General features: G+C 37.2%; 5 protein-coding genes, 1 non-coding gene and 2 pseudogenes across 13 annotated transcripts; 3 read left to right on the plus strand and 5 right to left on the minus strand.

The window, feature by feature from the left end:
• Window positions 1-13,220: 13,220 nt before the first annotated feature.
• Window positions 13,221-13,381, minus strand: LOC148579196 (U1 spliceosomal RNA). The gene has a single exon (XR_015893789.1). It is a non-coding gene; the product is annotated as a U1 spliceosomal RNA (small nuclear RNA).
• Window positions 13,382-14,523: 1,142 nt separating this feature from the next.
• LOC107623305 (non-specific lipid transfer protein GPI-anchored 16) lies at window positions 14,524-16,273 on the plus strand. Its single transcript, XM_016325518.3, has 4 exons — window positions 14,524-14,941; window positions 15,636-15,662; window positions 15,822-15,890; window positions 16,044-16,273. Exons 1-4 carry the CDS (start codon window positions 14,524-14,526, stop codon window positions 16,160-16,162), a joined length of 633 nt encoding a protein of 210 aa, XP_016181004.2. The 3' UTR covers window positions 16,163-16,273.
• On the minus strand, window positions 16,240-19,669 carry LOC107623304 (octanoyltransferase LIP2p, chloroplastic). Of its 8 annotated transcripts, none has more exons than XM_088506215.1 (7): window positions 19,386-19,642; window positions 19,289-19,342; window positions 18,494-18,615; window positions 17,924-18,016; window positions 17,670-17,822; window positions 17,176-17,591; window positions 16,240-16,670 (listed from the first exon to the last, which is right to left on the minus strand). In XM_088506215.1, exons 5-7 carry the CDS (start codon window positions 17,804-17,806, stop codon window positions 16,297-16,299), a joined length of 927 nt encoding a protein of 308 aa, XP_088362341.1. In that variant the 5' UTR covers window positions 17,807-17,822; window positions 17,924-18,016; window positions 18,494-18,615; window positions 19,289-19,342; window positions 19,386-19,642; the 3' UTR covers window positions 16,240-16,296. The 8 variants fall into 8 exon arrangements, with proteins under 8 accessions (XP_088362341.1, XP_088362343.1, XP_088362333.1 ...); XM_088506217.1 differs by having other exon boundaries at window positions 18,399-18,615; XM_088506207.1 differs by having other exon boundaries at window positions 17,670-18,016; window positions 19,386-19,669.
• Window positions 19,670-21,774: 2,105 nt separating this feature from the next.
• On the plus strand, window positions 21,775-22,710 carry LOC107620153 (uncharacterized). Its single transcript, XM_016322363.1, has one exon. The coding sequence runs from the start codon at window positions 21,775-21,777 to the stop codon at window positions 22,708-22,710; it is 936 nt and encodes a 311-aa protein (XP_016177849.1).
• Window positions 22,711-36,937: 14,227 nt separating this feature from the next.
• On the minus strand, window positions 36,938-37,623 carry LOC148579197 (putative ribosome biogenesis protein RLP24 pseudogene; annotated as a pseudogene).
• A 244-nt stretch (window positions 37,624-37,867) lies between these two features.
• LOC107620154 (uncharacterized) lies at window positions 37,868-40,585 on the minus strand. The gene is made up of 6 exons (XM_021113584.2): window positions 40,489-40,585; window positions 40,166-40,284; window positions 39,586-39,637; window positions 39,411-39,460; window positions 38,277-38,459; window positions 37,868-38,098 (listed from the first exon to the last, which is right to left on the minus strand). Exons 1-6 carry the CDS (start codon window positions 40,583-40,585, stop codon window positions 37,868-37,870), a joined length of 732 nt encoding a protein of 243 aa, XP_020969243.2.
• Window positions 40,586-52,163: 11,578 nt separating this feature from the next.
• Window positions 52,164-52,908, plus strand: LOC148579198 (uncharacterized). Its single transcript, XM_088506254.1, has one exon. The coding sequence runs from the start codon at window positions 52,312-52,314 to the stop codon at window positions 52,615-52,617; it is 306 nt and encodes a 101-aa protein (XP_088362380.1). The 5' UTR covers window positions 52,164-52,311; the 3' UTR covers window positions 52,618-52,908.
• A 4,005-nt stretch (window positions 52,909-56,913) lies between these two features.
• LOC148579199 (uncharacterized) lies at window positions 56,914-57,658 on the minus strand (annotated as a pseudogene).
• Between the last annotated feature and the right edge of the window lie 14,431 nt (window positions 57,659-72,089).

Raw genomic sequence — 72,089 nt, forward strand, 5'->3', positions numbered from 1 at the left:
CCATGGAGATCGGTATCGACCTCCCCACACTTAAAGGTTGCACCGTCCTCGGTGCATGCTGAGATGTGCAGGTGGACGGGTTGTTCCAACTGATGCTTTTCTTCAAGGATTGTGTAGATGGACTTGTTTGTCTCCCCTTTTAGAAGTTTCTCCCTTTTTCCGTCTTCGGTGGCCAACCTGAAAGAAGAGAAAAAAGAGGAATAGTAACCCAGAAATAAAGATAAAATAAAATATGGTTGGGTTAATGCTAAATAATGAGGCTCTCAATTACATGGTAGCTACAACATGCAAGTGAGAAAACAGTAGAAGTACATAGCAAATCAGGAGTGCAAAAATTTGCAACAATGAGGGAGAGAGTGGGTAAGAAAAGACAATATAAATTCATGTCAATGCAAAAGGAATACCAGTATTATAAAAATTAGCATTGACATATAATTGAAAATACCTAATCAGAATAAAACAAGTCATGAAGCATCAGAATAATTCAAGAAAAGATGTAACAGTTGAATAAGAAAATTTAACACCAAAGAAAAAATAATGAATTTAGAAAAGAAAATAAAAATATGCACAAAATTAAGATGCAATGAATGAAATATGCAAATAAATTAAGTAAAATAAAATGAAAGATAAGAGGGATAAGAAGTTAAAAAGATGAAGAAGAAGAAAGTAAGAAAGGAGAAGAAAAATTAGGATTGGGGAAGAAAAGTAAGATATTTGGCTGATCTGGATAAGTTGTGCGCCGCTTTTGACACGGACGCGTGGGTCACGCATTCGCGCGGATAGTGCTTCTATGAAATGAAGCGGACGCGTCATCCATGCGGTCGTGTGGATCGATCTGTGCCATTAGCGCGAGGGCAGCCTCGCGGTCGCGCAACTCTCTGTTTGAAGCTCATATTGCCAAATATCTGGGGTGACGCGATCGCGTGAATAGCCTTTCTTTTAAAAATGACGCGAACGCGTGGGGCACGCATTCGCGTGGTAGGGCTTGTGCTTCTAGCATGGTTCCAGCCCCACTCCATCACAACTCTCTGCCATACACCCGTTTACGTCGATTTCACAGGGCCACGCGTTCGCATGGGTGACGCGGACGCGTGGGAGGCATTTTTCCCACATGACGCAGACGCGTCAGCGACGCGGTCGCGTGGATCAATTTGTGCCAAAGGCACGCCTCCAACCACGCTCTCGCGTGACTCTCTGTTCAATTCTCTTTTCTTCAAAACGCACTGGTGACGCGGATGCATCGGCGACGCTGTCGCGTCACGTGCCATTTTTTTTATTGCAGAATGCAATGCTTAATATGAATGCTATGCATGATTCCAGGTTCAATACAATAAAATAAAATAAAACTCAAAAACAAATAAAACTAAATAAAAAATGAAAAAGGAACGATCATACCATGGTGGGTTGTCTCCCACCTAGCACTTTTAGTTAAAGTCCTTAAGTTGGACATTTGGTGAGCTCCCTGTTATGGTGGCTTGTTCTTGAATTCATCCAGGAATCTCCACCAACGTTTGTGATTCGAATGGCCTCCGGGATCCCAAACTAGGCACAGAGAGCCTTCAAGCAGGTTAAAGCAAGTGACAAGGCCCCAAGAGTGTTGATTGTTGGAATGAATTCCGGGGTCCCAAACCTTGCTTTTGCACCCGTCTTCTTGTTGATCATCGTGATTCCATCCGGATAGCAAGCAATTTGAATTCTCACTAAAGCGGCCAAACAACTTCCTAGACCCATTCAGTTGAGCTTTACACCAACATTTGCGTTTAAACTTAAAGCTTCCAACCATAATGAACCTTGCAGGACAATTCTTACCATTAACCATCTTTCTCTTACTCTTTATGCCACAAAGAGCTCTAAGTTGACCATCCGTCTCCAGTAGCCCATATTCAAGTGGAATTAGAAAGCTAAGGGATATGAATTTTACCCACTTGAATGTTGTGAAGGATGATGGCAACTTAGGGGGAGGTATTTTTAACAAAATTGCAAGCTCCACTCCCTTGTGCTCTTCTCTGACAACTTCCACCTCTTTGCAAACTTCTTTAATTTCAACCTCTTCATCTTGGTAGATTTCTTCCAATTCAGTCTCTTCTGCACTACTTACCAAAGGCATAGGAGGTTGTGCTTCTCCTTCTTGAATCTCCATCTCTTGATTAACCTCCTCAAAGTCTTTAGCCATGATATGCCTTGGAGGTTGTACACCCTCCTCAACATCAATTTCAAACGTCTTTGAAGGAGGCTCTATAACTTGACTTTTCCATGGAGGTTTTGCATCTCCTAAGTCTGCAACCAATTCTTCTTCTTTGATAATTTTGGCTTTCTCTACTTATTCCAGTACAAAGTCATGCTCCTTACTATCCACTGGAGTTTCTAGTATCTCCTTCATGCTACGTTCTTCACTAGATTGCCCACATGAAGCCATGGGGGTTCCCTGAATGTCCGAAAGTTTGGAAGGTAACTGATTTATTGCTTGGTCCAATTGGCGAAGGGTTGCATTAAGTCTTTCCATTGCTTCCATGAAATGCTCTGTTGAGTCTTGAGGTGATGGATATGGACATGGTACATAGGGAAGTGGTGGTTCTTGATATAGTTCATATGGCTCATAAGGTGGTTGGTATAGTGGATAAGGGTTAGGATCATATGAGGGTGTCTGGTGGTAAGGGACTTGTGAGTATGGTGGTCCAAAGCTATTTTGAGGAGGTGGTTCATTGGCATATGATGGAGCTTGCTGGTAACTATAAGGGGGTCCACCATATCTATTTTCTTGGCATGCATTGTAGGATGGTCTTTGTCCATGGTATCCTGGAAGGTGTTGTTGCCTAAAGGGTTGATCAGATCCTCTTGGCTCCTTCCATCTCTGATTGTTTTGACTTTGATGCATGTTCCTGTTATAATTTCCATTCCTTGCAACAGCATTGGAACCAAACTCAAAGCGATGGGGGTGAGAATTCATAATAGCAAATAAAAATTAAAAACCAAAATAAAAACAAATTTTAAATTAAAAGGTTATTTAAATTTTGAATTTGAAAACTAAATTTTTGAAATTTGAAATTTGAAGTTTTGAAATTTGAATTTTAAATTTTTTAAATTTGAATTTTGAAATTTGATTTTTGAAATAAGATAAGATAACTAATTTTTTGAAAAATTTTTGAAAAAAAAATTTTTTTTAATAACTAAATAAAAACCAATAACCTCTTAATTTATGAACAAGTAAAAGAAAAATATTTACAATAACCAATAATAAGGCACAGGTTTGCAATTCCCCAGCAACGGCGCCATTTTGAAAGAACTGAAGATTGATGGTTTAGAAGTTATAATAAATACTCATTGTAAGCATAGTTATTAAACCAAGCAATCAACCTTTCTTACAAATGTTTTGGTTGTCACAAGTAACAAACCCCTTTTTAAAATTGATAACCGAGTATTTAAACCTCGGGTCATCTTCTCAAGGAATTGCAGGGAGGTGTTCTTATTATTGGTTATGAGTCTTGTAAATTGGGGGTTTTGAAAGTAAGGAAGAAGTATGTTAAATGATAAGAAAAATAAAATAGTAATAATAAAATAAACTCTTGGCAAGGTATTAGAATTGGAAGTCCTATCCTTATCAATTGTGATGAGAATTGGATTTTAATCCCACTTTGTTAACCTCTAACTATGAAGGTAAATCAAGTGGATTAATTAGCTTAATCCTCAGGTCCTAGTCAATTCCTATGGAAAGACTAGAGTTATTGGAGCAACTCCCAATTTCAACCACTGCTTTATTTGACAGCTCAAGCGTTACCAATTACTTAACCCAAGCCAAAAGGAAGAAAATATCTAAATTAAATTAAAAGCATCAATATAAATAAAGCAAAGCAATCTTAAATCTGAAATACCTCAAATAATATTAATTAAGAAAATCATAACATGAATGTAGCATAAGCCAAATTGAAAAGATAAATAATAATTAAAAGTATATAATAAAAGTAGAAAATAAATAAGAGGAACATTGAACCTGAGATGAAGAAATAATCCTAAATCCTAAAACTAAATCCTAAGAGAGAGGAGAGAACCTCTCTCTCTAAAAACTACATCTAAAACTAAAAGTTATGAATTATGAGTTGATGATGATGAATGGATGCATTCTCCCACTTTATAGCCTCTAATATGTGTTTTTCGGGCCGAAAACTGGGTCAAAAACAGCCCAGAAATCGCCCCCAATGTATTCCGGTACGTACAGGTCGCGGGAAAGTGACGCGGAAGCGTCGTCCATGCGTTAGCGTGGATTGGGGTTTTGCCAGGTCACGCGTCCGCGTGATCCACGTGTTTGCGTCGTCTGGCTTCGGAGAAGCTATGGCAAATTATATATCGTTGTGAAGCCCCGGACGTTAGCTTTCCAACGCAACTAGAACCACGTCATTTTTACCTCTGTAGCTTAAGTTATGGTCATTTGAGTGCCAGGAGGTCAGGCTGAACAGCTTTAGCAGTTCCTCCAACTTCTTGTATTCCTTCCACTTTTGCATGCTTCCTTTCTATCCTCTGAGTCATTCCTGCCCTGTAATCTCTGAAATCACTTAACACACATATCAAGGCATCTAATGGTAATAAGAGAGGATTAAACATAGGGAACTTAAGGCCAAAGAAGCATGTTTTCAATCATAGCACAAAATCAGGAAGGAGAATGTAAACTCATGCAAATAGTATGAATAAGTGGGTAAAGAGTTGATAAAAACCACTCAATTGAGCACAAGATAAACCATGAAATTGTGGTTTATCAAGCCCGCGACTACTTTTGACGGGAGTAGAAGAAGCGGTGGAGAAAGACCTGGTGGACGAGGTCAGAGAGATGGCCCACTAGTCGGAGGTAGCACTGAAACAAAGGATAGCCCTACGTTACAATACCAAGGTCCTCAGAAGGGAGTTTGAGGAAAGAGACCTCGTCCTGCGACGAAATAACGTCGGGCTACCAACCCCAGGAGAAGGAAAGCTGGCGGAAAACTGGGAAGGTCCCTACAGAATCAGAGAAGTGCTTGGCAAAGGCGCCTACAAATTGGAGAGACTCGACGGCAAAGAAATCCCAAGAACATGGAATGCAGGTAACCTGAGGAGATTCTATTCGTAGCTTGGGTACACCGGTTAAACGGCCTGACGAGCCAGATAACCTTTTAATCTCCAGTGATTTACTTTTATTAAGCGCCTACTATGTTCATAAACTTGTTTAGCTGACGATTAATGTTTACTTGTCTGAATTCTCCCATCTACTATTCCTCAATATGTATCCATCGCGTTCTTCAATGGCAACCCGGGACTGATCACCCCGGGAGCCAATCGAATCATAGCCATAACAAATGGCCGCGATAATAAGACCAAAACGGTTTTAACCAAGTTACCAACACAAACGGCAAAACGGACACAAGCAATAAGTCCACACTGAAAAAACGGTAACAAAACAAAAAGCACTACTAAACAGCAAGATAAAGGCGATAATTATAAGCCGACCAGGCGACCACTTAAATATAACGAAAGTAAACGGTCTCAACAAGTGTTCTACAAATCCACACAAAAAGCGCAAGTTACAAGAGTTCACTTTCGGGGCATGTCAACAATCTTGCCGTCCTGAATTGTTTTGAAGACACCAATAGCCGACGTTTCGAAGTCTGAGACCACGATCTTCACCTGGGCCTTGAGAGCCTCTTCAGTCATAAAGATCGCATCCTTCCCCTGCTCCCTGACCGCCCTATGTTTCCTTTTCAGCTCTTCGACCTTAGCTCGCGCAGCCTCAGCCGACGAGACGGCCGCGTCACGCTCCTTCTCCATAGCGACCACCCAACCTTGTGCGGCGTTAAGCTGGCTCTCTAGAGTCATCTCCCGCTCGGTTAAACGGGAAACGGTGGCATCGGAGACCTTCATTTTTTCCTCAAAGGACGCAGCCTTCTCCTCGGCATCCTTGCGCCCCTTCTCCGCGGCAGACAGTTGTTCCTGGAGCTTTTCGACCTGGACCTTGAATTCGTTGTTGGCCTGGGCAGCAGTATCGAGCTTCCTTTGCAACGCCTGCATGCCCGACAACTCAAACTCGGCCTTCCGAGATATCACCGCTCCGCGGAGAAGGGTGAGGTACATCCACCTCGCCTGCCTCGCGAGTTCAGTACTGAGAAAGTGATCCTCCGTACCGGGAATCAGCTGATTGTCAATAAAGGCCCCAGCATCGAAATTCCTCTCCATCACAGTGAGAGTTCCTTCCGGGCTGGGGGATGCCCTTTGCCTCTTGGGGGTAGGGACAAGCTTCAGATCATCATACTCCCGATGGGTAGAGCACGACTGCCCAATACCGGCCGTCTCCTCGTGAATAGGAGAAGACTGCATCCTGGCAGAATTCTTGTCGGACATCTCGGTGTCCCGAGGTGAAGGTACGGCTTGATCCTTCTTCCCCTCGGTAGGGTCTTCCGGCTTCCCGGCAACTTTCTCGTTAGCCTTCTCCTCGTCGCTATCCTCCAAGAAGGTCTTAACTAGACCTTCAAGCCCAGTTACCGAAGCAGACATCTCCACTACAACAGACAAACAAGTACGTCAGTCGTGAAGTCAGCGATGACAAATAAAATGATAAACAATGCCAAAGTATAGACAAAACAGCTCACAAATATAACTCCTGGCGACCTCTCGTTCACCCATAAGGAGGTGGGGGTTCACGTGGTTCTTTCCAAAGACCGCCCACAACACATCGGCAATTCTCTTATTTACGACAGACGTCCCCTTATAGGTCACCTTAATGAAGGTGTTGGACCCTGCCCCGAAGCTCCAATACGTCGGGATGAGGCGTTCCCCCTCCAACGACAACCAAAAGGGATGGCGACCTTTGACGGGACAGACCTTGAAATACTTATCCTTGAACCCATGATAAGAGTCCTCGAACAAGCCAAATATCCTCCGACCCTGGGCAGATCGGAAAGACAAGAACCATTTCCTCGCTTTCCCCTCCTTGGAAGGGTTAGTAAGGTTGAAGAAAAAGAGAAAGACATCCACAGACACCGGCAGCTCGAGATATTCACACACCATCTCGAAACAGCGGATAGCAGCCCAACTGTTCGGATGGAGCTGCGACGGCGACACGGATATCCGACTAAGAAGCGCCATCTGGTAGTCGGAAAATGGTATGCGAACGCCTACCTGGGTGAACATGGCTTTGTAAAACCAAATCCAGTCGGCAACCCAGGGGGAGTGAAAATTAATCTCATACAGTCGCTCGTGGGGGGCAGGAACGAAGACGTCATAATTGGCCTCCTCGTCTGTCCCCCCCCCCCACACAGATACTCGGCTTGCCGGAACTCCGTCAACTCCTCCTCGTCCATCTGATTTGGCGAGTCCTTCACATCCTTAGTCAACCAGGCGTAGGGGTCGTAATTCGCGGCGGAAGGAGAAGCCCGGGAAACGATGCGAGGCATACCTACAGTGGGGTACCACTCCGTTAGTCTATGAGGTCGGGAGTCCAGAAAAAGTCCAGAAACTATGTTCGTCCTATTCAACAGTTAAGACCAAGCATGGCTAAAAGTTATCTATCATGCAAGCTACCTAAAAGCCTACCCTGGAATGGTACCCCTCCCCTAACACATCTACAGCACCAAAAGGTCATCTACCAACAAAAATCAAACAAAACAGCAAGAACGCAGAACAAATACAAGCAACAAACATAAAGCAATGAAGCAAAAAAGAGAAAGGATCAAAGATTACCTGAATTGGTTGCGAAAACTGAGAGGGTAGAAGGAAAGAGGCACGAGGATGCTAGAACGAGGCTCTAAGATTTTTTGAGTGAATAAGAGGGAGATAGTAGGAGCAAGAGTGGGAAAGAAAAAAATCAAAGCAAAACTCTTTAAAACTGCAACCCAGGAAGCGCGAAAGACCTGGGGGCAAGATAGTCTTTGCATATAGGATTTTCCAGCCCATTATGAGCATTAAATACCCCGCGCGAAGAACGAGGCGACAAGCGGTCGTTCCAACAACGAACAGACGCGCGCGCAAGAGGCACGTCCCCTTCACAGATGACTGACCCAGCGACAACGCACGAAAGGAGAGATGACACGCCACCAACGATCCTCACGGTCATTGCCGGTGCGTCGGGGGCACTGTTATGGCCTGGCCCAAACTGAATGTGGGCCGGCCCGATTGCCAACCCGAACACGCGTCCCTGACAGCTTCGCTACAGCTGTGCAAGGGAGGTCTCGAAGAAGGTGGGCTTGCCTTTGCAGGGCCCACCTCTGACACGATATAAATAGGGAAGGACATGCCCTGCCCCCAAGGTACGTCACATACCACCCAACCTTTACTCGCCTGCACATTTCACTGACTTGAGCGTCGGAGTGTCTTTGCAGGTGACACCCCCTCTACATCCAAAGAGCTCGGGACCTCACCTACCCTCAACCCAGAAGCGTGCGACCAGACGACTCCCCTTTTTTTTTATAAGGATATCAACCAACCCGTCCGGTATCCGACCTACCGAATATATACAAAATAAATTTTAAAAAATGGCTTAAAAGATGTTAGAAGTACTATAAAAGTTTGTAATATTCTAGTGATTTAGGTAAATACATGATAAAAATATTTTTTCTTTAATTTCTAAATTATTATTGACTATGTAGAGTATTTCTTTAATGTCATAAGTCATTAGGATATTACAAATTTTTATAGTACTCCTAACATCTTTTAAGCCTTTTTTAAATTATTTTGCATAGAATAAAATATTTTTTTGTGGTATAATTTAAATAAATTTATTAAAAAAATTTATTAAAAAATATTTATGAGCTATTAAAAATGGACAGAAAACTATTGTATGGAATTCGAATTGATAGCTCATTAATATTTTAAAGAAGTCTCGTAATTAAATATTTTGTTAGCTTTTTTTTAACGTATGAAATAAAATATATATTTTTTTAATTTTTAAATTATTAATTTTTTAATAAATTTTTTAATAATTTATTTAATAAATTATTAATTTTTTAACAGCATAATTCGAATTATACTATGAATTACTGTGTGTAATTCGAACTTAGCTGGTTCGAATTAGTGTGTGCGTGTGTTTGTGTATAATTCGAACCCAGCTGGTTCGAATTATGTAGAAATGGAGTTCGAATTTAGCTGATTCGAACTACATATAAACATGCATTGGTCGATTTATGAAGCAGATTTCGTTTTGGCTTATTCCTGTAAAATTTTGATCTGAACGAGCCTGCTACGACACCTGTTGATGATCAGTTTGGTTTGGGAGGTACCCCACATTCCGCCTACATCGCTGCATCACAGTCTGTCGCCGGGCCGTCTGCCGCGCCTGTCCATTTTACGCCACCCGCACAGCCTGCCCCGCATGAGGACGCAGATGAGATAGAGGATGAGGAGCCGTTTATCCGCAGAGGTCAGAGGCCACAGGTACCCCGTCGTTGTGGGATAGGCTCCCACTTGTTTAGATGATTTACTTTTCATGTATTTTGGACGTTAGGGTTCATTCATGTACCTGACACATGTGGATTACTGTTGTTACTTTAGAGCTATTTTTCCTTGTTGTTTCTTCATCTTATTGTACTTAAAAATCTGGTATTTACCTAGTGGATTAGTGAATATGTATTATCATTGAATCATATAACACTTTAGTTATCAACTTTTGCATTTATGGGATTTCTAGCTATATTCAAATTCAGATGCAACTTTTTCATTACTAGAAGGTAAAAAGATCAACAGATTACATAAGTCCTCTAACATAACATGTAACAGGAAAAATAAAAATCAATAAGCACTAACACTAACAACATCGCTACTACTAGCCCCCCGTTTGAGACGGTCCTCCAAGCTGTGGGCAACTCCGCCGGGTGTGTCCGGGTTGGCGACAAAGGCCACACCTCTTTGGCCGGTTCGGATCTGCCTCGTCCATATTCGTCCGTATCCTAGTGGATCTCGGACGACCCTCTCTCGCACGCCTCTTGGCAGGGTCCGGAATCATGGTGGGCCCGTCGTAAGGTGGCCAGTAGCCCTCCGGTATCGGCGGTGTGAATCCCATCTCGTACACACTGAACACTGAACTAATCTGATACACGCTGTGAACATAAGAGGACCAGGTAACCCGTGAGTAGGCGCGGCATGCAAGTGCGTGCTGGGACGGGAAATGAAGCGCTTGGAAGTACCCGCAGTCACAGGTCCGAGAGGCAAGCGATACTCTGTAGGTACCCAATGAGAAAGAGCCCGTCGGAGTGGTCTCGGCTACGGTGAACTCGGAGTTATCCCGGTCATACAAAGTCACCGTGAAGCACCTCGCGGTCTTCAAGTTGGCCTCTATACACTTCACCAAGTACTGAGTGAATTGCTGTCCGGTTCCCATCTGGGCCTCAGCCTCTCTCCCCTTGCGAACAAAGAGTTCCGCAAGCCTTCCATATGTTGCCTTCACCAAAGAGCATACAGGGAGGTTTCTGACACCCTTCAGGATTGAGTTCACACACTCCGAGATATTCGTCGTCATGTGACCGAATCTCCGTCCCTCGTCACGCTGCTGAGTCCACAAGGAATAATCAATCCGGTTCGCCCACTCACACATCGCCGGGTCTTCAGACCGAAGAATATCAAACCAGTAATCAAACTCAACCTCGGTCTTGGCATATGCGGCATTCACTAGAAGCCTACGTGCGTCTTTGCCCTTGAAGGTAAGGGCAAAATTAGCCGCTACGTGTCGAATGCAGAATGCACGGTATGCAGATGGAGGTAACCAACCTCCGTCCGGAGCCTCAAGCGCAGCCTTGATGCCGTTATGCCTGTCCGATATAACCAGAAGACCGGACTGCGGTGTCACGTGCTGTCTAAGGTGGGAGAGAAAGAATGACCAAGACTCTGCATTCTCACCTTCTACTAGTGCGAATGCAACAGGTAGAATGTTGGAGTTCCCGTCCTGTGCAATCGCGATGAGCAAAGTACCCCCGTACTTCCCATACAGATGGGTGCCGTCAATGCTAACTAGGGGCTTGCAATGGCGAAATGCCTGGATGAGCGGTGGAAACGTCCAGAAAAGTCTGTGGAAAAAAGCTTGAGACTCGTCTACTTGTCCACTAACTCGAACGGGGCTCGTCCGTAGGATTGCAACAGTACCGGACATCGTCAACTGGAATCCCAAAACCCACCTGGGGAGCTCGTTGTATGACTCATCCCAGTCACCGTATACGAGGGCTATTGCCTTCTGCTTCGCCATCCAGACCCTCCTATAATTCGGCCTAAACCCGAAGTGTGCTGCCGTGGCATTTAGGAGCACCTTGATGCTGACGGATGCATCAGCCCTAACCATTGGCATAACGAACGCCGAAATCACATGATAATCCAAGCTCCTGTGGTCACTCGAGATGGAGGTCGCAAGACAAGTGTGAGGTCCATTGTACCATTTGACCTCCCAAATGCCCTTGCGCTTCCGCAGACTCAGTCGAATCAACCATGTGCACCCATTCCCAAACTCAGAACACTTGCCCACATAACGGCGATGATCAGACTCCACAACCTTGTACTGTACCCCTCGCCGGATGCTGTAAGTCTTCACACTTAACAGGGCCTCATCTTTATCCTGAAATTGCTGACCAACCTGGAACTCTGTCAAACCAGCAGTCCCTTCAGCATCTCTAGCTCCGAATCCAACAGAGTGCCCTGAAACACCCTCTTGCCTCATGGCATCCAGGTCCAAAGAGGAAAAATGTGGTGGATACTGCTGTGTGCCAGAACTAGAACCACCGACCGCCAATGCAGGCTCAGTCGCTCCAACCTCGTCGCCGCTGTCATCCTCAATCATATCCGGCTCGACGTCGTCCTCCTCTACATCACCCAACACTCCGTCTCCGACGCCAACCGGTAGAACTCCCTGTAAAGCGTTCGGCAGAATATCAACTGATCCTACCACGTCGCCTACTCCATCATTGAGATCAACAGCAAAAGACGGGGAGGCGACTGGTTGGACCGCTGGCTCGTACACAGGGACGGACGAAGAAGCAACGGCAGGCCTGGAACTGGAACCGGCTGCCGCGGCTTCAGTGGTGGCATTTCGGTTCGAACCCCCTGAGCTGAATACCACATCAACCAGCTTTGTCAACAACTCTGGTGTCCTCACCTCGGAAAACTGCCTCCGACATAGAAACATGACTTGCAGGTCCTCATCACTACCAATCGTGAAGCAATCATACTTCACGGTATCCTGCAAGACAGTGATTGGAATGCGATAGAAAAATTTCTTCACTCGCTTCGCACCTTCCAGACCAAGTTTCATCAGCACAGATCTAACAAGGTCATCATAGCTCGTCGTTGGTTTCACGACAATACAGAGAGGATCCTTATCTGTAAACTTCACACCGGAGCGAGTTTTCTTCTTAATGGATCCTCTGTGGTGAACCAAAACCACAAAACTCTCCTCACTAGCCATCTTACACCCTCTATGAAAGCAACTCACGTTTACAACCATATATATACTGCACTGTCTACCACTAAATCAAACCGGACTGGTTCGAATTCGGTTTGTGTAATTCGAACCAGCCTGGTTCGAATTACTTTATGCAGCGTCTCCCCATATAATTCGAACCAGCTTGGTTCGAATTATGTGCTGCAGTTTCCTCCCCTGTAATTCGAACCACCCTGGTTCGATTTACTTGAATCAACTTCTCTCTTAGTAATTCGAACCACCCTGGTTCGAATTATTCATGAATGGAATTCGAACCACCCTGGTTCGAATTATATATATAGGATTTGGCTCATTGCTGAAACGAATTTCACTTTGGCTCATTTAGTAGGTTATTGCAACTTCCCTTGGTTTATTTTAATTTTTTGCCCTAAAAATAAGTATATTCCTATTATTACTTTCGTATATTCCTATTATTACTTTCGTATAATTAATTATATTTATTCAATTTAAAAAAATTATCGTGTTTATTCAATTTTAAAAAAAAATTATATCCTGATAAACAATACTCTTCTATTTTCTTTTTGAAAATAATAATTTTTTTTATTTAAAAACAGTCCCATTTAGTTGTGTTTTTAAAACTTTGCGTGATTGGGTTGTTTTCACATTTAAATTTTAATTAATTAATTAAATTAAATAATTTCCTAAAATAAATCCACATGTAACCTTATATTTTAATATACATTTCTCTATCTTCCTTTACCAGTGTATTCTTTTCGATTTAGTAGAACCGCATAGAACAACGAGCAGGCCCAAAGAACTAAGGCCCGAACAATTTTGAACTGTATTGGAAGGGGCCGCGCGAACGCAGGCCCCCACTGCCACAAATTATGACGTAGGCTCCACCACTTGGGTAGACCTTAGGCGGGCACCCTTCCGAAGTGCAATGGAAGTCACCAGCCTAGGCCATGGGCCTTCTTGATCGCCCATTCACCCCGTCCAGGTAAGTATATTGGAATTGTTGTACTCCCTTCTCTTTTATAGCCCAATGCATCACCCGCACATTCTGATCCCCAAGATGTGGGACTATAGGATTATTCAGCAAGAACTTAACGACTCATATTTATTCCTCCTCCCAGTTCGAGATACCCAATTCCCCACAATAAGCAATGTAAGTTACATTAGTAGATTAATACATTATATGAATCATGATTACTGTATCATTAAGAAAATACGTATGCTCTATGCTTTGTAAATTAAAGAAAATTGAACCCAGTTTCAATTAGCTGTTGAACTAATGAATCATACATAGTTTTGTTTCATAGCTCAGAAAATTTAGATTAATCAGTAGGTTTCTATGGCATAATCAAGCCTGAATAATAAAGGAAACATATATAAAATTAAAACTCGTTATTTATACAAACTACATAGATAAGAAGTGACACAACAAAAGGCAAAACATCATTAAAAAACCTCAGCACTCAAGTCTCTCAAGTCTCTGCAGACAAGACTCAAAAATCAGAGGTTGGTGATGGAAGAGAAACAAGAAACAATTACAAGAGAGAGCAAAAAGTGGGAGGGGAATTTAATGTTGCCTCCATCAGATGACCCACCATTTGTTCCTGGAACTCTCTTAGATCCTGCAACTACAACAATAGAATACACCAAACTAAAAAGTGTTATCATGCATTGAAACATCTTTTCTACTAACAATCTTAATTAAACTGTTAATTCTGAGTTTATTATATCATGAAAAGGAGGGTAAAATTTTCAAAGTTCCTTTACTACAATATTATACCTGAGGGAGAATCTGAACCTGAATCTTAAGGTGCAATTGAACCTTCAGGTGAATCAGCTGGAGATTCAGCTGGGGAACCATAAGAGAATAGTTTAGTGTTAAAATATGCTAAAACAAAAAGATGCCAAATGAGAAGTGTATTGATTTTTTTTTTTTTTCATACATTTGGTTTTGAAAAACGAAAATATGCATTCTAAATTTCTAACCAACCATACCAAATACAGCAACGGGAATTAACAAAAGATATTCCAATATACATGTTGGTTAAAGTAGTTGAACTCCTAAATCATCAAATTCAAATCTACCAATTCTTTTTCGTTGAGTCATTGCAATGTATAAATCATGTCCTTATCTTATGATCAAACCAATCAACATCCAAAGACACTTACCTACAATCAAATCATTCTTTAACCCACCAAAGACTAATATGGGACAACTCACATATGCTTTCCAAATCACTGTGATATCAACCATACTAATTATAATTATGGGTACACTAAACTTGGTTAAGGGTCAAATTACTACACCATGCACAAGATCAATGATAACCAATTTCACAGCATGTGCAAACTTCATCACAGGAAGTTCAAGTAATGGATTAGCACCATCATCTTCATGTTGTGATTCACTAAGGTCTTTGATGAGTAATAGTATAGATTGTGCTTGCCTTGTGATTTCAGCCAATGCTCCAATCCCATTACCTATTAACAGTGTTCTTGCCCTTTTTCTTCCACAAGCATGCAACATCAATGAACTTCCTTTACAGTGCAAAGGTGTGTCCTTATTCCTTAAAGTTTTGATTTTGGAGGGAGAGGCAAAGAAGGGCTTCAAAGTATAAAAAATTTAATCAAATTTACACACTAATCCCATAATTTCAATAGGGAGACAGCTATTTTGCAGCCGGCTAAATTTTTTAATTCTAAATCCTCAATTTTTTTTTTAATTTTAAATTCTAAATTCTAAATCTTAAATATGATACCATGAATCCTAATCTTAAACCCTAAAACCTTAAACCTCCTAAAAACGATTGTTACAAAAACAATTTATAATAAAATAATTAACTAATGTTGCCTAATTAAAAATTAGTTTTCTATACTTATTCTAATTTATTTCCTGTTATTTTCTTCAAAAATCAAAATTCACAAATATATCCTAAAAGGGGTTTGATAAGTGCTGGTTAAGTTTGGAATTTGGATAATTGGATGAAACTATCTAAACTCAACATTACCTTGTGTAATTGAGTTACATTACTCTATATTATCTTATAAGAGATGTCTATCTAAATTACCACATGATTGACAATTTCTCAAACATAATTTAGAAAATAATAATATTTTTTCGTAATAATCTAAATTACTAATATTCTTATTACATAATAATATGTCAAAACGTACCTTTTCCCATTGTTATTTTCTTAATGAAATATTTAAATAGCTAATGAAGTATTGTTATTGTACATTATTGCAGCTTCTGGCTCTCCTATACCAGCTCCAGGTAGTTACTTTGTTCAATTGCTATATTATTTTGTAATTTAGCATGTTTTCCGTTTTCACATTCTTCCTTATGATAAATTCCATCTCTGTCTAAATCCCATATTGAGTTAAATTTCAATTTGGATAAACTGTTTTATATATAGAAAATATTTATTCGCAGGTCCAGCAATGCTTGGATCAAATGACCAATCACTTCCTCCAATAGCTGAATCTCCACTAAGCCCACAAGGTATTTATGAAACCCCTCAATTTGATAATTAAAATTTAATATGACTAAGTTGTGTAAAAGACAATGATTTATTGCTCTTTGTTAATGTACTTGCTTTCCATGAAAATTTTGGCAAAACAATGTGACATTAATTTATCTTATACTTGAGTGCAGCTTCTGAGGCACCCAATTCTGAGACTTCACAACCAACATTGGCAACACTAGAAGCAAAATCAAAACCATTGAAGAAGAATAAGAACTCAAGAAAACTCCAGGAATACAGTTACCAATAATGGATTCCTGTTATTATTGTATTGTTTTATCTTGTTGGTCATCTTTGGCATTTGAAACTTGAAAGAAATAAAAAGTAGTTGCAATGTTTTAGCTTACCCTTAAGATAAATATTTCCAAGGAATATCAAACAAATTCAACTTTGCTGTGTTTCAGTAACAATATCACTTTGATTCCTTTCATACAACATAGGTACAGAAATAGTTCTGTGACGGTACTCAAGCTGAAACACTTTTGAAAACTCTTCAATCAAGGAGTTGCGAGTAATACCAATTAGACCGCCATCATCATGCATAATAGAATGCAGATCATTTGTTCCATTAGCAGCCATATTTGATGATTGAGCTTCTCTCAGTAACAACCCTTTAATGCTTCCAACCTCGCGGTTGCGTATGCCACATGGGATGATCCATTTGAAGGGAGTCAAATCTGTTGTGACATTAAGTGCTAAGCCATGGTATGTTATCCAATGAGACACTCTTATACCTACAGCTGCAACTTTCTCGTTTCCTGGAGCAAATTTCAACGAGGAGTTAGGAGAATTTCAAAAAAGAAGACAATGGTTTTGGACTAATCAATCCATCAACTAATTTATGTCTTGAAAGCTTAGGTATCAATCAGGCAGTAGCATATAATTTATATATGTCCTTGTAGAAACCATTCTATAAGCTGAAACCAAATTAATCCAACCTGAGAGTTCATCTAACGTTGTATAATTGTAAAGCTAGACTAAAACTCATGAGAGTTTAGTCGTGAAGTCATAAACTTAATTGTTTACAAGTTAGCCAGAAAGATTGTAAACTTGGCTGCAATATCTAAAATGTTAAACATGACCAAGACTAATTTATCCAACCTATTTTGATAAAGCCAATAATCTTGAATATCAAGCTAATCTTTCATGATATATGAAATTATAATATTATATTTTTATGAACCTAAATTTGAGTGGTATTATTATCAAAAGTATACAAGTCTAAGGTTGCATAGTAGCAAAAAAAAAGGAACTTAGACTTACCAACCCAGACACCAGTTAAACCTTCCACTCGAGAAGCTTGAATGGAAAATGTCAAAGAAAGAACACGAATGACAAGCTCTTCCAGTGTCCTGAGGTACCAATGTAGATCCATCTTGTGTCTTCTTAGATTGATAATAGGGTACAGAACTAGCTGGCCAGGACCATGGTATGTAACTTCACCACCTCGCTCAGTACGATAAACATTAAAGGGTGCATTGTTGATGTTGAAATTTAGGTTGTCCTTGGTACTGGCAGTACCCAATGTATACACGGAAGGGTGCTGCAGAACAATAAGGGTGTCACTGCAATCTCCTTCGTTCTCAAGCTGAGCCTTCTTTTCCTTCACAATGTCTTTCTGCCAAGACCATGCCACTTCATAAGGGACTTGCTCTTGGTGCAAATCAAAGAGCTCGCAGCTGCGCAATTTCCTTAACACCGTTGGTGAGAATTTTCAAGTGTTAAATGTGTATAAACAGAATAGTAGTGCAACTTACAGCCTTGCTCCGTAAGATGTGAATTTGGATGGTTTCGGATATGAGAATTGGAGTGACTTGGACAGGTTGGAGTGGGTGCGCAAAGGTAGAGAAGGGCATGGAGGCGCTGATGAAGGGACTGTATTCAACAAATTCATGTCTGATTACGGGATACTGTGTGTTTGTGAGATGAAAATACCGGCGATATCAAAGATGGTGGCAACTAAGGACAATAGGAGGCGATCAATGTATCAAGTCCAATTTGAATTCATTACCTTTATATAATCATGGTCAGGAGTAACACTAAAAACTCATTTAGAAGCATAAACAACTGCCTGGTCTTCTGCAAATTCAGTTTCATATATTACCTAAAAATTGACACACATTAGCATTTATTCTCTAAAAATAAAAAAAAAATTAAAAGAAAGATTCAATAGTATTCTAGTTCTATATAATGTAATCAACATAAATTGACAACTTCAAGATTTACATATTTAAGTCAAACAGATCAATGCACGTGTATCTAAACCACACAGACCCACAATTTTCTAATAGTATCTAAACTTTTGAAAAAAATTAATACAAGAGAGCAAGGTTCTGAAAACCGGACCGGTCATCGAACCATTCTAGTTACTAGTTCACTGGTTCAACTGGAAAAACTGTTTTATAATAAAATAATAAATAAATTAAAAATTTAATACCCTAAAGCATAACTGCAGTCATCAATAAACCTGTAGACAAAGTGGTTACCCTAGAAGAAGGGGGAACTGGTGGTAGCTCACATATAGACTTGGGAGAATTGGTTAAAGATGCCTATATAATTAAAAAAAAGGGTTAGTAGACACCATATTGTGCTTCGCGACGAGGATGATTCATGGGTTCCCCGGTTATCCATGCTTCGCGACAAGGATCAAACACTTCAATGGTCGACACCATTGTGCTTCCATCAAAGCCACCAAGTGCATGCCTACAAGGGGAATGGATAAGTTCATAACGGTGCAAAATCAGTCGCATAAGTTGTTACTAGCAAAGAAACTAGTGCAAGTCTTAATCTAAGAAATGCATAGTTGGCAAAATTCATATGCTGAATTAACTAACTTAACAATCGAAGCACAATTAAGCCCAAAGCACAGTTTTAATTGACTTAATTGAACACAAAAAAGCACAGCAGTGAACAGCAGAGCGCAAAAAAACACAGCACAGCAGCAAAGAAGACACAAACCAGAGTACAACATAGCATAGCAGTAGTGAGCAGAGCCATTCAATAATCAAATATAATTTGATCATTTCTGAACTAAAAAAAATAACACGAACAGCAGGCACTAGTAGTGAGCTTTGTGATACAAAAAGAGTATTAAGAACCAACTTAAATTACAAGTATTCCTTTAGGCAATGAGCACAAAATTTATCATCAGGAAACTTTAACAAAATTTAACAACAGAAAAAGAAAAAAGCAAGAACAAACCAGTAACAATTTATCGGGATCAATTTATCATCAATCAGTAAGCCAGTACCAGTTAATCAACCCAGAACAAACAAGAACAAGCCAGTAACAGGGTTAAAATTTATCATCAAGCAGTGAGCAAAGCCAGTCAACTAAGAGAAAGCACCGAGCACTGACTGAGCATCCGAGGCATTACCTTCGGCGAGGTAAGTGACCAGAGATTTGAGGGAGAGCGACGGACGACGGGAAGCTGGCGACGAACACTGCCGAGCTGGCGACGGACGACGGGGAGCTGGCGACGAACACGACAGACAGACGACGGCGGAGCAGGACCTGGAGACGCTGACGTTGGGGGAATGGAAGGGCCTTCGAACACGACGAAACAGGAGGCTTGGCGAACGACTACGACGAACCAGGCGGCGACGGTGAAACCAACAGCGGCGCGATGGAGGCTAGGGTTGTGTTTTGGGGAGGAATAATGAGAGTATGTACGAGACTGAGGAATCAGGAATGAGGCTCGAGAGGGGGGCGAGGGCTTCAGGCGAGGAGTGAGGACCGAGGAGAACCTGACTCTTCTATAACGCAAAAACGATGCCGTTTCAATAAAACCGGCCAGTCCCGGTTCGATCCGACCAGCCGGTCAGCGGTTTACATCCGATTTTCAACATAGCAGTTTTTTATGTTGAACAAACCGCATAAGCATCCAGTTCACAGTTGTATCGGTCCGACCGGCCAATCCAGTCTGGTTTTTAAAACCATGCAAGATAACATAATTGTTAGAATCAAACCGATGATCGACTCGATCAGACTATTAGGTCACTGGATTACTGGTTCAATCGTTAGGTCACTAGTTGAACCCGTTAACCCAGTCTCATTTAAATAAAAATATAAAATAATCAATCAACAAGTATTAAACCTATATTAGTAGAAAATAAATGTCTTCACTAATATTTTAACATTAATCAAATCTCAAAGTCTAAAAATAACTATTAGAAAAATACTAATTAGCATTAAACCTATATTAATACAATCATGCAATAGTACCAATATGAGAAACAATCAAGTATTAAATTTATATTAAAACATCAACAATCAAATATTAAATATACATTAAAACAAGGACAATTTACACAAATAAAATGATTGAACGAAACCTTTACGCAAATACAACATTGGCAAATTCCAGACGCAAATGCAACAAACGCAATTGTATGTAATCCGCTACACTCTGTAACGGAACCTTTACGTTGAGGACTTCAATACTCATAATCCGCTATACCCTCTAGCAGATTATGAAGAGTGTGAAAGCTTGGGAAGATGCCTATATATACCCAGCAAGTTGTGTAGAGTGTCATTTTCATTCATTCATAACTTGAGGGATGAAAAATGAAGAGAGCTTTTTGGTGTTAATGCACCATTCTGAAAAAATAAAAAAGAGTATGAGGCACGGTGTGAAGTTTACAAAGAGAGAACCACTGAGTGTTTTCGTCAGATCGTCTGATACACTATTCGATCTGAAGAGCAGTATACTGCAGAAGTTAGGCGCGGGTGGCACAAAGTGGGTGAAGAAGCTATTCTACAAGATTCCTATTGCGGTTGTGTCAACCGGCGTGCAATATGAAACATTCGTGTTACAAACAGATGAAGATATGCAGGTGTTGTTTCATTGTCGTCGGAATTTTCCGAAAGTGAGGATACACGAGTTGTTTGCGAACCTGAAACATGGGATCGATAGTTCTGGTGCATCCGCTCCAAACCCTCAATCCACCATGATGGGGTGCCTCCACCTCGAGGCCTGTCGTTGCACCTGAGTGTTTGTTGGAGTATCGGCCAGCCGGTCCAGTTGGGATATTCACCTCAACTCATCCATCTCCAGATGTAGGACGTGAGGGGGAACCGGATCGGGTGGAAAATGCTATGCTAGAGGATGATTCCGACAAAGAGCCTGCTGACATTGGAGGGGACAGCGATGATGAAATTCCAATAAACCCAGCAACATGTCAACCACCGTCAAGTGCCGGCACACATGAGCAACCTGCACATTATTCTACCCTGGATCTGGAAGCCATCGGCCAACCGACGGAGTCAACACCAACCTTTGGGGGTCAAGGGTTGCACGAGGGAAATTCTGTAGCTGAATTTCAAGTTGGTCAATCTTTCCACAGTAAGGAGGAAGCTATGCTTACTGTAAAAGATTACAACATTCGGTGCGGTGTTGAGTACAGAGTGATGGAGTCGGGAGTTCGGAAAGGGTTGCACGTGGATAATTCGCATTAGCCTTCGAGCACGGAAGGGAACATGGGAGGTTCGACGGTACACGGACCACACACATGCTTGGCTACATCGATATCAAGCAACCACCAACAACTAGATTATCACGTGATCTGTGTGAAGATCTTTCCTCTGGTTCGAGCCAATGCGACGGTATTGATAAAGGTGTTGCAAGAAGCTACTGAAGGAACGTACGGGTTCAAGCCAACTTACAGAAAGACGTGGTTGGCAAAACAGAAGGCGGTAGCACAGATATACGGGGACTGGGAAGAGTCCTACGCCGAGCTACCTCGTTGAATCCTTGGTGTGCAGTCTACCATGGAGGGGACGGTTGCCTTGCTGAAGACGTCTCCAGTTTGAGTCAGTGATGACGTCGATGACTCAACCGTGTACTTTCATCGTCTTTTCTGGATGTTTCCTCCTTGTGTTGAAGCTTTTCGACACTGCAAGCCATTGGTCAGCATAGACAGTACTCATCTGTATAGCAAGTATGGAGGGACTTTGCTCCTGGCCATCGCTCAAGATGGGAACTCCAACATCTTGCCTATTTCTTTCAGTCTCGTGGAGAGGGAAAATGCCGAGTCGTGGTCTTTCTTCCTGACCAACCTGCGACAACATGTGACTCTGCAACAGGGGATACTGGTCATCTCAGATAGGCACAATGGCATCAAGGCTGCACTAGAGAACCCTAACAGTGGGTGGTTACCCCCGCATGTGTATCGAGCATTTTGTATTCAACATGTTGCAGCTAACTTCACACTCAGTTTCAAGGGCACAGATGCAAAGCGTTTGCTTGTGAACGCTGCTTATGTGAAGACTGGGGCAGAGTTTCACTATTGGTTTGATATAATACGGATTGAGAATCCGGCAATGTGTAATTGGGCGAATAGAATAGAATACGATAAGTGGAATCAGCACCAGGATGGTGGCAGACAATTCGGTCACATGACGACCAATATATCTGAGTGTGTTAATTCTGTTATAAAGGGTACACGGAATCTTCTGGTTACCGCCCTAGTGAAGTCCACATATGGTCGGCTAGCGGAGTTGTTTGTGATTCGTGGTCAGACAGTAGAGGCTCAATTGGCCAGCAGTGCCAAGTTCTGCCAGTCTTTTATGAAGGCGATGGAGCGCAACTTGAAAGACTCCAGATGCTTCACTGTCACCCTATTCGATAGACACCAGTCTGAGTACACCGTTGCCGAGACGACACCGACCGGGAGCTTTTCACTTGGGACGTACCGAGTTTCCCTTCAGGATCGTACATGCGACTTTGGATACTTTCAGGCTCTCCATTATCCATGTTGCCATGCGATTGCATGTTGTGCCCAGTCACGACTTGACTAGTCTATCTATGTCGACGAGGTCTACACCATGCAGAAGGTGTTCAGGGTGTACCAAATGGGTTTTGTGCCGCCAATACCGGAGGGACTTTGGCCATCTTATGACGATTCGACCGTTATTCCGGACCACAGCTTGAGGCGTTGTTGTGATGGGCGACCGAGGTCTACCAGAATCCGGAACAACATAGATGAGGCCGACCCTCACCGACCAAAGCGATGCGGGCTCTGCACACAGTCTGGGCACACGCGTAGATCTTGCCCCCAGAGAGGCTCCACCGTTGCCGGTAGTTCGTAGGACTTCTAGTCTGTGTGCTTCTAGTTTTTTGAATTTTATTTTCGCATGTAGCAATTTATGTTTTTGGGTGTTAGTGTTAGTGCCTTTGGTGTGTTTGTGTTAGTATTTGTTCCGACTTATTTGTATGGCTTATGACTTATGACTAATGTAGTAATTTAATCCGTGTTAGTGTTAATGCCTGGTGCCTATTATATTTCTACGGCTTATTGTTTATGAAGACTGTATTTGTATAACTTCGTACATTTTGTATCACGAGTTGTTACTATTAGACTGGTATTGTTAGGCATCTTCCCAAACTTCCACACTCTTCATAATCCACTAGAGGGTGTAGCGGATTATAAGTATATCACCATATGAGCATAAACCGCTACAGGGTGTAGCGGTTTATAAGTATTGAAGTTCTCAACGTAATCCGCGACAGCCAGTAGTGGATTACGTGCAATTGGGTTCCGCTACAAGGTGTAGCGGATTACATACAATTGCGTTTGTTACATTTGCGTCTGGAAATTGCCAATGTTGTATTTGCGTAAAAGTTTCGTTCAATCATTTTATTTGTATAAATTGCCCTTAAAACAACAACAATCAAATATTAAACTAGCAAGAATCAAATAATTCCAACTAGCATCAAATTCCTATTCTAAACCTACATTAAAAGTTTAAAACGACAACAATTTATATACAAATTTCAATTGCATCAAATTTCAATTGCTTTAAAATTTCCTTTCAAGTGTCATTCTATATAAATATAAATTCAAATAAACATCAATTTATCTATTCTAAATCTACTTAAAACAACAACAATCAAGTTTTAAGTTTGGATATCATTTTTTTCTATTCCCTCATGTATTTCTTTAAGTTTTCATGCAAACTTCATTACAATTGCTTTCTCTATGATAGTTTTCGTCTAGTTTTTTTATTTTGGGCTTTAAGTCCCGATTTCTATAAAAAAAGCAATAAGTTTTAAAAATCAATATATCAATATATAATAACTAGGGCAAGTTACCAAAATAAATTGTTTGCCTTTTAATATTATCATAATACAAAATCTATACATTGAAGACGCAAATACATTTTTCCTATTTCAATAGAAACCGGTATAGGCGTATGGTGGATTATGATTTGAACGTAAACCGCGATAGGAGTGTAGTGGTTTGCATTTGTTGCGTGTGAGAAGAAACCGCTGCACTCCTCTAACGGTTTCTGATGGAATGCTTGAAAGGCATAAACCTTGGTACCCCTATAGCGGTTTATGCTTGCCTATATCAATTTAAAAGTTGGATGAATGATTGGGACCTTGTTTATATCAATTTCAGGTTATATGAGTAATAATGTCAACTTTAACATATGATTGTTGTGCCTTGTTTGGAATTTGAATTTATTAGTTTAGCAGGTGCTTAAGTACGATTTAAGTTGTGTCTATACCCTGCACATGTTTTTGAGTTTTGATACTACACTAGTTAACCTAAAATGATATGTTAAACTTGTATTCATATAAAATAAAAATCTTTCTCATTTATCTAAAATGGAACTTAAAGATGTATAAAATGAAGAATTATGTGTTGTATGCATATCATTCCGATTATCATGAGTTAATTAACTTAATATTCATCCCTTTTAGTGTACTATTCTATATTCATTACAACCTGATGTAAACAAAAGTGGTATAAAAACAATATAAGTGTTCATAAGTAGTATTGTATTAAACTCAACAAAAAAGGCATGATACAGTTCATACAAATAACACTAAAATATATAACGACTTCAACCACTCGTATATGTGTACTTAATGCATCACAATAAGTCACATAGTATTAAGAACTTTAACCTCTCATTTTCTTTTCTTATTCTGTTGTACCTTTAAAAAATAAGAATAATTCTTGTCAATTTTTTTATAGTATTCCAATATAAATTTTATATTGTCAATTTCAAAAGACCAATTTAACTTGTAGCACTCAAATAAAACTCTACTTTTCAATTTCTTGTATGAGTTCCATATTATAAGAACTCAACTTTAATTTAGAAGATCGTTAGGCATATGACTCTGATAATAGAAAAAAAATTCAAATTAGATTCAACGTCAGTATAAATAGAAGAAATTAGGTTCGATGAATCTGAAAATTGTTATGAGTTTTTATATTAACAATAACATATTATTTTTTAGGGGATATATAGGCAAGCATAAACCGCTACAGGGGTACTGCGGTTTATGTCTTTTAAGTATTCCATTAGAAACCGCTAGAGGGGTGTAGCAGTTTCTTCTCACACGCAACCCAACGTAAATCACTACACCCCTGTCGCAGTTTACGTCCAAATCATAATCTATCACACGCCTATCACGATTTCTAAAGAAATAGGAAAGATGTATTTACGTCTTTAATGTATAGATGTTATATTCTCATAATAATAAAAGGCAGAGAGAAAAAACATAAATAGACCACGAAACCTATATATATTATATTGTAAAACAAAAATTTGAATAATCTGCCATAAAATCAATAAATTATAATCAACAACAATCCAAAATCAATTGAATCAATTAATTAGTTAATCAAATTATAATCTAATAACTAAAAAAAATAAAAAGCATACCTGATGATGTGAAGGCGGAACGCGGGCAGAAAAGAGGGAGACCAATCACGACAAAGCAAAGACTAGCGAGGGGAAGACGAGCCACAGATGAAGGCAACAGATGTACAGGAGCTGGCGAGACAATGCAAAGGAGCTGGTGACGTGGCAGCAACCGTGCGGTGGCGGTGGTAGACTGAGTGAGAGAATGAAAGGCTAAGAGCTCTACCTCCTTATGAGAGTGAAGGGGGACGGGACTTCGAGGGTTACTGGTTAAGGTTTTCATTTTTTTAAAGAACTAGAAAACCACGTTGTTTATGTGGGGTGGGGTTAAAAAAACTAAAAATTTCACCGGTGGGTAAAATCGGCTTCCACCTATTCTTTTCTGTGTGGAATCTCGTGGCCGGTTCACCAGTTTTCTAGTTCGACCGAGGTTCTGACAACTATGCAAGAGAGGCACAACTAAAGAACCATAATACAAAGTTTATGGATTTTTTAAATAAATAATTTAGATATTTTATATACTGATATATGTGATTTGGAGAAAAATTAAGAAAATGCACAACATTACATATCTCGTTTACAGTGTAAACGAGATAAAACACATGCGCGTTGGTCCTATCACGGGTGTACATATGTTGTGTAACGTTGCTTATCTCGTTGAGGGTGCACTTATATATGTAAGTTGTTTATAGCGCCTCCTATTTTTTATTTTCTTCCATTTCTCACTTCTCTCCTCCATCTTAGAGCTTTTTCTTGACATATTTGAGCTAGTTGGACATTATGACTCACACAGATATACGAAGGAACAATATCAATCGACTGAACGAGACGTAGCACATCGCTAAAGCGATAGACTTTGAGGTTAGTATTGTTATTTTGTTTTGTTTAGTAAAAAACATCATATAGTTGTTATAGTTAGACGGTTTATGCAATAATATGTAAGACTATAGTAGATGTTGTGATAGGATGAATGACTTAGGTTAGATTAGTTGATAGTTTATTTTGTTTAGTTGATACCCATTAGTAACTTATTTTAGTTTGTATTCGGTGGAACATGTTTGTAATTAAATAATTTATTTTATTCAGGACATAAACCTGTGATGATAGATTAGGAATTTAAATATTTTGTTTAGCAAGTTGTTTTAAATAAATATAATATTTTTGTAACATGTTTGTAACATTACTTGTTTAAACATGTCATTTCTTGTTTAAGATTAATTTATAGGAATTAATATTATATTTTTTTATTTTATTTTTAGAAAATGTCGTTTTAATTTATTTATTATTTTAAACAGAGGCCTTGCTTCCTATTTCCTAGGCAAGGTAGCCGTATTTTAGCACCACTAGACGGCATTCTCTCTTATCTTAGGGAGGCTGAGTTTGATAATACAGTGCAACTTAAGAACTTTATGTTTGACAATACCTAATATCTGCATTCGAGGAGCGATGGCGTCTGAAGACCCATACTTTTCATCTTTTTTGGGGTGAGTGCACCATCATCTCTACAGGATGTTGCGTACTACCTTAGGTTACGCACCAATGAAGAGTCAGTCGGTTACCACCAGGTGTCCGTCATAGTACGGGACCGCACTAAAATTAGTTATCATGCCAGGACAATAACTCTGCAAAGCTTGTAATAACTTAGGAACCTTATTGTATAACTCCTCCCAATTGCCATAGATCTTTGCAATTGCCTTTTGCTTAGCCATCTAAACCTTTCTATACAATGGTTTGAAGTGATAGCTCTGTCTGACTGCACCTTATAGGATAAGGATGGTAACAGATGGGTTGGATTGTATGAGAGGCAAGATTACACTACAAATAAGGTTGTTGTCTAACTGTCAATGGTCTTGAGACATGATCGAGGCTTAGACAAGTGTGTGGTCCTCCAAATTTACGTACTTCCCTATCGAATTAAAATGATATTGGCATACGTTCAACCAAAATAAAAATAATAAACAAGAATAAACTTATTTCACACATCAAGTAGTGGCTTACCAATATCCAAGATTCTATTGGAGTGAAACACGGAGACTCCAAGGACAACCTACTGCAGATTGACTATAACGCTCATGGTACTTTGCTCGATTAGACTCCACAATTCTGTACTCGACACTCCTTCGAATACTGTAATTCTTCACACTTAGCATGGTACTTAGGCTCTTTAACTCAGATAGAGTACTTAACAGCGATTGCACAAAAGGATATGACTATCACACTCGATACAACCCCATCATTACTGTTTCTCATGAGACAATTGAGATATACACTCACAAAAATATATTCACTACTAGACATTTTTCCTAAACTTGTTAATAGAATGGAGAATGAGTGAATTGTTTGTGATGATATCTCACACTTGCAGCACCTTTTATAGGAGAACCAAATTTGTCGTACTATATTTCGTTTATAGTGAAAATGTGTTAATTAAGCAAGTATCTCGTTTAAGTTTTTCAATTCATCTCCCACATATCATATTTGCACCTGTGATACGCTCAAATTTTCATGTGCCTTATCTCGTTTATAGTGTAAATAAGATACAACTTTAATTATTTCGTTTACACTATAAACAAGATATGTAATATTGTGCATTTTTGTAATTCTCCTCCAAATTACATATATTAGTAAATAAAATATTTAAATTATTTATTAAAAGCATCCCAAAGTTTATTCATATTTGAGTAAAAGTAAAACTCAAAGGATCAGAAGCAAAACTACAGTATGTAGAAGTAATGCAAAATGACAAATAGAAGCAAAACGACACGAGGAATAAAGGTGAGGAGGCGAGCAGTGAATGGCAAGAAGAGAGGCGAGTGACGAGGACAGAGAAAGGCAAGCCAGGAACTAAGAAGCCGAAGGTGAAGACTAGAAGAAGAAGCACCAACAGCAAAGCTGAAGCAGCAGACCAGAAGGAGAGTTCCAGCGAATAGGATCGGAGCTTCCCAACACCTAAAGAAGAGGAAGAGTTAGAGGTGCCGAAAAATGGAAGAAGAAACTAGGAAAGTAAGGATTAGAATAGCCGAGGAGGGATGGCTCGCAGGCGGTGGTGGTTGGAGGCGTCAGAGAGTTGGAGAGGGAGGGCTAGAGACCAGTGGAAGAGCCAAAAATCAAAGGGGAAATTCATGAGGATTTAGGAGAGGGAAGCGTTGAAACTGAAATTAGGGTTAGGTTGTAAAGGAGTATATATATATATTTTTATTTACATTTAATATTTTTAATTATTTTTTCATATCTGTGGATCAAAAATGCAGATACATCTCTAAAATCCATTATCCAATATCCGATCCTATTTATTTGTAGATTGAATCATATCCTCAAAATGTAAATCGGATTCAAATACAAATTGCAAATCTTGCGAATCGGATCCGAAATTGTTCGCACCTACACTAGTCCAAAGTGGCATGAAAATTTACCTAGTAAACAACAGTTGCATCAACAAACAACTTATCAAAACAGAAATAGCAACAACAACATTAAGCATAAATACATGCCCTATAATTCTAAATAAAACTAAACCTCCATAGAATATTCACGACATCTTCTCCATGACTCCATCTTCTTATTCAATAGACCACCAACACAAATAAATGAACAAATGTTTCACCAAAGACTCTTCATCTCTCAATGTTTCACCAACCAGATTGGTAATATGTTGCAAATTTTTTCTATAAATTTTAAAGATGAGGACTTTGTTAATGCTTGTGTTGAACTCACATATGCAAGGTGTTGAGGGTATTGCATGAAACAAGTTTTGTTATGTTTTTTTTTATGTGTTGGTGATTGACGATGTGTGTTATCTTTTAGATGTTTTTTTCTTTTCTTCTTTCTTTTGTTTATTCTTAAAATTGTATAAATTTATTTAATTTGTATTTGATTATAAATTATGATGTAAGATGAAAAATATATGTGTAATTTAATTTTCATAAAAAAATCAAAAATATCAGAGGAATAAATATAATTTAATTCCCATTATTTATATTAATCTGTTGTTTAATATGTGTGGTTAGTTCTAGTTGATTGATCATAAAACAACGGCATTAGCGTGTACTTTTCAATTGAATAAAATTCAGTTGCAACTTGCAAGAGTTCCAGATTATTAAATTTTGAATGAGTCTTAAGTAATTGAGATTTTTAAGAGATAAATATTGTAGATATGTTTTATTGAAAAAGTAGAGTCATAAAAAAGATGGTGATGGAAGATAATGAATAACAGAAACGAAGAAAAGAAAAAAAAAGAAAATAAGAGAGAAAAAAAAAGAGTTAAATTTTATCTTAAAAAATTTAAAATTAATTTTTTAATCACAATCGGTAATTTATTTTAATAATTTTTAATAGTTCATATTATACAATTCACATTGTCTAATTTTTAAAACACTGGAGAGGATTCATTCTTGCCTTCATGGTACTTGAATTTTTTTTTTTTATAAAATGGTGGAACCATGCATGTTTATAACTATAGTGGAATCTGAGAAAAAAATTATTATAAAAAGAAAATAAAAATTCATAATAAAATAAATTATGTATTTGACTTGAATTACTAAATATTTTGACTTAATAATATTTATTTTTATTATTTTTTATTAATATTTTCATAACAGTAATAAAAATAAGTGTTACTAAATATTTCTAAGAAGTATTAATACAAATAATAATATTAATAAACATAATAATTAAAATAAGTATTACTAAGTCAAAGTACTTTGTTACTGAATTCAAACACATCATTTACCTTAATATGAATATTTTTTCTCTTCGTGATAAATTTTTTTTCACCCACTCTATAGTTACAAACATGAATGGTCCCCATTATTTTATAAGTGAAAAAAACACGTAAGTACCAAAAAAGTTAGGAAGAATTTCACATGTGCCAGTGTATTTTACTGATATACTGGTGTATAATGAATCTGCACTGTTAAAATAATAATTTTAAGAGTCCCGGACAATTATCTTGAAAGATGAGGCCCTTGACAAAAAAAAAAAAAAACTCAATCCGACCTCTGACAATTACCTCGAAAGGACGAGACCCCTGTGCCCAAAAAAATCAATGTTATTTTTTTTTGGCACAGGAGCTAATTAGTCCCAAAAAAATCGGGGGTCGAATTGAGTATGTTTTTTCTTGGGGGCCTCGTTGTCCTTTCGAAGTAATTGTCAAGAGTTGGGTGGGGTATTCACTCTAATTTTAAAATATGAATGGATGAGATTTTTTTATGGAACTTTTGCTTATGATGGAGAGGATCGTAAAGTGTGTACCTAATTTTGCGTTAATCGAGATATGATTGTATGAAGAATTGAAGATTACAGCTGCTGCCCCTTAGCGCAGGCTTTCCGTATTAGTGGCTTGGTGGCTACTTCCTTAGGTGGCTTACTTTTGTTTTGGTTTGGCTGGTTTCCTTTTTGTAAGGATAATGGACCTTTTTGGCCCATAGTTGTTGCTTGTATTAATTTGAGGGCAATTGATCATTTTTAGGTGCATTATTTTTGTATAGTTTTTTGCCAACATTATACTATTGGTTTAAAAACTGTAGAGGCATAATTGTTAAATTTTGCATCATTTTTTATTTATTGTTTGGTTCATAATTTGGCACTAACCCTTATACATGTACTAACATAAAGTAGGTGATTGCGGTGCAATTTGGATAGGTTTTGGATCGGTTTTGAGTAAAAAATTTATCCAATTCAAACACTAATTTTATTTATTGTGTGAATTGGATTGGATGAGTTTTTTTTTTAAATCGTATCCGATTTGATCCAATTTCAAGCGGTTGGGATGAGATTGGATTTGAGGTTTTGTAAGGTAAAAAATAAAAAATATATAACAAGTTTCAACATTAAATTTTAAATAACCAACAATGACATAACAAGTCTCAAAAATATCTTAAATAATCAACGATAACATAACAATAGAAATAAAATTATAAGTCAGTTATAATAAAATAAATAATTCACATGGCAAACATAAAAAATTTATTAAATAAGAATACATGAATAATATAAAAATATATAACAAGTTGAACATGTTATAAGTATAATTGTAAATATAAAAATAAAATAGTAATATTATAACACATTGTACGGTTTGGGCTGAATTAGATCCATTATGGAGTTCGATCCAAAATTCGATCCAATTCAATGGTTTGCAAAAAATATAATCCAATCAAATCCAAATTAGTGCGTTTTAATCGGTTTTCATTGGATGAGCAATTTAATTTGAATTGATCTGAATTTGAACACCTCTGTAAAGAACCGTACCGTAGTCTCCCTTATTCACAAAGTACTATTTTGGTCCTCTAAATTTGGGACAAATCTTAATTTGATCTCTAACATTTCGAACACTATTTTTATTCGAAAAAGTTTTAAACAGGTGCAATGTAGTGTTACCATTAAATTTGCCACTAATAATTAAGCAAATGAGTTATGTGGACGTTAATAAAGTTACTAATTAATATAAAAAAATAATACCCAAGGTGACAGGCACAGACCTAGAGGGGGTGAATAGTGGTTTCGACACTTTCCCAAATCTTAAGGAACTTAAATTTATGTATACATATGTGGCCAAAGAAAAATAAAATTATTTAATTTAGTAGTTTTATATGTATTATTTGTTATTATCTAATAGATTTATACCTCAGTTGTTAAAGTCGTTTAAATTTTTTACTTAAGCAATTTAATATGATAGCTTTAAGTCTTTGTGTCTTTTAAATTAGTTTTTATATAACTATGTCTATATCCCATTTAAAAAAAATTGTTTGTTTTTAAGATTAATATATTTAACTATTAATGATGTAGTACTCATAATCAACTATACGAGTACCATGACATAAGTACATTAATTTTTGTTCGATTGAATTTAATTGTTAATTTAGATTATATTTATCTAAACCTAAAATAAGAAATTTTGAATTTAAAAAATTTTAGAATTTTAAATAAGTTGAATAAAATTATGACATGAAAAAATAAGAATACACCAATATAATAGTGTTGAGGAATATTATATTAACATAAGAAGCGATGTTGTACATGTGTTGAATAAATTTAAAATTTAGAATCGTAAAATTTGTTCTTTTAAAAAATTTTAAGCGTTATTTATTTCGAATCATATATTTAAATAATTCGTACGAGTAGAATAATATAAATATTGTGGTTAAATCATTAAAAAAATAAATATATTTTTTTCATTATTAAAAACAAATCGTGAATATGAACTAAAGATTTATAAAGAAAATGAATCCGAGTAAAGTTACTAATGTTTTTCTAATAACATTTAGAGATGAAAAAAAAAGTATAATTTAAACTTCTTAAAATCGGATAAAAATTTAAAAACGTATAAGTTTCATTTTTATATCTTAATTTTAATCAAATAATGTTTTATTTCGATCGAATATAACGGTGACAAGCTAATTTTAGTATCTTGAATCATTGAAATTAAACCATCTTTATCTGTCTTAGTAAAAATAAAAATTAATCCGATTATCTCTTAGTACTCTTCTTTAGTACTTTTTTTTTTTATATTTAAGTATAACTTTGTAATAAAATTAATGTTATAAAAATTAAGAATAATAAATAAAACATATACTAATTTTAAAACATAATACAAAATATATAAAGTCAAATAAAAAAGTTCTATTAAAAAAATATATTTAATAAAAATAAAAAAATTACATGAGCAATGAAGGCTAAAAATTATATTAAAAAAAATACAATAATGTACATAAATAAACATAAAAAATCCAAAGAAAGACACCCTTATTTGTTGTTGCATACTCCCTGCCCTTTTATCAAAGTACACGTTTAGGCATCAAGTTCCAAGTATGTGATAACTACGGTAGGGGTATGGTTGTTTCATGTCACTATCCAAAGTCATCACACTAGCCATCGCCGACTTCTATCTAAGTAGATTTCTAACCCGCTTGTGTACCAAGTACTTGAAGCCGAAGATTTGGGACGAACCAATGATGACTCTTTAGAATAAACGGAGTTATGTGTGGACATGGTTCATCCACGTAATCTGGGATATGGATGATGTCTCCCTGCCATAACGCCGAAAGAAAACAACGATTAGCAGGTAATCCTAGATGCAAATCTTTTCAAGAAGATTATGTTAAGCGTTTGATCTGACGTGTCCGTTACAGATAGGGGTGCAATGATCATGATATACCAATAGGCACGTCACGCCTTATCAGCCGATAGACGTATGACGAGGGTGTTAAAATTTGTAGGAGAAAAAGTTGGCGCCATCGAGAGAGATGGATTTCCTCCACAAAGTTGAACTTTGAAAGTGTTGACGTTGGTGATGATCAGTTCCTTGCACAGTGTGAGTAATCGGTTATTTAAATTCTTTATTAGAACACGTGCTTAAATAACCAAGAAAAATGAAAATTCAAATTGCAGGGTCTTTCAGGAAGGAAGGGCAATTCCAATAATTTGTCCTTTGTGGTGATCAGAGCTAGTAGGCCAATGCTACGTGTGAGTGTCTTTTCTAATATCAGTCCCTTTTGTTGGAGGTATTGATCCTTCATTATATAAGTTGGTTTAGGTTGTGTCTCCTCTCTTCACATCCATCACCATCTCACTATCTCGGTATCACATTTCTTGACAAACGCTTTTTACTACTGCACTTACTTAGGGGGATAACCATGGATGCTCCGACGGAGTCTCACCTTCCAGCAGAAGAGGATGGGTATGTGTTTTAATTTGTTCGGTTTGCATAAAGTTGAATATGTTATATTAAAGTAACAATTTTTAAAGTTATTATCTTTTCGGTGATATTGGATCTTCATGGAGTCCATATTGGACTAATGACACGTATCTGGTGTGCAGGCTTGTGTCGTCCCCTCTGACTCCCTCCTACAAGCACACCGCTGGGGATGCACGTACCAGGAACATCAATCTGGAGCTTCCAACAGACGTGGTGAGTTTCTCTCTTCTATGGTCTCTTTCATTTTTTTAGTAGTGGCCTTGATTGACCTCTGACTAGCCGTGGTTTCTTGCACTATGTTGCGACATAGTCGGCCCATAGAGCTGATAAGGCTGTTCAAAAGGAAGATGTCAACTCTGATGATGCTCACAATGAGAAGCTCCGCATGATTTTGGCAACGGTGGAGGTTAGTAACTCTAAAAGTTCCTTTATTTTTTCAGAAATGTTTCATTAGGGTTGGGTTGTAAACTAACTTTCCACTTAACAACCAAGAAAGTATTTGAGTCGCATCCCATGTTACCTTTGATACGTCATTTATGTAATCTGGTTCGTCTGACATTCAAGTTACTTTTGTAGAGGATCGAGACTAGGTCAGTGGTCCTTGACGAGCGTCTGGAAGAGATGCAGAAGCCAATAGCTGGCATGGTTGCTGATGTTAGTCAGGTCCACAGGATGGTTGAAAGGAAGGCTACAACTGATGGAAGCGACCAAGTTGTGTTGTCACGTATGCCCAAGTTGTGCCGTCACATATCCGGAACTCCAAAACTGTCCCTTGGCGGTAGCATTGGGAGCCATGTCCCAGTTCGGAACTCCACTGAAAAGGTACGTAGTAAATTATTTAGCATTACACCTTCGTGTATACCTGTAAACCAAGGATAGACACAGATATTGTAAGATTGTATAGACTTTTTGTAATACTGGGCATGCAAATAATACAGGCTTTTAATGAGCTACCCAACTCTGACCAGCTTGATTGCACAAGCTTGGTATCTGAACTATTTTCGTTATCGCCGATGCTGGCTCGAGCTACGAAACATGCAAAGATAGAGCCATCAGAGGGAGTCAAAGTGTGCTCCAACCCCAGCGTGGTCGTTCCCACGCCACCTAACATGTCAGCTCTTCCCAGGACTGATGGCACCAGTCCGGTAAGGAGAGCAAGTGGAAAAGGAATCCGGCGCCCTGGCCTAATCTCTAGATCTGACTCCCCTGTCTTCCTAATTCCCACGGTAAACCAACTTCACATGGACTCACCTATAAATCGTTTTGGTTTTTGCCAAAAAGTGACCTCCTAACTGCTATCCCTAAACCTTGCAGTCATTCGAGATGGTTTTTGATCCGACTGCTGACATGGACCTCACAATGGAGGAGTGCCGTATTGCTGCATATATATTTGGGAAGACAGATAACTATGGGTACGAACTTATTTTGATAGACGGTGTTAATGGATATTTCGTAACAAATTTGTAGTTCATTAATTGCAGCAAATTCACAAGTACCCTAAGTGATAATTGCAGCAATATAGCACCAAATACAATGTTTAGTGACGATCATTAATCAGAAACAAATTTCATTAACAAATTTAACATTCACTAGCAAATTCAACTTTCAGCCACAAAAAACAAACTATAGTGATGTAATATGAATTACGGCAACAAATTTCAAAAATAGAAAAATTTGCTGCAACTCACCAAATCATTTACCAGCTTCTCAAACGGCGAGGAGGACCATATTGAAGGCGTCCGTGTGAGTGCGAACGGTGACAACACATAGAGCGGCGACAATGATCAGCTTTGGGACCCGATTCTTTTTCCCGCGGCTACGACGGCCACGGGAAAGGAGTGATGCCGCGTGCGACATGGTAGCCACACAGTGCGCCCTACACACGACCAATTGCAAGACCGCGACACTAAAACCATAAAGGTTTGTTATGACGGCCACAGCTAAAGAGGTGACAGCGACAGAAATTGTGCTTCATAGAGACAGTCGCGGGAAAGATATGAGCGACTGGGTTTGGCTTGGGGGTGATTGATCGGCATTACATTAGGGCACATGGTGGGCACTACAAGAAATATCGTTAAAATCAACGCCTAAATCAACGGCTAAGCCGTCGATAATATTAAAAATCGACGGCAAAATGGACGGTGGTGGTGGTCGCTATTAAGCCTGTCGATTTTTCAAAATTCGAATAAAATCGACGGCTTGCCTGGGCGTAGATAATAATTTAATAAAATCGACATTATTTCCATCTATAATATGAGTTTGAAAATTTTACTTACTCACTAAAATCGACAACCTTGCCGTCGATATTATTATATAAAATCGACGCCATTTTTGTCGATATTTGATTCAATAAAATCGACACAATTGCCGTCGATTTAATTATTTAGATACCGACAAAAAGCGACAACACTATCGTCGATTTTAATAGCTATATTTTTTTAATTATTTTTTTCTATTTAAAAAATAGTAATCAATTAATACAAACAAACTTTTAAATATAGAAATAAAATTTACAGAATATTAGATAACAGGTTGATTGATCGAAACCAAGAGGAAACAAGGGTTCTTGTGAACTAACTCTATCGGTTGGTTGATCGAGCTATTCGACACTTCGAATCCAAGTCACAAACATCAAACAAATAAAACACACACACACAGAGTGCAGCATTGACATCACTCCTCCATCGCATTGTTATCCTCTGAGTGCCGTTGGGAAACAAAGACTTTGATCTTTTGTGGTAGATGGGTCCTTCTGAAGGGCCAAAGGAGCTTTGACCAAACTGATGCCCTGCTCCAACTCCTTTGCTGCCTCCTTTTGTATCTTTTCTTTCTTGCCCTTCATTCTATTAAAAATTTGACAAAATATCAGCAAATAACAAAATGGGAGGGCATTGTAAGGCTTCCTCATACATGTAAAAGTGGAACTGATGAATTACCTATTCTTATGGTGCCTCTCCTCCCTGGTGACTGATCTTTTCAATCTTTGAAATGGCCTTGAGGACGTTCTCCGCAAGATTCCTGTCATATCTCTCTGGCCTGTTTTGCTTTCTCTCAAACTCAAAGGTTGAATCCTAAAGAAATATATGACAGTCATGAGGCTCTTTCAAACCACAATTATGAACGACACAGACGCGTAGGCCAAAAGAAAGGAAATATAAAGTTTCATTTACCTGAGTCATATCCTTTCCATGCACCCGCCTATACGCCTTGGTCCATTTTACTTTTCGAGGATTCCTCTTCATTTTGAAGTTCTTGTGGCATTTAGATCTACAAAATCGGAAAATCTGCAAGAGAAGTTTGTCATAAATCTGCACCATATAGGGCATGTAAAGCGGGGCTATAAGCCTATAACCAACCATACATACCTACCTGTCACTCTAGGGCATTTCATGAGCAACCGATAGAGTATAAATCAATCTTAACTGCTATCATAAGTATGAGTATAGGACAATCCCTACTAGAAAACTAATGTCGAAACTTGGGAATAGATGGAGTAAATGAATTTCTAGATTTGTTAGTTAATGAAGCAATGAGCAAAGTAGTACTTCAGTATTGTTGAGAAGGCAACAAAGGTTCTCAGATTTTCAGAGGAAACAAAGTATGTCAGAAAAGCAGAGAAATCAATGGCTTACCAATGGTAATCCTCCCACTACATCCATACCAAGTTTTGGTCCAACCTCCACACTGAAATCCAAGATCATCGGCATGAGTCCCAGCAACAAGGATTCTCTTTGCTTTCCTATCCAATGGAAGAAAGGGTTTGCTAATATCTTTTCTATTTTTCAACAGAACCAAGGACTTTCGAACTGCTTCACGTGCTAGATCTCTATGTTGCTAAACAATGAGGGTAAACAGAGTTAGAACTAATTTTCTAACTATTGCTCACTTGACTTTATTTAAATATAGACATAGTTAAGCAGCAATAGTTTACACAATTACCTGCAATGATGTTGATATTTGAATCATGAAATAAAACTCAACTTAGAAAGGGTCAAAGAGATTATTTTCTTACCTTGCATCCAACCATATCTAGCAAAGATCTGTCACTAAAAGGAAATTCAAAACGACCAGCGGCAAACTTCATTCTCAAAATTCGCTCAACAGCATCATCAATTCTGCTTATTGGTACTTCCCCGGATTTAACAAGAGAGGTCAAATCTTCAATGAACGGTTCAAATTGTAAACCCACCATTACCTGTATGTAATCTTAAATAAATGAACAATTTCAAGTCTTTGGATTTGTTTACATTAGAATATGTATGTTAGCATCTTAGTTTAAGTGGTTTTTTATTGGTAGATTAAAATAACTTCTGAGATCACTTATGCTGAGATAATAAATAATTTTATAGTGAATTCTATGGTTTTAAATGATAATTTTTTTCCTTTTAATAACTCAATTTTTTATTTTGAAAAATAGTTTTTTTATATGTATTTAGTAGCTTATGAAAAACTCATTCTTTCTTTTCAATCTATAAAGCTTGCATTTACAGCTTGTGAAGAGTAAAAAAAAATTAACTGATATTGACTGAAAACAATTGATTTTCTAATATTGAATAGAAAAATGTTTTTTGAACATCTATTTATCTGTAGAGTATAGACAGTAGTCTTAATACATAATATACTTGACTACTATTTTAATTTACGATAAAATCTTTGTTTTAATACTATTGTAATTATTCTTATTATTTCATTTTCTAGTCTTACGTTATGCAGATATATATTGCAACCCTATAAATTAAAAAGATGTGCCAATGAGGTTGGTTTAATCTTACTTTATGGCTTGTTATTAACTAATTTTATTATGATGCATACATGGTTTTATAAAGTTGATGACGCAGATATAGATGATATTTAATGAATACATCTGGACAAATGAGTGAAGAGTTTCTAGTATGGTTTGGAATCCTTTAGTGAAGAGTAAAAAATAGTTTTAAGTAGATGACACTCCAGGAAAGAAAAATAAAGCATAATAAAATTCAGTAGTTGTTTCATAATTGAATCTCTATATCACCCAAAATGAAGAAAATCACAAGGTTTGTTCTTCAGTATAGAAATGCCAAAGTAGAAACGAACTAGCAATGAAGTTACAGTGAACAAAAATAGAAATGCGAGTATAAAACTGAGGAGGAATGATTTTATCCTTTACCTTGATAACTTCGTCGAGCAGTTTGATATTCAAAATGTTTGGCATGAAACCTGCATCAAACATTGGAATACAGTCAACAGCTGAGAAGAGAATCAATAGCTTGAAATTAATATCAAGAAGCAAAACAGTTAAAAAAAGAACGAGTGCATTTATGAACTTTGCAAAAGATTCATACCTGGATTGTCTCCTGAGATTATACTTCTGTCAGCAGGTTCCACACCAACCACCTAAGAAAGACATAATAAAGCATACTGTAATGATAGGAGAAAGATGATAGAACAAACAAAGAATCACTGGCACTATTAAATGCAACCAGCAGATTAACCATATGGCATAATTGTCTATACATCTAACCAATGGATACAATTCAAGTCTGAATTTGGAAACATAATCAAAATTAATGGTTTAACCACACATGCAAATAGTTGCACAAATATTCTCTGTCTTCTTTCTAGTCCCATTTTTCCTTTCATAATCTTCTCTTTCTCTCCTCCAACATAAGAACACCATAATCATAGAGCCTATTCCTTAGGGATTTAGAATATGAAAATGATAATGCACAAGTTATCATCATTTATGTATTTTATTATTCCAATTCAATAATAACTGCACCTAATTCCTTTCAAGTTATGAAATTGGAATTCAGGAGTCAGGACCCCGTGTTAGTTTAAAGTGGAAGTCAATGACACAACACCAATAAGTGTATTTCACTAATTTGAAATAACAAATAATTACATTCAAAGCAGTAATTGAACCTTTATGTTGGTGTTCATCATTTTCAGGTAACGTCCAGTGCCGGTAACAGTGCCACCAGTTCCAATACCGGCAACCAATACATCAATATTGCCAATGGTATCCTCCCATATCTCTGGCCCTGTAGTTTCGAAGTGGATCTGTAATTTGTGCACATAAAGCTTAACAACATGTATCTTAATTTCAGAAATGCACCAAACAAGAGAAAAGCGAGGGGGAAAAGGGGAATTTAGGGTTTCGGGGATAACGGAAGAGCAGAGGGGTCATCGGCGTGGAGAGGATCAAGGGGAATTTAGGAATTTCCAAATGAAATTGAAGGGAATACCTGAGGAGCGACAGTGGCAGCGCGAGCAAACGGAGTGACGATGGCGCAATTGTGTCGCCGGTAGCAGAGAATGAGGGTTAACAATATTGTTTCTCATAAGCTCGAATGCGAAAAAGAAAAGGATGAAATTGTGTTTCTGAACTTGGAGCGGGAAGTGGGCACGAAATTGGTGTTTTTAGCAATTAAATCGACGGCACATTTGTCGATTTTAATTTGAAAAAAAGTGACGTCTTTGATGTCTATTTTATACATTAAATCCACACCATTTATTTGATTTAAGAAAGCAATCTGGACTGTTTAAATTTATCGACGGAAAGGTTGTCGATATTTTAAATATAAAAATAGACGCCATGTCCGTCGATTTTAAAATAAAAGCATTTTAGTTCTCCGGTTCGTCAACAATATGATGATAGTTAAAAGAGATTTAATGCATCATAAAAAAATCGATGAAAAGGCCGTCGATTTTATTATTTTATTTTTTTAAAAAATATCGACAGCAAGCCGTCGAAAAATATCGACGGGAGAGATAGCCGTCAATTTTTTGCGTCGATAAATACGCTTTTTCTTGTAGTGGGGACGGCAGGCTGATTTCTGGTTTTGGGAGGTTGTTTTACCTTAAAACGACACTGCTTAACATTTTAACAAAACAAAAAAAAATATCACTACCGGATCCGGGTTCTTTAAATCGGTCCACACCATTTTTCCAAACAATGTTAAATACTGTCTACTCATCAATAAAATACAAAATTTACCATAGTTTCATTATTATTTAGTAATCCAAGCCTATTTATAATATCTCTTAGGTTGGTAGATAAATAGCCCATCAGCTTTCAGCCGTTAGAACCAAACCTACTCACGTTAGTTTCTTATTAGCTTCAACCATGAAGCACAAAGCCGGTGTGTCATTTCCATAATTTTACTATATAACTGTTACGGATCCGACCCACGGATCCTACGCTCGGAATGGTCCCCGAACCCGGTTACCCGGGTCTGACCCGCTTCGCCCTTCTAGAAGGCCCGGAACCGGCCCTCTAGAGCTCCTAACCAACTTTTGAATTCAAACGTCTCCCTTATCTTAGCCAAACAAGATAAGATAAGATAACTACCATCACCTATAAATAGAGGACCCAGGTCCCTCCAGGTATTCATTCATTCCACACACCTTATACCTCTCAGATCCATTCTGACTTGAGCGTCGGAGTGTCTTTGCAGGTACCACCCCCATCACTCCAGTCAAGTGATCCGGCATCTGCCTCAACCCGCAAGTTCTCGATCCATCTCTCAACCCGTACCAGAGACTTCTTGTACATTGGTGCCGTCTGTGGGAACTTTGCAACGTTGTGGCGGCATGGCGGATAACCCAGAAGAGCAATCATCAAACTCAGATTTCTTGCGTGTAACTGAGAGCAAAAAGGAATAATGTTTTCTTAACTTGCATCACCTTTGCATGTTTATGCATCCTTTCGCCCTACTCCAACGGCGAAATCCCAAAGGAATAATGTTTCCTTAACTTGCATCACACCTTTGCCCTACTCCAACGGCGAAATCCCAAAGGAATAATGTTTTCTTAGCTCGCATCACCTTTGCATGTTTATGCACCCTTTCGCCCTACTCCAACGGCGAAATCCCAAAGGAATAATGTTTCCTTAACTTGCATCACCTTTGCAGGGATAACACACCTTCGCCCTACTCCAACGGTGAAATTCCAAAGGAATAATGTTTCCTTAACTTGCATCACCTTTGCATGTTTATGCACCCTTTCGCCCTACTCTAACGGCAAAATCCCAAAGGAATAATGTTTCCTTAACTTACATCACCTTTGCAGCGATAACACACCTCCGCCCTATTCCAACGGCGAAATCCCAAAGGAACAACGTTACTTGCAATTACCTTCTTAGTGATAACACTCTTTATGCACCATCGCCCTACTCCAACGGTGAAATTCCAAATCCTCTGAGCCCAAAGTCTCGCCTCCCTTTAGTGGGACACCTCCAACTCTTGGACCCTCTCATTCACCACTCCCTCATCCGTCTCTCCAAGCGCCATGGCCCCATCTTCTCCCTCTACTTCGGCTCCATGCCCACCGAGGTTGCTTCTTCTTTTGAACTCTTCAAGCTCTTCCTCCAAACCCACGAGGTCACCTCTTTCAACACTAGGTTCCAAACCTCTGTCATCTGCCGCTTCACCTGTGACAACTCTATTGCCATGATCCCCCTTCGGACCTTACTGAAAATTCATAAGGAAGCTCATCATGAACGACCTCCTTAAATGCTACCACCGTGGCCAAGCTCAGACCTCTCAGGAGCCAATAGATCAAAAAAGTTCTCAAAGTTCTTGCACAGATACGGGAGACAGCCAAATCGTGGCGGCATGACGGAGAACCTCGAGGAGCAATCCTCCACCCGACACCCCAACTCAAACCCACAAAGCCCAACTCCCGAACTCCAAGATAACACTCCTCCCACCCACGGAAGGATAATAAACGCGGCACATCGCTAACCAACCCCAACCCAGCAACAACCAAGAGAGGACAACCGTCCTCCCACTGAAGCCCGGCCACCCGATGGCCTGGGAGAGAAGGCGGTCCAGATAATCCAAGAGTTGTGCCTTAGGGTGCAAAACCTCAAAGGCCAAGTCACACCCAAAGAACGGTACCACCCGGAGCATACAAGCCAAGCGACCTCCAGGACCTAATCTCATCGCGATACCAGGAACACCAGGCCCCCTGAGCAACAACACTGCAAACAGCACGATCGCAGCGTTTCCCTAGACTCGAAACACCGACGCGGAGAAGACGACCGACGGCACCATCGAGAGGCCAAACGAGCAGGAAACATGCACGTGATAATGGAAGTCACCCGTTCACAGAAAAATCCTTGAGAGCCAAACTCCTGAAGGACTTCAACAAGCTCACTGACATGAAATAGGACGGGACCAACGATCCCCGGGAACACCTAACGGCCTTCGAGGCCAGGATGAACCTGGAAGGAGCCACTGACATGATCCGGTGTAAGGCCTTCTCGATAACCTTAGCTGGCCCTGCGATCAAATGGTTCAACGCCCTCCCAAACGGGTCCATAGCCAGCTTCCACGATATCACCAGAAAGTTCATGGCCCAGTTCACTATCAAAATCACCAAAGCTAAACACCCCATTAGCTTGCTCGGAATTACCCAAAGACAAGACGAATCTACGAGAAAATACCTGACGGTCGATGGACTCACGGACTCAGTCGCGAGTCTCTGCCTGACCAATGGACTTATGAATGAGGACTTCTGAAAGTATCTCACCGCGAAGCCAGTCTGGACTATGCACGAGATTCAGAGCGTCGCTAAGGATTACATAAACGATGAGGAGGTGAGCCAAGTTGTGGCGGCCAATAAACGGCAGAACGGTAGTACGGCACCTCGCCAAAACACTCCACCAAGAGAAAACCAAAAGAAACATTCCAAACCGACAAATGCTCAAATTACACCCTCTTGTTAGCTCCCATCACCAAGATCTACCACTAAATAGCTGACCGAGGCGTTATTCCGAAGGCCCGACCACTTAAAGAAAGAACGGGCGGCAACAAGAATTTATATTGTGACTACCACCGAGGATACGGGCACAGAACACAGCACTGCATCGACTTAAAAGACGCTCTGGAGCAAGCCATATGAGACGGCAAGCTCTCCGAGTTCGGCAAGATCATCAGGGAGTCGAAGCGCACAGAAAGAGATAGATCACCAGAGAGGGAAGGACGCAACCCAAGGACACAAAGACAAGCCCCTTGGGAAAGTCCGGAAACAGACCCGACCATAGTCGTCAAAGTCATAACAAGCAAGGATAAGCCGGAAAAGTCAAAATCGGCACTAAAAAAGAACCTCAAGGTCCTGGCAGTCAGAAACCAAACCCCGACAATCATCACCAATAATGCGATAACATTCTCCTCCAAGGACTGCCAATACGGCACCTCGGCGAAAGATGCCCCCTTCGTTATCTCCGCAAAGATAGGAACCGGGCTGGTCAAAAGAATACTACTCGACACATGAGCAGATTCCAACATCATCTTCAGGGGATCCTTCGACAAACTCGGGCTCCGAAACGAAAACCTACAAACCCACCATAATGGGGTAACCGGGCTCGGGGATAACTTCCTTCAACCGGACGGCACCATCACACTTCCCCTCACCATCGGAGCCGGGAACCAAAGAAAGACCATCCTCTCCGAATTTGTCATCCTCAAGAACTCCACCACCTACAAACATCATCCTCGGGAGAAAGACCATTAACAACCTTTCGGCGGTCATCTTCACCAAATTCTTACTCATGAAGTTCCAAGCCGATGACGGCACTATCGGCACAATACACAGAGACCGGAAAGTCGCGGTAGAGTGTGAGAACACCAGCTCGACCCTCCGCAAGAGATCCCAAGATGCGGCAGGCATCTTCCTCGCCGACCTCAATGCACGCCAAGACCAAAGTCCGCGCAGAACCGTGCGAGGAAATGACAAAGAGGCAGAGTGGGACCTTGCAGACAAGGTCAGGAGCATAGCACACCTACGGGAGCTAACCCTAAAACAAAGAATAAGTCTAAGGTACAATGGCAGCACGGTACGATGAGACTTTGGACCAGGAGACCTCGTCTTACGACAAAATGATATCGGTCCACCCACTCCCGGAGAAGGGACGCTCACGCCCAACTGGGAGGGTCCCTACCAAATTAGGACGGTAATCGAAAAAAGAGCCTACATGCTCGAAAGACTAGACGGGACCAAGCTTCCAAGATCCTGAAATTCCACTAAATTACGGTGCTACTATATGTAGAAACATCCTTCCAAAGCAACAAGATTGAGGTCGTTTAAGACTATCTCTTTACCCTTTATATTTTGCCTTTTTTACTTGCATTTATTGCTTAAGTCGTTTAATCGTATATTTTCTTACTGGGCACTCTTTCCTACCCACATTGGGAGGTTTTAACGAGGCCCAAACCATAAATGGAATTCATTTTCTCAAAAGCATTGCCCCGTCCGACGGCACAAACCAAACGCAGCTACACGGGAATCGATTACCCCGAGGCCAACAAAACGGATATCCAAATAAATAAACGGCTACACGGAAATCGATCACCCCGAGGCCAACAAAACAGATATCCAAATAAGCAAACGGCTACACGAGAATTGATTACCCCGAGGCCAACAAAACGGATATCCAAATAATAAAACGGATATCCAAATAAGTGAAAAGGCTACCCGAGAATCGATCACCCAGAAGCCAACAAACGGATATCCGAATAACAAAACGGATATCCAAACGGCTACACAGGAATCGATTACCCACGGATATCCAAATAAGTGAATGGCTACCCGGGAATCGATCACCCCAAAGCCAATAAAACATATATCCAAATAATAGAACGGATATCCGAATAACAAAACGGATATCCAAATAAGTAAACGGCTACACGGGAATCGATTACCCGAGGCCAACAAAACGGATATCCAAACAATAAAACGGATATCCAAATAAGTGAAAAGGCTCCCGGGAATCGATCACCCCGAAGCCAATAAAACAGATATCCAAATAACAGAACGGATATCCGAATAACAAAACGGATATCCAAATAAGCAAACGGCTACACGGGAATCGATTACCCCGAGGCCAACAAAACGGATATCCAAATAAGTGAAAAGGCTACCCGGGAATCGATCACCCAGAAGCCAAGAAACGGATATCCGAATAACAAAACGGATATCCAAACGGCTACACGAAAATCGATTACCCATGGATATCCAAATAAGTGAACGGATACCCGGGAATCGATCACCCCAAAGCCAATAAAACAGATATCCAAATAACAGAACGGATATCCGAATAAAAAAACGGATATCCAAATAAGTAAACAAATACACGGGAATTGATTACCCACAGATATCCAAATAAGTGAACGGCTACCCGGGAATCGATCACCCCGAAGCCAATAAAACAGATATCCAAATAACAGAACGGATATCCGAATAACAAAACGGATATCCAAATAAGCAAACGGTTACACGGGAATCGATTATCCCGAGGCCAACAAAACGGATATCCAAATAATAAAACGGATATCCAAATAAGTGAAAAGGCTACCCGGGAATCGATCACCCAGAAGCCAACAAACGGATATCTGAATAACAAAACGGATATCCAAACGGCTACACGGAAATCGATTACCCACGGATATCCAAATAAGTGAATGGCTACCCGGGAATCGATCACCCCGAAGCCAATAAAACAGATATCCAAATAACAGAACGGATATCCGAATAAAAAAATGGATATCCAAATAAGTAAACGACTACACGGGAATCGATTACCCACGGATATCCAAATAAGTGAACGGCTACCCGGGAATCGATCACCCCGAAGCCAATAAAACAGATATCCAAATAACATAACGGATATCCGAATAAAAAAATGGATATCCAAATAAGTAAACGACTACACGGGAATCGATTACCCACGGATATCCAAATAAGTGAACGGCTACCCGGGAATCGATCACCCCAAAACCAATAAAACAAATATCCAAATAACAAAACGGATATCCAAATAACAAAAATAGTGACTCGTGAATCGATCACTCGCAAAGCCAACAAAACGGAAATCCAAATAAGCTAAATAAACAAAGTCTTGAAATCGGCCCACCAAGAGGCCTAAAATAAGTTCACAATAACAACCCAAAAAAGGCCACACAAAACAAGCATGAGCTGACGGTCTTCCAACTTGCGGAAAGCCAGACTGACCAACATCCTACCAATAAATGTAGGATGATGTCACGCCCTTTCCAGGCCCTTCAGTCTCCCAAACTACAGAGAATTGGACTCCCCAACGACTTAGCATTGAGACCAAGAAAGCATACTCTCATGCTCCGGGGACAACTGTTCTAGACCCGATCTCCGGACCCTTCTTCAGAACGGTCATCAAACTCGGCATGTGATGAGACGCCCAAACAATGTGCTCCTCGCCTGACCATGAAACGGCCAGGAACTCCCCAAATCCTCGACCTCGACTGGAAAAACCAAATAAATGATCTCCTTGCCAAACCACAAACGGCGAGGAAAAGGTTCCTCCAGCGATGAGACCGAGCACCCTCACTCTCTCGCTCCGGGGGCAACTGTTACGGATCCGACCCACAGATCCTACGCCCGGAATGGTCCCCGAACCCGGTTACCCGGGTCCGACCCGCTTCGCCCTTCTAGAAGGCCTGGAACCGGCCCTCTAGAGCTCCTAACCAACTTTCGAATTCAAACGTCTCCCTTATCTTAGCCAAACAAGATAAGATAAGATAACTACCATCACCTATAAATAGAGGACCCAGGTCCCTCCAGGTATTCATTTATTCCACACACCTTATACCTCTCAGATCCATTATGACTTGAGCGTCGGAGTGTCTTTGCAGGTATCACCCCCCATCGCTCCAGTCAAGTGATCCGGCATCTGCCTCAACCCACAAGTTCTCGATCCATCTCTCAACCCGTACCAAAGGCCTCTTGTACAATAACTAAGGACATTTTAGGCTTTCTATCCATGATTATATGACAAAGAGTTGACTGCTAACGAGACCGTACTTGCTATATGCCTGTACCAAAAAAGTAATTGGTACATGTGAAAGTTTTCCAAAACGTTATTACTTATTTGTTTCTTTGCCTCAATCACTTCGCATGTGAGATGACTTTGGAATATGAAACTACTATCATTCGTCCGTGTCATTCACAAATTGGAGACCCAATTTTGCTGCAACCATGCCTGAGTTGGCCAGTTCGTAATACGGCCCACACGAGTACATACCCATTTCGCAGGTATATCTGTAAAATGATGAAGAAATCCATTTTACAGGTGACTTTTGCGAGTTAAACCTGCGCATTTGAGTCTAATTTTTTTTAGCATGTGTATTTTTGGAATTATTTTTTTAATATTTGAATCAATAAAAAGTCGACTTACATGGTTATTAGGCAGCCTCCTAGTAAGTCGCTGCTGGCTCCATATATAGTTTTAGTGAATTGTATATGCTTCCTAAGTTCCTATTAAATCAATTGTGCTATGCTTAAAGGTATTAGTTGTTGGGTCTTTTCCACATACACTAAAACATGGCTAAGAGATAGGTTTCACTATGAGTGCTAAAATCATATATCTTGTAGCAATTTAAAGATTTTCATTCCCAAATAAATTATATGTGTAAACGACCCATAAGTTTTCAACATTGAAAATAAATATTAAACCAGAACTTCACGCATACTCTTCTTGGCTTGTTTACTTGCTTAGTTTGTCTTCAGTTGCTCTGATCATAGTTGTCAGAACCGAACCGGTAATCGAACTGGTATTAAACCGATAAAGTTATTAGATCACTGGATTACTGATTTAACCGGTAGATCACTGGTCGAACCGGTTAATCCGGTATAATTAAATAATTATGTAAAATTTAATTATTTTTTTTTTATTATAAGTATTTTTATTTTATTTTTATAAAATTAATTATCATTTTCAAATTTTAATACTTTATTAATTAATTTATATTTATTGTATTATTATATTATTATAAGTAAAAACTTACATAGCCAATGAGTAATAGCTCAAATGGCATAGTCTTCCCATACTCAATTAAGAGGTTGCGGGTTCGAGTCTCCTATCTTTGGTAAAAAAAAAAGTAAAAACTTACATACAGTTAATTTTCATGTGAAGTTGATATTTAAAAACAGTTAGATAATTTGACAAGTTTAACTAAATATCATCTAACGATTTTCAACTATCAACTTCATATGAAGACAATTGTATGTGAGTCTTTACCTATTATTATATACTACAAGTATTTATTGAAAAAATAATATTAATAGATATCATATAATCATGAAAAGAAAAAATAAATTATGATTAATAATTTTTTTTATCTTTTTAATATATATATATATATATATATTAATAAAATTTATAGTTAAATAAAATATAATTAATTTAAAAATTAAAATTAATTGAATATAAGTAAATACAAAATTGCTATATGTATTATAATTTGGATATGTATTAGTAAAAAAGCAATGTAGCTTGGTGGTCAGAATGTGCTTCTTGTAATCCTGGAGTGAACAGTTTGAACCCTATCAGAGCCTTTTCCAAAAACCACACAACTGGAGCTTATGGGGAGCATGGTGGACTTACAGAACCCAGATGCATCGTAGCTTTGCCTTCAGTTAGGACCAAACGGTTTGGTTTGGTTTGATTTTCACCGAATTTGGCTGATTTTAATCGGTTCGTTCTGGTTCTTTACTTTGAACGGTCTTAACTTCGGACCGAATCGATATAGAATTCGATTTACCAATTTTTCGGTCGAACCGGTCGGTCCAGTCCAGTTTTTACAACTATGGCTCCGATTGTTACCGGTCAATTCTTTTATCTTTACATCGGTATCTTTATTGTCTAATCGACACCTTTAGATTATATTAGTAGGCTTTCTTTCAGCATCACAAAAGGAAGATTATATTAGTAGACTATTTAGTGTTGAGCCGTCAACTAGTCTTTATATATTATGCCAAATGGGGAATTTGCCGATTAAAAGAAAGTTTAATACACTATTTTTTGTAAATATTTGTTGTTAATATAATAAATTATAATTATCTTTGAATTATAATTATCTTTAAGATAATAATATAGTACATATAATTTAAAATAAATATATATTAAAAATTAAATTATATAGAATACACTTGTTTTCAAACAAAAAAAAATTTACTAATTAAGATACAATTAATTAAACTAATAATTTTTTGTTTAATTATTATTTAATATTTTACAACATAAAACATATAATATTATGAATTTTATACATATATAAATCTTAATTAATATTTGACTTTTTTTTCTGTTAACCCTTGTATTATATTTATATAGAATTTTAAACTTTAGTTGGTTTGACACCTTTAATTTATGTATTTTTAAAATTTATATTTTTGTGTATTTATTTATATTTTTATATATTATTTTATTAAAATTTGTTTATTTCAATTGAAATATAATTAAACCAATTAAATATTTTAACTTTACTAAATAATCAATTAGAATTGCAACCAACTATTATATAGACTGTAAAAAAAATTCAACAAGAAAAAAAAAACCTAAATCCTCACACTTTTTTTTTTAATTTATTTTAGAGAAAATGTAAATTTAAATTATCATGATAAACATTTAAAATCAAATGAAAAGAGATCTAAAAAGAAAAAAATATCTAAAACCAAATGAAAATAAACATCTAAAATTATTGTAAAAAAAATTCAAAACCTAATAAAAATAAACATCTTAAACTAACAAAAAGAAATATCTAAAACCTAACAAAAAAGAGATATCCAAAACCATTTAAAAAAAAAAAAATCAAAACCTATTAAAACGAGATATCTAAAATTATTGAAAAAATAATATTCAAAATATCATCTAAAAACTAAAAAAGAATACACATATAAAAACATAAAAAATATATAAAAAAGATGCATCTAAAACTTAAAAAAATATATTCAAGATAAATAAAAAAATATCCGAAACCTAAAAAAAAATATCGTGTGTCACGGCAAGAGGATTTTGAAAACAACGGTGCGATGTCATGATATAAGGACTTCCACGGACTGAGAAGAGATGGAGAAAGAGGGGGCGGTTCAACGATGCGAAAGGTTGGAGGAGAGGATGCAAAATCGCTACAAAAATAAGTTGGGAAGGGGAGGCACCGTGGCACCGTGGCACCGCGAGAGGGTAGGTTGGAGGGGGAGAAAAGACGCATGTTTTTCAAGGGCAAACTTAATTTTTTAAAATTTAAAAGCAGTATTTTTAAAAAGTTGGCCCCGCTTAATTAGGAGTGTTCAAGTTTAAATCGATCCAAATTAAATCGTTCATCTAATTCAATTCAAATCGAAAATCGATTAAAATCGCACTGATTCGAATTTGATTGGATTCTATTTTTTGCAAACCGCTGGATTGTATCGAATTTTGGATCTATCCAATCCAATTTAAACCGCACAATGTGCTATAATATTATTATTTTATTATTATATTTACAATTATATTTATAACATGTTCAATTTGTTATACATTTTTCTATTATTCATGTATTATTATTATTTAATAAATATTTTATATTTAAAATATTATTTATTTATTTATTTTAACTAACCTATAATTTTATTTCTATTGTTATGTTATCGTTGGCTTTTTAAGATATGTTAAGAGTTGTTATGCCATTGTTGATTATTTAAAATTTGATGTTAAAATTTGTTATATGTATTTAATTTTTTTTATTTGAAAAACTGCAAATCCAAACTGTTTGTAATCGGATCGAATCGGATCGAATTTTTAAAAAAAAAAGTTCATCCAATTCAAACCGCACTGCACATAAATTAAACGTTCGAATCGGATGACTTTTTTTCTTAAAATCGAATCAAACCGCACCGCGAACACCCTGTACTTAATTGCATGTAGGGTTGGTTATTTATACTTTTTCTAAATATTTAAACCCATCAACCAATAACTGGTTTAGTTTGCCAAACCTTGCACTAATCACATGGTTCCAAAACCTAAACGGAACCCTCCTGTCAGCCACCAAAGTGTCGTTAGACGTCAACGTGTACAATTCCACAACCACTTTCCCTATATTTGTTATTTATTTATTTATTCCCATTCTTTTCCCCTCCCTCCTTGCTTATTCAACACTTGCAAATTCAATACTTAAGCCTCACGGGAAAGAAAATTCTCCAAATTCTTCGTTTTCTCTCGTTTCCGTTCTTTCAATCCCAATTTATCTCTTCTGATTCTCTGTGTCAAGCACATGGGTCCGATCGTAGTGAGCCAGCTGGCAACCGGTCTGAGCGTGCTGGCAGGAGCGGTTATCGTGAGATCGGTGATGGACATGGACCAGAAGCCCATGGTCGGCCCGGGTTCAAACCCTCGCTGCCAGACTTGCAATGGAACGGGTCGGGTCACCTGCCTCTGTACACGGTGGTCTGACAGCGACGCCGGGTGCCGAACCTGCGCCGGTTCCGGCCGCATGGCATGTAGTAGTTGCGGTGGATCCGGAACCGGTCGACCCTTAACCGCGAAAATTGCGATTCGGCAGCTGAACCGCTCTTCTTAGAGAGATGGCAGTTGCCATCTTGAAAAATAGGCAGTATGAATTATGAAATGCAAAAATACAACTCAAGTGAGACGTACAGGATTCGAACCAATAGACTCTCGGTCCAACCGCGATAGTGATTTTTTCTATTTTGATTTTTCATTTCTGGGGTTGTAATGGAGAATGGAGGAGCTGAAAAAAAAAAAAAAAAAGAGTTAGATTGTGTAATCATTATCGGTCCAATTGAGATTCTTGTAGAAGCATAGAATTTTGACTCCTATATATTTGGGTACTTTTTGTGTTCTTTGTTAATTGAATGCTAACTGTATTTACTGTTAGCTTAAATTAGTTATGTGTGTTTTTTCTTCCGAAAATGTTTGGTAACCAAACAAAATCAGCCAAAAACAGCCATAACTTGCTTTATTTAACATTTATTAATTGTTGCAACAATTAATGAATGCTAAATAAGACAAGTTTTGACTGTTTTTCTGGTTTTCCTAGCATTATCCTTTTTCTTCATCTTAGATATACTATTTTGCTTCGGTTATTTTGAGAAGTGTTATTTTACTTCGCGTGTTATGAGTATCATAACTAAGACTACTACTAACACTTATCAAGCTCGTAAAATTAAATAAAAAAAAAAGAAATTCAATATTTGATGAAAATTAGTATCTTAATTTTAACCTAGAAGTAATGAGATTAGTAAATGATCGTGATTGAGAACTGCAATTTCAAATAGAGTTTATCCATGCAAATATATGTAATTATAAATTATGGTAAATTGATAGTAATATATTGTGTGATTCATGCTGAACTTTTTTTTAGCTCGGTGACATGTTATAATTTGAAGCAATGCACAACAATTCTACATGCAAATAACTGAAAATCATCGTCACTTGCATTTATATAATTTGATGAGTACCAAAGTAATTTATTTCTATACCATACCCATTAACTATATATAAAAGAATCACATACAGCTTAGAATAAATATGTTCTCCCTTTTTAATTAGAATTTAATTTCGATATACACTATCCGTAAAAAATTATTTTACACGTACATTTAATTATGTAATATTATATTAATATAAATAACTATATATTACACTAATATGAATATACATAGTTATCTAAAAGAATAAATATAAGGTGAATTTTGTGGTAGTTAAACCAAAATAAAATGAATGTTACAATACTCTTATATTATTTGGAGTTTTGAAACTCCTTTACATTATTAGTGTTATAATATGCATTGACACAATATTTTAAAGGGTAATTAATGGAGTTTTTATTGTACCTTGATAACATCATTAAACAATTAATGCTAAAAAATTATTTTTTAAAAAAAGTTAATATTTAAAAAATTAACACTAACTTAAAATTATGTTTTTAAATAAAAATATAAAATAATCATAAAATATTAATCTCTCATCTTTATTTATTTATTTATTTATTAAGTAACGTTTTTTTTTTAATTTTAGTGTTTTATTAGTGTTAATTTTTTTACTGAAACAAAATAAAAAAATTATTATTTTTCATAACAATTTTTTTATTTTTATCTTTTCAAATTTATTTTGTTTTAGAATTTCATAAATTCATTACTAGATCGTACTGGTATATTTTTATTTTTAATTAATCTAATTTCATTTACATAATTTTAAATTTTAAAATATAAAACTTTTAAATTAAAATTTAAATAAATATAATTTAATTAATAACTTAATTTAATTTGATAAAAATAAGGGTAAAAAACTAAAATAAGCCATGGGGAGATTCATTTTACATGAATCAGCCAAAACGAAATCTGATTCACCAATCAATCAATGCACATATTAATATAGTTCAAATCAAATCGTTTCAAACTTGAATTGAACGTAATTCGAATCATGCTATTTCGAATTACATGCAAACCTGTAACATACATAATTCGAATTTAGGCAATTCGAATTACTATCAAACATGAACTCAGCATAATTCGAATTGAAGCAATTAGAATTACTATCACACGTGATCTCAACATAATTCGAATTGAGCTGGTTCGAATTACTCCTAAGTGTCAAATCCTATGTAATTTGAATGAGGTTGATTCGAATTACACATTGTACAATTCGAATTAGGCTAGTTCGAATTAGTGAGGACCAGACCTGTATATATATGGTGTGAATGTGAGTTGCTCTCATTAGAGGGGTAAGATGGCTAGTGAGGAGTATTTTGTAGTGTTGGTTCACCACAGAGAATCGATTAAGAGAAAAACTCGTTCCGGTGTGAAGTTCACTGATAAGGATCCTCTCTGTATTATCGTGAGGCCTACGACGAGCTATGATGACCTTGTTAGCTCTGTACTGCTGAAACTTGGTCTGGAAGGTGTGAAACAGGTTAAGAAGTTTTTCTATCGCATTCCAATCACGGTGCTCCAAGAAACCGTGAAGTATGATTGTTTCACGATCGGGAGTGATGAGGACTTGCAGGTCATATTTCATTGTCGCCGGCAGTTTCCAGAAGTGAGGACACCAGAGCTGTTGGCAAAGTTGGTTGATGTGGTATCCAGCTCGGGGGGTTCGAACCGGAATACCACTACTTTAGCCACGGTAGCCGGTTCTAGCTCCAGACCTGTCGTTGCTTCTTCCTCCGTCCCTGCCTACGAGCCACCCGTCCAGCCTGTCGCCTCCCCTTCATTCACTGTTGATCTCAACGGTAGTGTAGGCGACGAGGTTGGAACAGGGGAATTTCTGCCTACCTCTTTACAGTGTGCTGCATCGGCTGGGGTTGGAGATTGATTGTTGGATAATCCAGAGGACGATGATGTCGAGCCGGATATGATTGCTGATGAAAGTGGCGATGATATTGGAGCGAGTGAGCCTGCTGGGGCGGGAGGTGGTTCTAGCTCTGGCATACAGCAGTACCCTCCACATTTTTCATCTTTGGACTTGGATGCCATGAGGTAGGAGGGGGTTCCTGGGCAGCCCGCCGGATTTGGCGCTAGAGATGCGGAAAGGTCTGCAGGTCTGACAGAGTTCCAGGTTGGTCAGCAATTTCAGGATAAAGATGAGGCCTTGTTAAGTGTGAAGACTTACAGCATCCGCCGAGGGGTACAGTACAAGGTAGTGGAGTCTGACTATCGCCGATATGTGGGCAAGTGTACTGAGTTCGGGAATGGGTGCACATGGTTGATTCGGCTGAGTCTCTGGCAGCGCAAGGACATTTCGGAGGTCAAACGGTACAATGGTCCGCATACGTTCTCGCGACCTCCATCTCCAGGGACCATAGGAGTTTGGATTATCATGTGATCTCGGCATTCATTATGCCAATGGTTAGGACGGATGCATCCGTCAGCATCAAGGTGCTCCTAAATGCCACGGCCGCACACTTTGGGTTTAGACCGACGTACAGGAGGGTCTGGTTGGCGAAGCAGAAGGCTATTGCCCTCATCTATGGTGACTAAGATGAGTCGTACAATGAGCTCCCTAGGTGGGTGTTAGGAGTCCAGTTGACGATGTCTGGTACTGTTGCAGTCCTTAGGACGAGCCCTGTTCGAGTCGGTGGATAGCTGGACGAGTCGCAAGCTTATTTTCACAGACTGTTCTGGACGTTTCCACCATGTATCGAGGCATTCCGTCATTACAAGCCGCTGGTTAGTATTGACGGCACCCATCTATATGGCAAGTATGGGGGAACGTTGCTTGTCGCGATTGCACAGGACGGGACGACAGTGATCCCAGACCCTACCAAGAGGCGTGCGAGAGAGGGTCGTCCGAGGTCCACTAGAATACGGACCAATATGGACGAGGCAGATCCGAACCGGCCAAAGAGATGTGGCCTCTGTCGGAAGCCCGGACACACACGTCGGAGTTGCCCACAGGTCAGAGGACAAGAGCATACAAGGGGACATGAGTAGCTGTATTGTTAGCTTTGGTACTTTGTTTATTTCACTTTGGCGTTTAGATTCCACTGTTGTAGGTTTCCTTAGTTGTAGTTGATAAGTGATAGAATTTGTTAATGTTAATGCGATTTACTCTACATTGTATCTTAATTAATGAATATGTTTCGTTTCCGTAGTTTTGTACGAAATGTCTATTTAATGCACAAGGCAATAAATAAATCTACAAATTAAATTAATACATGATGCGGAAAACATGCTATTAACTGAGATAAACACTGAACAACCATTTTCAAAGTACAATATCATGATTTGGAACAACATACTGAAACATAAATAACCAAAATACATGTTGGAACGTCAAAGTACATCAAAGACATTAATAAACTTTGCTAGGATACAACAATGAACATAAACAAACAACATACAGGATACATGAATCATTTAAACAGATGCGAGCCGGTGAAGCAACGACGGGGTACCCGTGTCCTGTGGCCTCTCCGGATAAGCAGCTCCTTGTCCTCGATCTCATCCTCCTCCTCATCCGGGGCAGGCTGTGCAGGTGGCCTAGGCTGGACGGGTGCCCCAGACGGCCCGGCAACTGAATGTGACGCAGCAATGTAGGCGGAAGTAGGAGTACCACCCAATGCAAAATGGTCAGCAGCAGGCGTCGTAGGAGGCTCGTTCAAATCGACATCTAAAGGTGCCTGCGTGCCGGAGCTCTGACCACGCCTACGTGCCGCATCATCCTCCTGCATGATGGCAGTAATCTCGTCTAGAAAGTGTGACCCGCCGAAGTCCGCATCAAGCCCATCACCTGCCAGGAAGTCTGAAAACATCATCCCCGGGCTAACCCATGGCGTACTCTCCTGAAGTGTCTGGTCATCGGCTGGGACACCAACGAAGTAATCTCCTAGCGGCCCAAATCCAAGTCCACCGTCACCATGGTTAGCACCGTTACCCATACCGGACCCGTACCACTCGCCTCCATGCCCGCCAACATGGGGACTAACACCACCAACTGCAGCATGCCCTGCAGCAACCCCTCCCCACGGGCCCGTGTTGATCATCGTCGTCGTCGTCACCATGATCACCGTGATCGTCCGCCGCAGCACGCCCTCTCCGCCTGCCTCCGTGCCCTCGTCGTCTTTCTCCACGTCGACCGTCCCCGTCAGCCTCGTCCATAGCCTGGTCCAGCCACCTCCACTCACGCTGGCTCCTTCGTGTCCCCACACGAGCTCTCCTCTCGACCCGACGCCTATCCGGCACGTCATCAACACGATCCATGTCAAGAACTCACCCATCACCCCTCTGCGACGCCTCCACAGGAATAGGAACGGCTTTCGGATCCCTCAAATACATCTCTGGTGACAAGAACCTCTTTCCATGCTGACTCTACCACTCTAGGAACTCATGTGAGGGTCCAGGGTCTGCAACAACATCGAACCAGAGAACGTGGTCCGCACGGCTCTCCCAATGCAGATGCCAGAACTGAAGAGCCGACGGAAACCAACGATCACTGCCTCTCCCATCCTTCGACATCAGAAAGTCGATGTTCAGGGCGCGCTGCGGACGGGGCTGGACTCCGCCGAACTGCGGTAAAACCCTATCTATCTGATGCCACTCTATCACGGCAAAGTATATCAATGACGTCACAGACCGCCACATCGCCGTATGCCGAGGCTCCAACACCTCCGGATGCACAACCTGTAGTACCTTAGGGGAGTTATAGGGCATCCAAATAAACTGCAGAAAGATCCCAACATTGTCAGGCCAATTGATGACACAAAGTCATAATATTTAATTAATTAAATAAACATAGCCGGTTAGTATACTCACATCCCTGGCCTGTAACATGTCTATCCTCAGTCTCCAGTTCTGCACTCTAGGTCCCTTCTCACCATCGGAAGGGTTGTAACCTGACCACCTGCATCTCACATCGGTGTTATAGCTAATTAAAAGTGTGACAGATTTGTATAACATAAGAAGCAAACATTGAATCAACTATTTTAAATTTAAATAGAAAGGTCTGAGTAGGATACCTCGAGGCCAACAACCAGCTGTACGTATCATACCCAGCAGGCCTAAACCTAGGAAAGCGCCAGAAGATCCAAGACTGAAGTAACTGAAGTGGGCCCGCTAACTTTACCACATGTCTGTTTGCCACTCGGCACATGCACCGGTACAACCATGCTAGTGCTGCAGACCCCCAGCTGTAGGTACCCATCTCCTCAAGCCTAGCTACGTAGGGAAGCCATCTGATGTGAATGCGGTTGCCAGACTTGTCGGCAAATAGCTGAGTACCCAACAATATCATGATATATGCACGAGCAAAGCGCCGCACAGTCTCCTCATCGGCTCCCGCAGGGCACTCCCCAAAACTCTCATGGAACCAAGTGCAGTTTACAACGAACTTCTGAACTTGGCTCGGAGGAGGAATCACTCCAAGCAACTCCTGGAACCACACCCAGGCAGGACGGCCACCCTCGATGTATATCTGGAAATCTGTAAGGCAACCATTGACATAGCGCCCGTCCACTGGCAACCCCAACTGGTACGCCACATCCTGAAGTGTGATCGTGTACTCTCCGAACGGCATGTGGAAGGTGTGCGTCTCCGGACGCCACCGCTCAACGAATGCACTAACAAGGGGCTCATCTAATCAGAACCATCTATCGTTCAGCCTCGCAAGATGGTATAATCCGGCCATCTGCAGGTACGGAACGTATCTCTCATCCAGGGGCATGCCCTGTTGCCGCCGCATGCTCGAGATGCAGCGCTGGGGTTGCCAAAACAAGGACCGCATACAAAAGCAATATAATAAACCACATACAAAATCAATATAATAATCCACTACCAATCCCGCATGCAAATTTACTTACATAAACCGCATACGATACCGCTAATATAAACCGCATACAAAACCACTAAATAAACAACATGCAAGACCACCAACATAAACCGCTAATATAAACTGCTAACATAAACCATCAACAAAACTTGTCTACAAAACCACTAAACAAAAACCACTACCAGTACCACATGCAAAGTCAGTAACGGAAACCGCTAAATTAAACCGCCTACTAAACCGCAAACAAAACTACTTCAATAAACCACATGCAATACCATCAACAAAAATCACGGGCAGCCTCACAAAAATAAAGCACAAGAAAAAAAAATAAAAACCACTAACCTCATCGTTGATGACCTCGGCAATATGAGCCACTCCATCCAACCGATATAGTCTACCTGGATCGTCCTCCATCAGCTAAATACTCTGCTCGAGCCTTTGTCGGAGCGAAACTGGGTCGTTTTCTCTGGGATTTGGTGGGGTCTGAGAGTGGAGAAGTAGTTCGAATGGGGTGGATTCGAACTCCTTTTATAGGAAAATCTAGAGTAATTCGAAACACCTCAATTCGAATTACTACTAGTGGCGAAACGTGCATAGTTCGAATCAACAAGATTCGAATTATATAGGTCTCGTTCTCAAGCTAATTCGAATCACCATGTATTGAATTAACTAAAGCTAGTTCGAATTGCATCAATTCGAATTATGTAGAGTTCATGCGTGTATGTAGTTCGAATTGCATGGATTCGAATTACGTTCAATTCAAGTTCGAACTGAGGTGATTCGAACTACATTATTTTGTACATTGGTTGATTGCTGAATCAATTTTTCTTTTGGCTTATTCATGTAATATTGATATTCCCATGGCTTATTTCAGTTTTTTACCCTAAAATAAACGTATTCGTATTATTATAGGGCAAATCACCCATATAAACCAACCTGGAGAAAAATTTATGTGATTCGACCAAACCAATAATTGTTACAGGGTTCAACCAAGAGGACATTTCTATGTAATTCGAATTAGTCTAATTCGAATTACACATTCACAGTAATTCAAATCACACTAATTCGAATTACACACAGACGCACACAAGAACTAATTCGAATCAGGGTGATTCGAATTACTCACACGCTGCACATAGTAATTCAAATTGGCCAGATTCGAATTACTCATGGTATAATTCGAATTATACTGTTAAAAAAATTAATAATTTATTAAAAAATTTATTAAAAAATTTAATAATTTAAAAATTAAAAAATATATATTTTATTTCATGCATTAAAAAAAGCTAACAAAATATTTAATTACGAGACTTCTTTAAAATATTAATGAGCTATCAATTCGAATTCCATACAATACTCTTTTGTCCATTTTTAATAGCTCATTAATATTTTTTAATAAATTGTTTTAATAAATTTATTTAAATTATACCACAAAAAATATTTTATTCTATGCAAAACAATTTAAAAAAATGGCTTAAAAATGTTAAGAGTACTATAAAAATTTGTAATGTTCTAATGACTTAGGTAAATACATGCAAGTACTCAAATTTTAAATAAAATACTCTACATAGTCAACAATAATTTAGAAATTAAAGAAAATATTTTATTCCATACAAAACATTTAAAAAATATATTTTATTCTATACAAAATAATTTAAAAAAAAATGGCTTAAATGATGTTATGAGTACTATAAAAGTTTGTAATATTCTAGTGATTTAGGTAAATACATGATAAAAATATATTTTCTTTAATTTCTAAATTATTATTAACTATGTAGAGTATTTCTTTAATGTCCTAAGTCATTAGGACATTACAAATTTTTATAGTACTCATCCAGCGCAATTGGACAGCTACTTTAGTGCTCATCTAGCGAACAGCAAACAGAGCGGCTGATTTAATGGCTAAGACTGCTGTTTTAAACAAGCAGGTGTATCTAGAGTGATTACTGCCTCCTAATAATTTAGACATTATTATTAGAGAGGAGTACTACTCTTTTTCTTAGGTCTTTTTTCTTTATGTTATGTTCAGTCACCAAAAATTTTTTTATAGTACTCCTAACATCTTTTAAGCCATTTTTTTAATTATTTTTGTATAGAATAAAATATTTTTTTGTGGTATAATTTAAATAAATTTATTAAAAAATATTCATGAGCTATCAAGAATGGGTAGAAGAGTATTATATAGAATTCCAATTACTCACCATATAATTCGAATTAGAGTGATTCGAACTTCCCTATGCGTAATTCGAATCATGTAATATCTCACCATATAATTTAAATAATTTTATTAAAAAATTTTCATGAGCTATTAAAAATTATTGTGATTATTTATTTTCTAACGAGTACAACTAAAATTTTAATAACAATTATTAAATTAAACATTGTTACGATGAGTACTATAAAAATTTGTAATGTACTCGTTACTAACCTATCACATAATAAAAATTTTTAAACTTTATAAAATGAAATTTTTTTTCATACACTCGTATTATCGAACTAATTGAATTCGATTAAGCATTGGCTCCATATAAATATAATTGTTGGTGTATTAAAATAATTGCATGGATTAGATTTATGCTATAAAATTCACGTTCAACTAATATTTATAATTTTTTTTATATTTTTTGTAGTATATTTTTTTATATTATATAGTATTTTTTTCTAATATTTTTGACAAATATTTCACTAATATTTTTTCTAATATTTTTGGCAAATATTCCATAACTAGTTCGAATCAGTCCAATTCGAACTAGTATGTGAGTTTGTATGTGTAATTCGAATCACTCTAATTCGAATTAGTGTGTAATTCAAATCAGGTTGATTTGAATTAGTGGGTGTGTGCGTCTGTGTGTAATTCGAATCATACGGATTCTAATTACATTGAGAGTGGAGTTCGAATTAGCCTAATTCGAACTACATAGAAATGTCTTCTTGGTTAATTCATGAACCAATTTTCCTATTGGTTGATTTGTGTAAATTTTGAGACTCATGAGCTTATACGAGTGAATTTCCCTATTATTATACTTATATGATTAATTATATTTATTCGGTTTTAAAAAAATCGTTAATTATAAATTAAAAAAATTAATATACTAGTATTATTTTTAATATGACTATATTTACAATACTCTCTAATAGTTTGGTGAATCGACAGTCTATAAAGGTGTTAATTATTTAGTGAATCAATACTCCATATATTTTTATTTTTAAATTAGTTTTTCGCAGTTAAAATTTTTATTTTCTTTATATTTATTTTATCTCTTCTGTTTTAAATTAAAAAACTCTTTATATTTATTTTACCTCATAACTCTCTTTCTCAAATCTCATTTCTAACCAAATTCATTACCACTGTTCACCATCGTCACTCGCGTCTCCTTCATCGTTTCTATCATCGCGTCGCCGCCGTCTCGGAGGCATTTTGCCTCACTCGCTGCCTACGTCTCCCATGTAGTGTGAGTGGTGATGCTGTTGTGCTCTTCTGTTATTCTCCTATCTTAATTGTTATGGTCTTCTATTTTTCTCCTATTTTAGTGTTTTAAATTAAAATTTAAAATTTTACTTTCTAACTCGTTTAAGTAATCTAATCTTAAAAGAACATTTTAATATTTAAAGTTAATACTAAATAATATATTTGGTTTTATTAATTATATTAAGTTCAAGTTCAAATTCCCGTGTTGTTTTTTTTTTACCAAAGATAGGAGACTCGAACCCGTAACCTCTTAATTGAGTATGGGGAGACTATGCCATTTGAGCTATAACTCATTGGCCGTGTTGTTTCTTTTAGTTACTAAAGAAAAAAAGATTTAAATTCAAATTTTTATTTTTTAATTTAATAAAACAACTTTAATTATTTAAATAGTATTTTTATCATTTAAAATTATATGAAAAGTGCATGTTAGTCTTTTAAAATCAAATTTAAATTTTAACATTATAAATTTATTAAATGATATCAATTCAAATTAGAATTAGATTTTTAAATAAAAGAAAAAAATTTCTACTACGAAAAAAAATATGAATAAAAAAAAATGAATGATAATTGAAGTGAAATTAGAGCTAGATAAAAGTTATATAAATTATTGTTGGATTGATTGTTTGAGCTTGTAAGTCGGTCCTTAATTTTTATAAGAGTATTTTTGTCTTTATAAAATTATCTATAAGAGTATTTGATAAATTAAAATTTAAAATTATATTTTTTAATTCATTTAAACAAATTTAATTCTAAAATAATTTTTATTGTTTAAATCTCAAGTTTTTTGATGCATTTAATTAATACCAAAACGATAATTTTACCTTTTTATTACTATTTAAATAAATATTTTATAATTTTTAAATTAATCTTTAAAAAAGATAATTTTATCTTTTTAAATTTAAATATAATTTTTTTAGTTTTGTTCTTTTTAAAATTAAATTAAATTTTTAATTCAAGTTAAATAACTTTAATCTTAAAAAATATTTTAGTCTTTTAAAATTCATATCAAAAAATATATTTGACTTTTCAGTTTTTTAAATCTTTTATAATAATGTTATAATAATTTTTTATTATAATAATATAATATGAGTAATATTAATCCAAAAATATAACGGGCTTAAAATGGTTCAAATTAAAATAATAGTCTTAGTCTAAACAAATTTTAAATAAAAAAGACAAAAAATAAGTATAAATAACTTTTGTTTAACTCTTTAAAAAGAGTTTTAATACTCCAAAGCTCCAAGGAGCATTAAATCAGGTGATTGGGTAGACTAGAGGAGTTGATGGGGTCAAATACGGTGAAATTGTTAATAGACAGGGATAAATAGTTTGAATCTCTAATCAAAATTAATTAAACTTTTAACTTAGATAAATTGTTATCACCTAATTTAATTTTACTACTTCAAAAAATGAGCTTATCGTTATCAGCTTATTATTATTAAATGCTGTATCAATTTTGCAATTTTAATTTAACAATAAATTGTTGCAGAATTTACACTTTCTAAAATTTTAAAAAGAGTGAGTTACAAAATAAGTTTTCAACATCATTATTACATTTTAATTATAAAAAAATGCTACTAAAATAGTTTAATTTTTACATCTCTCTTTACAAATTAATTTAAAACTTATTGTTTGTGAAGTAGAATGAAAAACAGGTAACAAAAAGGATTTTTTTTTTTATGAATCAATATCTTCTAAAAAAAGTTGGTAATAAAATAATAAAATAAAAGGAGTATGATTCAATAAAAAATTAATGACCCACATGAACAAAAAATCGTTTTTAAGCATATACTTTAATACTTTATATTTCTCTTGCAATAATCAGAGTGCCAGGTATCGATAAAATACTTGTTGGTCAATAAAAAAATTACTTTTAGCCACTAGAATCTACGCCATCAAAAATTTGTTCTAAATATAATTGTATAATTATATAAAATATTTTATATTACACTATTAATTAATCAAAATTAAACTCTTTGAATTATTTAAACTTCAATATATGTGTTTCTGGCATTGAACAACAAAGCAGTGTGTGTTTGTTGATAGAGTAACACGAAGATAGAAGTTATGTGGCGAATTTCATAGACGCAAAAATGTGCCTCTAAGTCTATAGCCGCCGAGCTTGACCCGTTGACTCCGAGGAGAAGAGAATTTGCCTTTCTTCTCAGTTCTCACTCAAAATTGACCAAGCCAATTTGGACCAACTCCTGGGGTCTTCATAATAGAGTGTCTTCTCAAAGTGGCTACCTTTTTAAGGAAGTATGGCATCACTGGTCAAAAAAAAAAAAAAAAAAAAGAAGTATGGCATCTTTTATATTTAGGCAACTACTCAAATAAAAATGATAAAAATATTTTTTTATGAAAATATTTTATTTAAAATGTGACTTATTTATTTAGTCATATTTTAAACAAAAACAACACTTTAAAATTTTTTATGGTAGTATCTATTTTATATCTATCTATCTCAAGTTTATTTTCAACTTTATTTTATTTTATTATAGCATGTATATTGTGCAACATATATAATACATGTACATAAAATTATTTTTTCTATATTTTTTTTTTACCAAAATTAGGAAATTCGAACCTACAACCTTTACGTGAGTATGAAAAGATTATGTCATTTAAGTTATAGCTCGTTGGCTTTCTCTATGTACGTTACTACATGCATTTACAATGATAATAATACATTATCATCATATTAAATTCTTTTTTTTCTCTCCTTTCCTTTCTTTTACTTCCTCCATTTCATTTTACTCCCTCCATTTTATATTAAGTGTCTTTTTCTAATTATAGACAAGTATTAAGACAATTATTGTGTTTCTCTAATAATAGAGAATATAATAGGTAAAAATTAATTAATGATTTTTTGAAATTAAAAAGCTACACTTAATTTGCAACAAAATTAAAAATGAAAAAAATACTTAGAGAAATTCTAATGGAGTGTTTTTTAAGTATTACTCTTAATACTTACAAAAAGAAACTGATCTGGAATTAAAATTTGTATTGGAAATAATTTAAAGTAAGTATTTTGCAATTTTAAGCGTTTTTACATATGAAACAAGGACATTGCTTTTTGAGGTATGCAATTGTTTTAAAATCAACTTATAAGGTGTTCTGTTTTGTTAGACTCAATCATCATCATATCATTCTTTGTTTCATTCATGTTTATAATTTTTTCACACTGCTAACTCTTTATTTTCTTCTGAACTATATGAACAATTTATAACATATGTGTTGAAAGAAATTGTGTTTCTACTCAGGTATTATCTGAACTATTATATCTTATATACTGTGCCTTGAATTCTGAAGATATGTTATAGATATTTGTGCTCTAATATACAATGTATAATGTATATATTTGAATAAATTGAAACTTATTTATGAGGATAAATGAAATTCTTAGAATTAGATTTGGTTTGACATAACTAAAAAGGAGAATCGGAGATTGCTAGCTCCATATATCATATTAAGTATTAATGTCTTGAAAATAACAAACATAATTTTAAGTTTTACTAATTCATTTAATTTCTACTGATTTGTTCATCAGTTCTGAAGTACTAGATAGTATTTCTCTAAATAATTTATTGTAAACCAGAAATGTATAACACCCGAAAAGGTGAATTTAATACAAAAAACACCTTAGAATGTGATTCTAAGTTCATAACCCGTCTCAGAAGCAACAAAAACATGGTTTGAAAAGGCATTCAAACTCAACGAATATATTTTGGATCCAAAGTGATAAGCATGCTCAAAAAGCTAAAACATTAAAAAAAAAAAAAACTTTTCTCTCTTATTTGCTAGGAATACATAAAAAGTTTTAAATCTCCTAAAACAATTGTACCAAACAAAAGGCACTTGCACTTCTTGTACATTTAACAAGCTGACTATGGAGAAAGAAAGGATTTTCAATGTTCCTTTGCTACGCATCTCTATAGAATACAAGTCAAGGGATCTCTTGAAAAAGGAAGAAGTGTTAGGCACTAGACAAATGAAGTAGTAAAATATATAGAGATGAAAAAATAAAAATTTGTATAAAATGACTTTCTTGAAGAATTACAATTTCTCTCTATTATAAAGAGATCACAATAACACTCTTTCTTTATAAAAGAAGAATACATCTCTCTCTATACATAGAAAAAAAATCTCTCAAAGAAATAAAACTCTTTATGTAACTCAATGTTACTATTGTTCTTGTTGGATGACTTGATTGAAATGAATTAAAGAAAAACTTAATTTATAGGTGAGTCTCTTCAATATGAACCATCCGTCAATTTGAGGTATATAATTCTTCTCTTTTTCAACCATTAAAATTCTAAGGTTATAAACTATGATTGTTTATTACCTTTCATTTTATTTAGTTATTATTTATTTATTTATTTTCTAAAATTAGCTTTACTAATTTTCACAGTCTCTCACTTAAAGCTAATTTTAATAAATTTTCAAAATTCATGTTGTTCATGTATTCGATAGACCATATGAAGATCTACACCATTCAAACTTTTCTGTGTTGATTAGTTTTGTCATAGCATCTACTAGGTTATCTTTCGTGTGAATCTTCTACATATCAACACTCCGTTCTTCTATTACTTCCCGAACAAAGTGATATTGTACTCCAATGTGCAAGGCACTTTGGCTGTCACAATACACAAGAATCTTCTGTTGTTTGTGCATAAGTTCCTCCATTAAACTTTGGATCCAAATTGCTTCCTTGCATGCTTGTGTACCTGCCATATATTCAGGTTCTGTAGTAGATAAAGCTACAATAATCTGTAACTTAGATAGCTAGCTCGCAGCTCCTCCTGCAAGTGTGAACACATAGCTTGTAGTAGGTTTTCGTTTATCAAGATCACCTGCAAAATTTGAATAGACATATCCATTGACAATGAATTCCGATCCTCCAAAACATAATGCAACATTCGAGGTCCCTTTGATGTATCTCAAGATCCTCTTAACAGCATTCCAATGCTCCTTATTCGGATCTTCCATAAATCGACTTATATTACTACCGTAACTGCTTGAGCAATATCTGGCCTTGTACAAATCATGGCATACATAAGGCTTTCCACTGCTGATGCATACGGTACTCGAGACATTTTCATCCTCTCTGCTTCAATACTAGAGCACATACTTGAGGATAATTTAAAATTCATAGAAAGTGGGGTTGAAATTGACTTACATTCTTACATATTGAAGTGTTGCAAGATCTTCTTCAAATAATTCTTTTGCGATAGTCAAATCTTCCTATCTTTTTTGTCTCGGTGGATTTGCATCCTTAAAATCTTATTTGCTGGTCCCAAGTCTTTCATATCAAACTCCCTAGCCAACTGTGCTTTCAATTCTTGGATTTGATCTTTGTTGGGGCCTACCACCATGTTATCCACATACAACAGAAGAATGATGAAATCATTATCACCAGACCTCTTGTAGTAAGTACAATGATCAGAACTAAGTCTGTTGTATCCAAGGCTAATAATGAAAGAATCAAATCTCTTGTACCAACACCTTGGCACCTGCCTTAATTAGACCGTACAGAGATTTAGTTAACCTGCAAACCAAGTTTTCTTTTTCTTTTTCTTTTTCCTCAAAACCTTTTGGTTGGAGCATATATATCTCTTCTTCAAGTTCTCCATGAAGAAAAGTAGTCTTTACATCTAATTATTCTAGATGTAAATCAAATGCAGCACAAATAGCTAAAACTATTCTTATAGTAGTTAGTCTCACCACTAGAGAAAATATTTCATTGAAGTCAACACCTTCTTTCTGAGCATATTCTTTGACAACCAATCTTGCACGATATCATTCCACCTGATCATTACTATCTCGTTTGATCTTGTAAACCCATTTGTTACCAATGGTTTTTCGACCTGCTGGAAGTTCAACAAGTTTCCAGGTGTTGTTCCTATGTAATGCCTCAATTTCTTCTTGCATTGCTATCATCCATATAGAAGCATTTGGATTGCGCATAGCCTCCATAAAAGTTGTTGGTTCTCCCGTCTTCTGTTAGAAGACAATATGCACCATGGCTTCTCAAAACATAATTTGAGAGCCATGATAGTGTTCTTCTTTGTCGAATGGATCGATGAACTTCTATGTCATTGGCCTTTGCTTTTGTTCTTCGTGCTCTGGTTCTGCTTCAGAAAAATCACTTTCTTTGCATTTCTCATCTATTTGTATAGTGACTATCTCTTTAACAGTGCTGTCATTTTTTTTGTTCCTTTTGCAATTCATCTTCTGCAAATATCACATCTCTGCTGACAACTACCTTGCGGGTAGCGGGATCCCACAGGCAATACCCCTTAACTCCGTCAGCATAACCCAAGAATATACATTTCCTAGACTTTAGGTTTAGTTTTGTTCTTTCATGGGAATTGTACATCACGTACACAGGACAACCAAATATATGTAAAGAAGAATAATTAGGTGGCTTACCTTGCCACATCTCCATTGGTGTCTTCAACCCAATTGCAGTTGATGGTGACCGATTTTATCACGTAACATGCAGTTTTAACAGCTTCTGCCCAAAAGACCTGGCTAAACCTGCAGTTTGCAACATAGCTCGTGCTCTTTCTAGGAGAGTCATATTCATTCGCTCTGCTACACAAGTTTGCTGAGGCGTATATACAACTGTGAATTGCCGTTGAATATCTGCTTGCTTGCAAAATGTTTGAAAATCACCGCCAACATATGCTCCTCCATTATCTGTCCTTATACACTTGATCTTCTTTCCAGATTCAAGTTCTAACTTTGCTTTGAAGTTTTTGAACATCGCAAACATGTCTGACTTCTTCTTGATCGGTACACCCATAGCCTCCTAGAATAATCATCAATAAATGATACAAGATATTTTGCTCCTCCTAGGGACATCTCTGGCGATTCTCACACGTTAGAATGAATCAACTCCAATATGTGTTTGCTCCGAGCAGTTGATCTACCAAACTTCAATCTATGTTGCTTGCTTGTAACACAGTGCTTACAAAATGGTAAGTTTATCGATTTGAGCCCAGGAATGAGATTACGTTCTACAAGAATCTTCAATCTCGTTCTGACATGTGGCCTAGTTTGTAATGCGATATCATCATCATTTCTTCTTAGTTTGCTGAAGCAACTGATGCCTCTGCCTCTTGCAAAGTATCTCCCATAAGTATGTATAGATTTACTACATTTTTTTTGCTTTTATTACCACAAGAGCTCCTTTAACAACTTTCAAGATCTCACCTTCAATATGGGTCTTGCAACCAAGTTCATCCAATTGTCCAATCGACAACAAATTCTTCTTCAAGCCTTTCACGTGTCTTACCCCTTGAAGTGAACGAATAAAACCATCAAACATTTTTATTTTGACAGTACCTAATCCAACAATTTCTAAGGCATGATCGTTTCCCATAAACACTGATCCTTCCAAGATAGGTTCATATGTACAAAACCAATCACGATGAGGAGTCATGTGCCAGGTTGCTCCTGAATCAACAATCCAAACATCAGTGAGCTGTTTGCTGCCTTTAGAACTAATTGTTGCTTCGCCATACGGGATTTTTCCATCATCAGAGGTACTCGCAACACATCCTTGAGAATTTGATCCTTCTGGAACCTTCTATATACTCTTCTTATTCCAACAATCTTTCTTGAAGTGCCTTCTCTTACCACAATTATAGCATTTGACATGCTTTTTACTTTGTAACTTTGGTCTACTTTGACCCCTATTGGAACCACGCTCCATTGATCTCCCTCTTATCATCAACAAAGCCTCTGCTTGTTTTGAGCTCTCTAATGTATCTTCCTTATTCTTGCACCTAGATTCTTCTTCAAGAACTGCAGCAGCCATGTCATTAAAAGAAAGATAATAAGTCAAAATATTATTAGTTAAGTTAATGATAAGTTGATCATATGAATTTGGTAGACTTTGAAGTAAGAGCTCTGCACGTTCGTTTTCTGCTATGGTATATTCCAACGATGAGAGTTGGGAAAATAACATATTTAGATTGTTGATGTGATCCGTTGCCAATGTGGACTCACTCATTTGAAGAGTATAAAATCTTCTCTTCAAGAATATCTTGTTGTGAAGTGACTTAGGGCTTGTTTGGGTGAGCTTTTAAAAAAAGATCTTTTTTCGAGTTATCTTTTTTTAAAAGATCTTATAGAGAAGTAAAAGTAATTTTATGTTTGGATATCTCATGTAAAAAGGTCTTTTTATCAATCAATTATGTTTGGGTATAACAATATAAAAGTACTTTTTTGTTTATTTATTACATGAAAAACATTTTTTTTAAGGAAAAAAGATCTTTTAAAAAAAGATGTAAATTAGTACATGTTTGGGCGCCATTATTTTGTTAAAAAAAAGATCTTTTTTCAATGAAAAAAGATCTTTTTTTTATTTTTTAATGTGTTTGGCAAATTTCTAGTAGTAAAAGTAAAAGCACTAGTAAAATAAAAAAAAGATCTTTTTTGAGAAGCTGTAATTTACATCTTTTTTTAAAAGATCTTTTTTCTTTAAAAAAAGATATTTTTCATGTAATAAATAAACATAAAAGTACTTTTATATTGTTATACCTAAACATAATTGATTGATAAAAAGACCTTTTTACATGAGATATCCAAACATAAAATTACTTTTACTTCTCTATAAGATCTTTTAAAAAAAGATAACTCGAAAAAAGATCTTTTCTTAGAAGCTCACCCAAACAAGCCCTTACAGCTTCTCAAAAAAGATCTTTTTTTTTTATTTTACTAGTGCTTTTACTTTTACTACTAGAAATTTGCCAAACACGTTAAAAAATAAAAAAAGATCTTTTTTCATTGAAAAAAGATATTTTTTTAACAAAATAATGACGCCCAAACATGCACTTAACTTCATATAATTTGGTGAGAGCATCCTAAATTTTCTTTGCTGTCTTTTTCTCTCTACACTTGATAAAACTGAGTCAGCTAGTGCCAAGTGTAAGTTTGCAACAGCATTGTTGTCTATCTCCTTTCATTTTTTATCTGTAATTCCAGTGGTTCTACCTTTAATTGCTGCCACGCAATTGTCTTTTCTAATAATGGCTTTTATCTTCAATTTCCATACGAAAAAATTACTCCTACTGAATTTTAAAATTTCATACTTTGTTGCCATTTTTTTATGCGGTAACTTGCAGCGGAAGAAAAAAAATGATCAATCAACAACCTTTGACTCTAATACCACTGTTAGGCACCAGACAAATGACGTAGCAAAATATATAGAGATAAAAATTAGAGATTTATATAAAATGCCTTTCTTTGAGAATTACAACTTCTATCTATTACAAGGAGATTACAAT

This window comes from Arachis ipaensis, chromosome B10, assembly GCF_059453495.1.
Source record: "Arachis ipaensis isolate K30076 ecotype BB chromosome B10, ASM5945349v1, whole genome shotgun sequence".
NCBI lineage: Eukaryota > Viridiplantae > Streptophyta > Magnoliopsida > Fabales > Fabaceae > Arachis > Arachis ipaensis.

Coding starts and splice junctions, on each gene's coding strand:
- LOC107623305 (XM_016325518.3), top strand. CDS start 14,524: ATGATCAAACCAATCAACATCCAAAGACACTTACCTACAATCAAATCA. Junction 14,942..15,635: donor ACTTCCTTTACAGTGCAAAG/GTGTGTCCTTAT, acceptor ACATTATTGCAG/CTTCTGGCTCTCCTATACCA. Junction 15,891..16,043: donor ATCTCCACTAAGCCCACAAG/GTATTTATGAAA, acceptor ACTTGAGTGCAG/CTTCTGAGGCACCCAATTCT.
- LOC107623304 (XM_088506207.1), bottom strand. CDS start 17,806: ATGAATTTGTTGAATACAGTCCCTTCATCAGCGCCTCCATGCCCTTCT. Junction 17,592..17,669: donor ACATCTTACGGAGCAAGGCT/GTAAGTTGCACT, acceptor GAAATTGCGCAG/CTGCGAGCTCTTTGATTTGC. Junction 16,671..17,175: donor TTTAACTGGTGTCTGGGTTG/GTAAGTCTAAGT, acceptor AATTTGCTCCAG/GAAACGAGAAAGTTGCAGCT.
- LOC107620153 (XM_016322363.1), top strand. CDS start 21,775: ATGTTTCCTCCTTGTGTTGAAGCTTTTCGACACTGCAAGCCATTGGTC.
- LOC107620154 (XM_021113584.2), bottom strand. CDS start 40,585: ATGAGAAACAATATTGTTAACCCTCATTCTCTGCTACCGGCGACACAA. Junction 40,285..40,488: donor CTGCCACTGTCGCTCCTCAG/GTATTCCCTTCA, acceptor TCGAAACTACAG/GGCCAGAGATATGGGAGGAT. Junction 39,461..39,585: donor AATCTCAGGAGACAATCCAG/GTATGAATCTTT, acceptor TGTTTGATGCAG/GTTTCATGCCAAACATTTTG.
- LOC148579198 (XM_088506254.1), top strand. CDS start 52,312: ATGGGTCCGATCGTAGTGAGCCAGCTGGCAACCGGTCTGAGCGTGCTG.